Genomic DNA, 72,089 nt, shown 5'->3' with positions numbered 1-72,089 from the left:
CAGAACAAGACATTACTGTACTCGAACGTTACGGATCTTTCTCCTCCTTATCTGCTTTAACGTACATTTCCATAAATTTAGAACAAATTGCCATGCACCACATAAAATAGAAATGCAGTCTACATTAATGTAGCTAGATAGTCGTTCGCAGCGTGAAAGTTAAAGCAATTGTTGGGTGGTTGCAGTGAAGCTAAAGGGCATATTATTACCGCTGCTGCTTTTCGTTTGCTCGTTAACTTCTCGGGTAAAATGAAGTATGGTGCATTATATTTCTAATAACGAGTGGATAAACATGCCGAACATGGTCATTTTATGTACAGAAAATTGTACTTGCCCAACTGGAATTAATGTGCTTTATTAATTATTGTCAACGTATTATCGAAGTCTAAATAAACTATTCTGAGAATTATAATTATCTTACGTAGGGGTTTGCATATTAGGGTTTGTAGACGATAATATACACCCAATATTAATCTCATATGCGAGTATGTTTCAAGTACCTTTGCTGGAAGTAGTATGGTGATGGTGTTGTTTCACAGCGTAGCGTACAGAGCATGCAACTCTGGAACATTTGAAGTTCCCCTACACTCATTTAAATGAAATAAAAAACTTGACCCTGACGACTGACCAAACAACGTGTACAAGCATTGTGCTGCGTGTCATATTCTACCCCCCCCCCCCTCCCCCCAAGATGATAAAAGGAAGTCATAGTACTTACTTAAAGAGACGTGATAACTTCAAATAATTTACAAGAGAAGTAACTTCAGTCTTATTAAAAATTTTATCACACAAAAGTATATAAACAATGAAAGCTAGTTTACACTAAGTCATCTGCGAGCTCATACAGTCATCAATGTCACTCTTGACCGTATACTTGTCTCTGATGAACACTCATACTGCAGGAAAACGTACTGAGTTCCTCTACTCAAGAAGTTTTCGAGCCACTCACGTTGAAAGTTGACTATTCAACTTGTAATCCCATGTCTTTGCGTTGTATTTAGCTTTTGGCAGTCCCGACATGTATTTATGCCACACTCTGCTCGAGTCTACTATAATCAGTTTTGATTAATCGATGTAAGTACTGCAGCAACTTCTTTGCATGGTCTAATAGAACTCCTCAGCATTCCTTGTTTTTCCCGAACTATCGTAGATTACAATACTCCAGATAATACAATATTTATCTCCTTGATACATCATTAAGATAACACTTATTGTTTCCCATAATCGTTGCTTTCCGTAATTAAATGTTAAACATATTGCTGTATTTTTGGAAATAATTTCGATATTGTTACATGTCCTTGGATATAAGTATCGATGCATTCAGATATCTGTGAGCTATGATCTATGGTATTTTGTTGTTGATTTTGGTGTATCAGTAAAGAGTAGTAGTAGTTGTGTATTATTTAATTAAGGAGCATCAGAAACAGTAACGTTGCGAGGTAGCGTATGACGGCGACAGATCTCCGTCTGCCAAATGACCATACTGAAGAGGTGCGATGCTTATCAGTAGTGCAAGGAAATCTGACATTCGTATCTAGTGGCCCCTTGGTGGATCACCTAATGAGTTGACTAACTTGACGTAAAATTAATTTAATCCATTCAAACCCACAACAAGAAAAGTGACATTGTACAGAGTGAGAATGGGTGTCACTGAAAAATTAATAACAAGGACCGACGGTATCACAAATAGATTTATAACTAATATCAACATCAAGAAAGAACAAACATATAAACAGAAACTTCAACGGTATAACATTTCATTAACACGAACTCAGGTTGGCTGGCACCAGATTTAGGGAAACTAACTGGAATTTATGTGCAGATGAGACTGGCTGCTGTGAGAGGAAGAATGCCATTCTAGGCCCGTACACTCTGCTGTATCGTTCCACCGATCGGTCTTTTGCGTCAGAATATAATTAAGCATGCAATGGACACTGGAAGTGACTACTGCGAATACAGGGCTGCCATAAAAAATATGGACATGAGAACGATTGGTTAGCTTCTGAATTTGCCAAAACTGTGCTACATTAGTGGTATGGTCAGTGAAAGACGATATGCTGCCGTCTGCGTGCATGCGCAGCCGAAGCTACTAGGTTCGGTGGTGTGTTGCACTGTGGGAGGTGCCCCACATACACCGGTAATTGTCTCAGGTCTGCGAAAATATAAAGTTCTGCCCAGGTGGGTGGACATGTTTGCAACTAACTGCTCTCTGCACAGAAATGGAAGAGTTCTAGCGGCTGTACTCCACGATGCTCGAGAGACAAGTCCCTGCCTCTCCCGTTGCTCAAAACCCTCCAAAAAACAGCAGTTCCCCCAATGTTCTTGGATAAACGTGTCATGGCCCAGCAGTGGTTACCATGCCAGTCGTGTTTTGTAGCAAGGACACCCGATCTTTCTCAACCAATCACTGCAGTGCAGTACACATTCTGTTCTCCAAAACACAGAACACGATGCCTGGAGGTCCTGCAGCCAAACCCTCGGCGTATTTCACAAGATGAGGCAAACTTCCTAGTGGAAACAAGCTCCGCCTCGTCCATAAAACGATTTAGTGGGCGCCATTTTGGTGAGGCGCGGCGACATCAAAGAAATGAAACATCCGAACCAATTCGTCGTCTCATCTCACAAGGTACGTTGGTCTTGTAATAAATACATTAGCTGGGTGTCAGCCCGACGCCACCCGCACACGGCAGAAGGAGAGCGCAGTCCCACACCAAGTCCACCAGCTAATAAAGTGGTTGGGCAGGAGCCGGGATGACCGGCGCCATCAGTTTCTAAAGAAGTGTCATTCTGCATTCAGCCACCGCGTTCCCAGCCTCTTGCATCAGCCGCTAGTGGAACAAGCCCGACTGACACAATGACGGCCCATAAACCACTGCCCTGCAGGGCCCATGGCCAGTTTCAGTGACTACAGAGGGAGATTAGCAATGAGAAGGCTTCACGAACTCACTTGCTGCTCGAGGAAAGTTCTAAAGCTGCCCCTAATGCAGTCGTCACCTCCAGTGCCCAAAAATCGGCCTCTACTGCCGAATTTAATTCCACTGCTGCTACTCAAGTAATGCAAGTACTGTGAGATCAATCAGTGGTTTACCCTAAACAGTCCATCAGATTAATATCAATCAAGGAAAATTTAGATACACCAAAGCCGAAAGAAACAGTATGATAATCACCAAAACAAATGAAAGGGAACGCGCCCAACAGTGGCCTGCCCGAAACGCCTTTCAGCGTTTTATTGGGTTATGGAGGGATTTGTTGACTCTCTTGTCATCAAACTGTGACATTAAAGCATGGAAACAGGAGTTCTGAAATAACACTGAAATATCACATCAATAAAAAAATAGATAGAAAAAAATTCATTAACCAACAGGATACTTATTTCACAAGAAAGGAACCCATCATGCCTACTGGACATAAGCAGTTATTGAACGAGCCGTAATTTAGATGACGGTCTACAAGAACCAGATCGGTAACTTTTTATTTCTAAGCGTTATTACGAAATTCCCTCTCATTTAAAGTCAATGCCCAAAATTAATGATAGTATTTTTAAAATGTGCTCGACAACCACTGTTGTTTTTAATTGGAGACAGAGGGGTGTGTGCCGTGATAATGATCACCGAAGCAGTTTTGCATCTGTGGGGAATCACTTTGCTTCTGACTAATCGTTTGCAGTTTGCAGACAATGAAGTCTTTCATGTTTCAAAGAGGATTCGCCAACCTCACTCTGTTCTGTTCTACTTGCAGTTGGATGTTAGATTCTAGTGCAGCGTTTAGAGGAGGTCTGTGTGGTTGAAGCAAGACTGCCTGTGTCTGGTGGAGGTCTGTTCTATCGTGAAGGCTCCACGATGAATTAAGAATCGGGCGAGACCATTACAATTTACTTGTTGTGGTGAAGCTTTGCTGGATATGATGAGGTTAAGTTAATATCACTTGACTGAGATTACTCCTCAAGTATTTCTCTCAACTTGTCTGGGAAAATATTCTGTATGCTTGTACTTTTGTTAATAGCATGAAGTAGGGCTTCGTGGTAAACACTTTGCGCAAATTTAGGAACACGGAATCATACCATTCAACCTTGTTTCACAAGATATCGAACGACAGAAGTTCAGGCTGAATTTAGGACTCCCGATGCTTTATAAATCTGAATTGTTGACAGACACTTTCTTGTCTCAATTTACATGCGTCATATTCGAAACTAGAACGAATAAAAAATTGTGCAGCAAACTGATGTTCAGGATATTAGTCTAATTTTGCGGGTCCGCGCTACTAAGAGTTAGTTTTCTGAGAACGATTCTACAACTGCTTTAGCGCAATTGGATGGCTGTAAAACACCTGATGATTGAGTTCATCTAGAACGGTTAGTTGCGTCCAGATAACTTCACAGTCACACTCAATTTCGACATCGATAGAGACCACATATTTGTCGACTGCGATGAAAATTCATCTTCCTATAGCGTCTAACTTGTAGTTTCGATATAGGTTACATGCAACCCTAAATATTCCATAGCTATCTACTTTGGTTGCCATCCAGCTCTCGTGTACATCATTTCTGTATGACACTAAATTCAGCAACTCTGTTATGAATTTTTCATCAGTGTTACAGTTTGATCATTTGACGCTCATTGATTTGAAAGCGGTCTGATACCTCCCTCCGCATATCTACTGGAGGGAACCCTGCAATCCTCCTACTGCTAACTTAGGTCCATAAATCTGTAGCCAGGAATCGATGGAGCCTTTCATTGAGATCCTCCATTTGGCTCCAGAATAAAGGACCCTGATCAAACGACGCATCAAATTGCAAACTATGCTTGCATCAGGCGGGAGAGGCCAATAGTAAGGGAAGGCATCACTGGTGCCAAAATGAACCACAACCTGAAGATGACTGCACCCGGATGCGGCCTGCTCATCCTATGTCCACAAACACAGTTTGTACACACGCTATCCACTCTCCTACTAAAATTCAGTTGAGAGCAGTAGGTACGAAAAAGGCAAAACCGAGCCCTATCGTCTTATAGACTAGGATTTGCGCTGCTACACTTGTTGAACCATGCTACTTTAAAACACCAAGTCTGTCTTTGAGACTAGTTCACTGCGCGTTGACAGATGCAAACAAACGATCTGCCCTCCTCGTGGTTCAGGAGTGGAAGGTGGCGTCTGACTGATCTGTCAAAAATGGTCGCTGGCCATTGAAAACAAATGCCAGCTGCCCTAAAGATGGAGTAAATCTACACCACTAAACACTGCTAAGACTAAAGCTTCTCTTAGCCCATTAAGTCTCAACAGCATAAAAAACTAATTTTAAAATTTCTACAAAATTGACCTATATTGTCATAATAAGCAACGAATAAAATAAGAAATTGGCAGAGAGTAAACACTCCATTATTTTCAAGTGTGGTTTCACTTATAATTATATTAAAACATAATTTTAACATCCTTCGTGAAACTGACATTCATTATCATAGAATACGAGAAGAAATTGGGAAAACTTGAACTATAATTTGTTTTAAGGAGATGGTTGCACTTTGGAACCACTGGAACATACTGTTCTCAAGCTCTCATCATTTTATGAGACACATTTGTAAGAAGTTTCGCATGTTGCCCAGATACAGTTCCACATATCGAAAAATTCATGAACGCATAATGCCTACAACAAATTTTGGTCCAAATTACATGCAAAAATCTGCCAAAAGTTTAATAAATTTATACCAAAAGTACATACTGCACTAATGGTTTCTTTTCGAAACCACGCATAAAAGCAACTGTGAAAATTCAAATTTACGTTACAATAAATTTAGACATACCAATCAGCCAGAACATTATGACCACTTACCTAACAGCCAGTATGACCCCCTTTGGTATGGATAACAGTGGGGACATGTCGTGACATGGAAGCAGTAGGTCTCTGGAGGGAGTTGGCACCACATCTGCTCTTACAAGTCACCTAATTCCCATAAATTCCTGGGAGGGGCAATGAACTCTGACGCCACCTTCTATTACATCCCAGATGTGTTCGATCGGATTGAGATCTGGTGAGTAGAGGGGCCAGCACATCAACTGCCACTAGCCACTGTGTTCTTCGAACCACTCCATCACACTCCTAGCCTTGTGACATAGCGCCTTATCTTTTTGAAAAATGCCACTGCCATCGGGAAACATGATCGCCATGAAGAGGTGTACGTGGTCTGGAAGGGCTTACAATACTCCTCAGATTTCATGGTACGAGCTACTCTGGACCCATTGATGATCACGTGAATGTTCCCCGGAGCATAATGGAGCCGCCGCAGGTTTGTCTCAGTGCCGCAGTACAGGTGTCAAGTAACTGTTCCCCTGGAAGACGACAGATTCGTGCCCTGTCATCGACATAATGAAGAAGACCAAGCAACGGTCTGCCACTGCTCCAACGTCCAGTGCCGATGATCACGTGCCCATTTCAGTCGAGTTGCCGTCGTCGTTATATCAACTTTGGCACATTCAGGGGTCACCACTGCTGCAAGTCACTGCTGTAACGCATTACATTCATAGGAGTACCTCAGTACACAACTACACGTCTCTGCCTTGCATAGGTGGTTTCATGCAAAGGCACTGATGCTTGAAAAATATGATAAACTGGTGGTTTCAGGCAGAAACCAGTAGTACTCAAAGGTTTTATTTATGTACACTGAAGAGGCGAGTGAATATTTCTACCAAGGCCAGAAATCCGATCAGGTCTCCTGCTTATTAGGCAGGTGCGTTAGCCACTGAGCCAACTTACACAGCACGTCACAGACCTGCAGTCTACACACATGAAGTCTCTGAAATTGTGTCGTTTCGTTTGTACACGTATCTGCAGCTGGGTTTCATAATGGATTCCCCATTTACGTTCGATGCGGAAATGCTGTTCCAGAACATAGAGAGCCTCGGAAATTCTTTTCGTGAGAAAGGGGGAATTTAAAACAGACTGGGGCGGCGGTGTGATTGTTGTTAGAACAGCGAGGGGTGCTAGGGTAATCCGTAAAGTTGTCTGAATTGCTCTGGCAAGATGGCTCCACGGCTAACGCAGCCACCACGAAAGCAGGATATCCGGGTTCAATTCTCGGAGTAGGCACAAATTTTTCCCCGCCATTTCAGTCTATATTCATAAAATCATATGAGTATGGGACGAATAAAGTCTCTGAAATTGTGTTACGTCATTAGCACTCAAAATGGTAAATACACAAACATGTATGGAATTTAGGAATTAAACAGCTAAAGCACAAATTAAAAGCTAAATAGGCAACAAACTTCTACTTATAATATACACAAACTATCGTTCTAGTTTCCTGGAGGTTGATGAGTGGAGGTTGACGCCCAACCATACAGGACCGTAGATTACTTGCTATCTAGAAGAAACAGGTGCATTCCACCTGTCACCTGTCCGGAAATTTTCGATTGGTGGTAAACCTGGTTGGATATTACATATGAATGTTGCGTCTTGATCAGGCAGTGAAGGGCAGTTGTTGCATCACGGGTTCTTAGACTACACAAGACGAGGGGAATTGTGTGCTCGACAGGCTGGTTCGCGTGTTACGTGAGCAAGTTGTGTCATCACTTCTGTCTCTAAGCTGGTCGTAGGTCGTGTTCCAAAAATGAGCAGCATAGAGAGAGAAGTGATGACACTTTCTACAGGACCTGACCATCATTTTGCAGGACAATGCTCATGTACGTACAGTGCAAGCTGTTACTGATTTGTTTGACTGATGGGCCTGCTAAGTGCTATACCACCTACTGCATTCCCCTGACTTAAGTCCTTGTGAGTTCAACTCGATTTCTAAACAGAAGGAAACACGTCACGGCATTCGCTTCTGAACTGCTACAAATTCGTCGGTCAATAGACCGCGCCGCGCCCGCATCTCGTGGTCGTGCGGTAGCGTTCTCGCTTCCCACGCCCGGGTTCTCGGGTTCGATTCCCGGCGGTGTCAGGGATTTTCTCTGCCTCGTGATGGCTGGGTGTTGTGTGCTGTCCTTAGGCTAGTTAGGTTTAAGTAGTTCTAAGTTCTAGGGGACTTATGACCATAGATGTTAAGTCCCATAGTGCTCAGAGCCAATAGACCGCGCCGCCTAAACTGTCAACACAACTAGCACTGCTAAGAGTATCCTACGACTTCCACATCGCTGGCAACGGGTTATATACAACGCTGGTGGCTACTTTGAAGCCCAGTAAAACTTTGGAACAAGTATCTATATTGTACGAGCTGTAAACAAATAGTTCCAACTCTCGTAGTTAGGTCGAAGCTTTATGACAGATTATTTTGTGGTATTGTGTTATATCGGCTAAAAAAATGTATAACTAAAATAGTTAGAGACTAAACCTTAGTGGAAAGAGTTGGCTTCGACACACACGATATTTCAGAACGTATGACGTGCTTTTGGAACTCCGAATATACAGGGTAGTCCATTGATAGTGACCGGGCCAAATATCTCACGAAATAAGCATCAAACGAAAAATCTGCAAAGAACGAAACTCGTCTAGCTTGAAGGCGGAAACCAGATGTATAAGTACGTGGTATCACGTAACATTCCACCAGTGCGGACGGTATTTGCTTCATGATACATTACCCGTGTTAAAGTGGACCGTTTATCAATTGCTGAAAACGTCGATATCGTGTTGATGTATGGCTATTGTGATCAAAATGCCCAACGGACGTGTGCTATGTATGCTGCTCGGTATCCTGGACGACATCATCCAAGTGTCCGGACCGTTCGCCGGATAGTTACGTTATTTAAGGGAACAGGAAGGGTTAAGCCACATGTGAAACGTCAACCACGACCTGCAACAAATGATGATGCCCAAGTAGGTGTTTTAGCTGCTGTCACGGCTAATCCGCACATCATTAGCAGACAAATTTTATCGATGGCAATCTAAATGATGCAATGTATGCTGATTTCCTACTTAATGTTCTACCGATGTTACTATAAGATGTTTCACTGCATGACAGAGTGGCGATGTACTTCCAACATGATGGATGTCTGGCTCATAGCTCGCGTGCGGTTGAAACGTTATTGAACAGCATATTTCACGACAGGTAGGTTGCTCGTCGAAGCACCATACCATGGCCCGCACGTTCACTGGATCTGACATCCCCGGATTTCTTCCTGTGGGGAAAGTTGTAGGATGTTTGCTATCGTGATCCACCGACAACGCCTGACAACATGCGTCAGCGCATTGTCAATGCATTTGCGAACATTGCGGAAGGCGAACTACTCGCTGTTGAGAGGAATGTCGTTGTACGTATTGCCAAATGCATTGACGTTGACGAAACATCATTTTGAGCGTTTATTGCATTAATGTGGTATTTACAGGTGATCACGCTATAACAGCATGCGTTCTCAGAAATGATAAGTTCACAAAGGTACATTTATCACATTGGAACAACCGAAGTAAACTGTTCAACGTACCAACGTTCTGTATTTTAATTTACAAAACCTACATATTACCAACTGTTCGTCTAAAATTTTGAGCCATATGTTTGTGACTACTACAGCGTCATCTATCACAATGCGAAAAAAGTGGTCAACTAAAACATTCATATTTCTTTACGTACTACACGAATATGTAATATAAAACCGGGGTTTCTATTTTTAAAGAAACGCAGTTGATATCCGTTTGGCCTATGGCAAGCCATCTAGCGGGCCAACCATAGCGCCAGCTGGTTTCCCCCTTCAAGCTAGAAAAGGTACATTCTTTGTAGCTTTTTTCGTTTGGCGTTTATTCCGTGAGATATTTGGCCCGGTCACGATCAATGGACCACCCTGTATATGTCCTCGGTCGTGAGTTTTATATTTACGGTGCTCTATAGAAGCTGTTGTTTTTCTTTCCTAGTCATCGTAATCTTACTCTCTCTTCTAATGGTAGAGAAACTGGTGGACGCACCCATGAAAATCTTTTCTATAGAAGTTTGCGTCTATGACTGAGCAGCTTAGAGCACTGCCTTTTCACTCAACGCATTCCCGTTTCTCGGCCGTCCTGTGTTCTCGCTAGGTCAGGAGGCGCCACAAAAGCCTGCGGCCGGCAGCTCCGTGTTCACAGTAGGGGGTTACACTTTGCTGCTTTGTGTGACGTTGCCGTTACGTAATGACCCTGCTGCTGCTGCCGCTGCTGCCGGCGGCGTTTGCTTTGCAGCAGTTCTGTGTGTTGGCGCTCGCGAATGAATTAAAGAGTCGCCACGCGCCGCAGCCACCTTGTTGCAGGCACTTACCAGCAAATAAGACACAATCTACTTGCCTCTCTACGTCCGACAGTAGTACAACATTCTAACGATTGTGACGGTAGAATCACTTCGTTTGTTCTATATTCCGCCGATCATTTGCTCGATTTTTAAGAAAATGACGCGAAATGACTGACTTCACAGGATAGCTATACATGCTGTATTTCTGTGAGAATGAGTATATAATTTACACTAAATAACACAGTGGTTAAAATTTGACGTTACTGAACGTATAAAAATTAAAATGACGCGTTATGCTATGTAATTACTAGCATACGTCACTGGCTTTCAACTTACTCATTCTGTCAGTTTTAAATAAAAATTTATCTGTATAGTAGAAGGAATTTTCAAAGAAACTATTTGAGACACAATTTTAAATTTGTTCTTTCTGATACGCACAAACAACGTGTATAGCAACTTTGCAGTGTTGCCATTTTCCGCAGCAAACGTATAGGTATTTGTTTTATAAATTAGATTGCACCACAAAAACATCGTTTCAGTTTATAAAACGAACACCGTGGTTAGTTAAATGTTGTTAACTGCTTTGGTGCGGCAGTTTTACACAAAAAGCATATAAATGTTTGCTGTACAAGTTATACTGCAGCAAGGAAAAGATGTTTCAATTTATGAAACCAACAGCGTGCGGGATTAAATGTAACATTTATTTATGTTGTACTGTTTTGACCTCATTCAGTCTGCAAACTTCGGATGAATACTTCTGCTTCCTTAAACTGCCATTGCGTTATCGTCATGTTTCTATATAGTACAAAAGTCGCAATAATAATACAGGGTGTCTGTAATCTTATGGCTATTATTGAAATAGATGATAGTGGGTCAATAACTGATTATATTGAGATAGAGAACCACTGGTCGCAAATACAGGGTGTTTCAAAAAGAATATAAGTATTTCGCATGCATATACCTATTAAACTCAAAACGAAACTTTTCACACATTTTTACGAACCTCTCAAGTTCCGATTTCAGATGTTCAGTATGTCCTCCATCTTCAGCACGAATAATATGACAATGATACTCAAATTCCTCCCATACTCGGGCAAGCATGTCTGTCGTTACTGATGTTATGGCTGTACGGATCCTGTTCTTCAACTCTTCCATGTTCTGTGGGAGTGGTGGTACATACACGTTGTCTTTAAAGAAACCCCACAGAAAGAAGTCAGAGGGTATCAAAACCGTTTACCGTGGAGTCCAGCGGAGGCATGGTAAGTCGCCAGCTCCTTAACGGCCAATCCAACGGTTCGGTAGAGTTTCATTCAGATATTGACACACTTGGCGACTCCAGTGAGGGTGTTAAAAATGGTTCAAATGGCCCAAGCACTATGGGACTTAACATCTGAGGTCATCAGTCCCATAGACTTACAACTACTTAAATCTAACTAACCTAAGAATATCACACACATCCATGCCCGAGGCAGGATTCGAACCTGCTACCGTAGCAGCAGCGCGGTTCCTGACTGAAGTGAATTGAACCGCTCGGTAACAGCGGCCGGCTAGGGAGGGTGTGCCTCGTCTTGCTGAAAAACAAATTGTCTTCGTGCAGCCTCGGAAACAAACAGTTCTGTAACATAGCGAGATACTGCTGACCGTTAACCGAGTTCGCATCAAAGAAGATTGGGCCGTAAACAAATAATCGGGATATCGCACACAACACATTGACTTTGGGCGAATCTCGTACAAGTTCAGTGGCTGCATGTAGGTTCTCCCGGCTTCAAATTCGAACAGTGTGTTTGTTTATCTGACCACTAACATGGAAAGTCGCTTCACCACTGAACACGGTGCGTTGTGCGAAAGTGAAATCATTTTCAATAACATCAAGAATCGCGTTACAAAATGCCACACGTTTGCGTTTTTCATCAGGACGCATAGCTTGTAGCAGCTGTAACTTGTACGATTTCATTAGCAACCGAAGTCTCACAACACGCCAAATTGTTGTTGTAGGCAGTTTTAACTCCCGGCTGGCACGACGAGTTGATTTTGAAGGACTACGTTGCAAAGCAGTTTGAATGCGTGCAACATTTTCTTTAGGAAAACGAGTGTAGCCAGGGCTCTTTCCTTTACATACATATCCCGTTTCTAGAAACTGTTGATACCATCTGCGAATGTTTCACCCATTCGGAGGATCAATTTGGTTCCTCAACCTGAAACGTCTTTGCACCGTAATCACGGAATTGCACTTCGCGAACTCGAGAATACAAATAAATTTCTGCTGCGGAGCTGCCATTTTAAACATATGGCGGTTACCAAGGTTAAGTCCCTTAGTGCTCAGAGCCATTTATTAATATAAAATAGACTATGTATTCGTTTCTCCAATAGCCGAGTTGAGGAGCAGCAATCGATTCTTTGGATAAAATAATATTTTGGAATAGTATATTCTTTTTGAAACACCCTGTACTTATTTATTGTTTTACGACGTATACAGTATACACTGCATAACAACAACGTAGCTCATAGTAATTGTTCAAAGTGATGACTGCCAGTCTCAATGCAAGTTCTACAACGACGCGTACAGTTCAGCTGCACTTTCTGAAAGACGCCAGGCGTATGCTGATCTCTGCAACAGGCAGTGGGTGATAAACAGTGTAGACACCGGACCACCAAACCAGCTTAGCTCATTGCACGTTGTGTCATGTGACGACCGCATGCATCACACCGGCGCCTTAACCTGTGCCACGTGCACACCACTATCTTTGGTTTCAGTTGTCCATAGCATCAGACAGCTTGTGGGGTGTACTTGATGAGGTGTGCTGCTAGGTGCAGTGTATTACTGGTAGTCAAAGATGGCTACATCACAAGAGTTGGCTGACGTATTTAATATACGGTGCAGCAGGATGTAGTGTCTGTAATGTAGTACGAATGTATAGAGAATGCCTTCCCAACGGGCATCATTCACATTGGAAGATGTTTATCTGTAGATACCAACTTACGCCATAGTGAACTGTCCAAAGTTCCCGCCAGAGAACTGTCCAAGCACCAGGTTTTGAGGAACTGGTGTAGGATAGTGTGGCCCGCTACTTATCAAAAAGCATCCGTCAGTTGCCTGTGAACCGCAAAAAAAATTTTCAAATGACTCTGAGCACTATGGGACTTAACATCTGAGTTCATCGGTCCCCTAGAACCTGGAACTACTTAATCCTAACTAACCAGGTTTTGAGGAACTGGTGTAGGATCGTGTGGCCCGCTACTTATCAAAAAGCATCCGTCAGTTGCCTGTGAACCGCAAAAAAAATTTTCAAATGACTCTGAGCACTATGGGACTTAACATCTGAAGTCATCGGTCCCCTAGAACCTGGAACTACTTAATCCTAACTAACCTAAGGACATCACGAACATCCATGTCTGAGGCAGGATTCGAACCTGCGACCTTAGCGGCTGCGCGGTTCCCGACTGAAGCGCCTAGAACCAATCGGCCACATCGGCCGGCTGTGAACCACAGACTTCGGAGAATACAGGGTAGAGAGTACTCATGGGGCAGCTACTGTACGCCAAGTTGTGTAAGCACTGGGGTCATAGAATTTTGACCCGGCATTCACTTCTGTCAGAAGATTATCAACGTCGGTGCTGTGGTGCCCAACATCAAACAGTTTCTATTGTTTACGGATGAGTTTTCATTCCCTGGTGATGTTATTTCCAACAGCCATGTCTGGAGTGACGAGAATCCCCATGCGATCCACATCAGTGGCCACCAGCAACGATATTCTGTCAATGTATGGAACAGTATTGTCCAAGATCACCTAATAGGCCTTAATTTGTTGCTTTGACGATGTGGCGTCAACTAAAAAGTTCTGCACCAAGCGACCAGTCCACTCGACGGGAGGCCCTAGCCACGCGGCATTATTATACTCCTGTCCTCAGTGAAAGTGAAGAAGACTTCCATTATCTGTTTATAGGAATCAACAGTCTAATTAGTACAGAATATCGGTTGAGAGTAAATCGAAGAAAGGCCACAGTAACGACAAGTAGCTGATATGATAATAACGAGAAATTTAACATCACGTCACGAAGTTACCTAGGTTGCAAAATAACCAATTACAGACGGAGCAAGGAGGACATAAACGGCATACTAGCTCTAGCACAAAGGCCAGGCCTGCCGAAAGGTAAAAGTATCAAACCCAGGTCTTAATTGGAAGAAGAAATATTTGAGAATCTAAAAAATGGTTGAAATGGCTCTGAGCACTATGGGACTTAACAGCTATGGTCATCAGTCCCCTAGAACTTAGAACTACTTAAACATAACTAACCTAAGGACAGCACACAACACCCAGCCATCACGAGGCAGAGAAAATCCCTGACCCCGCCGGGAATCGAACCCGGGAACCCGGACGTGGGAAGCGAGAACGCTACCGCACGACCACGAGATGCGGGCTGAAAATCTACGTTTGGAGCACAGTATGGTATTGTAGTGAAACTTGGACCGTGGGAAAAATGAAAAAGAAGAGAATCGAAGCGTTTGAGATGTGGTACTACAAAACACTGTTGAAAATTAGATGGATTGATAAGGCAAGGAATTAAGACGTCCTCCAAAGAATCGGGGAAGAATACCTAGAAAACACTGACAAGAAGAAGGGACAGGGTGATAGGTCATCAATTAAGATATCACGGAATGACTTCTGTGGTGCTAGAGGAAGCTGTAGAGGGCAAAAACTATAGAGGAAGATAGAGATTGGAATACATCCAGCAGATAACTGAAGACGTATGCGGCAGAAGCTGAGATGAAAACGATAGCCCAAGAGAGGAATTCCTGGCTGGCCGCATCAAACGAGTCAGAAGAATGATTACTCAAATAAGATGTTTCTTTTTTTAGCCATTGTGTATATGGAGATGGCAGTAGAACGACTGAGCTTTCCTAGAATATCCTTCCACTATGAACAGCCAACAGATTTTGCAAGAGCAACGCCTCCTTTCTATTCGCAGTGATATTTTACGTTCCCCTAGCATTCCTGTTGATGTTCCGTATGGGCGATGCGGTGCTGTAACGTAGGCACTGCGGTCTGACCTTCTTACGTGCTGCTACTTTCACATACATTGGTGAGTATCGCTCTCCAACTCTATCTAGTCGCCTCTGCCTAAGCGGAAAATACTGTTCCTACACATACTTTTCCTATTACCAAGCCAAAAATTGTGGACATAAGATTTCCGGAGTATAATTTTTTTCCATTCTATTATCCAGAATAAATGTTTCCCATCAAAATTCTCATTAGCCGAACTGGCACAGGAACTACTCTTCAGGAATCTGACTTTTACAGTGACTCTTCTGGCTTCCGCTGTCGACGGGACATTCTTGGGTTTCCCCCCCACCCACCCCCCTACATTTCTTCCTTTTTATGACTACCGGGCTGTCTGGTGACAATTCGCAGCTATTTCTCCCGGTGACCCGTCTATGCATCTCTGCGATTTTCCCTCTAATTCCTTTATTCCTGTCACTACCCCGTCGGTATTTACGTGATTACTTCCTTGCTATCGGACTTGAGTCGGACACTTCATAGAAATTTCCCGGCAAATAACTATTTCCTGTTGCTGCATAATTTCTGGAGTTCCACATTCCATTTTCGCGCATCTTTCATTCTTTATATGCGGTATCACAGCAAGTGCGCCCTACGATAGGATGTAACGTAAGGGGGAGGTTGGGGGGAGAGCTTTTCATATTTTAGAAGACGCATGACGACTAGTAGGATACAGTTCCGATTCTGCCTAATTCCGACTTCTAAATCATCATCTTGGTAGAAATGCAGCTAACTACGCTATACTGTTTTCCTTTCCCTGGGGCCGACCGCTGGTGGCGGAGCGGTTCTGGCGCTACAGTCTGGAACCCCGCGACCGCTACTGTCGCAGGTTCGAATCCTGCCTCGGGCATGGATGTGTGTGTTGTCCTTAGGTTAGTTCGGTTTAAGTAGTTCTAAGTTCTAGGGGACTTATGACCTCAGCAGTTGAGTCCCATAGTGCTCAGAGCCATTTTGAACCTTTCCCTGGGAGCACGGGCGGGGGGGGGGGGGGGGGGGGGGGGGAAGGGGGAGGAGGGCCGAATTGGCGAGCAGTCTCCCTTTGCCCCTGGGTATATCGACGCTGTTGGGAGACAGGGATAATTGACTCATCTACAATTGTAATGCTTCTCTGCATCCCAAGGTGAAACGGTATGTCATTAACGACGCAAAAATACTCAGCAGGTTGAAAGCAGCAGAAAACAATCCAACGGAAATATCACTTCCTTTTAGTGTTACAGAGTTTTTTTTTATTTTTATTTTTTTATTTGGCCTTTGAGTGTGTACTCAATTTAGTCATCGGCAACACATAGTGACAATGTACACATAATTGGATAAACAAATACAGAAATGCATATTTACAAGAATAAAAAGCTTAACTGTTGCAGGTTTGTACATAATGTTTTAAAAATTGAATTGAATTGAATCGGAAAATAATTAAAAGTGCCTTGGCTTACAATTCACACAACGCAGAAGCACAGAATGCGTAATTACATTGTCAACTAAACGTCGAAAATGGTGAAAGGTAGGCGGTAGATGAGACTAGAAAATGATGTGTCATTCGGTGTGTACACAAACAAAGCCGTAACAGAAAGTCAGAAACAAATAAAGTTCACGGAGAAGAGATAAAAACGTTAACGTCAGCTGATGATATTGTAATTCGTTTTAAAGGTGGCAGCGGACTAGAACCATCAGCTGAACAGAATGCGAACAGTCTTATCTAAGATATTATAAGATAAGCACGAAAAGGGAATTTATCACCACTAATGAATGGAAGGGAATTAAGGGACGGTGTGTTCTGAGAGGTGGGAGTATTCGTCTACAAGAAGTAGAACAGTTTGGAAGTTTGGGTAGCGAAATAACTGTCGATGCCAAAAAGAGAGCATATGTAATGTTTACTATCAATAACAAGAAAGTAAAACAGAAATATGTTAACGTAGAATATAAAAATGACTTACGAAGACTTTCCGAAAGTACTTGCCGGAACTATGGCCTTTTACGACACTGCAAGTTTCAAACTAGAGAATGCAGACGAGAAGAAAAATAAAATGAAACTTTTGGAATATGGTAGCCATCACCAAAGAATGTTAAGTATTACATGGCTGTTTCTGATAAACAATGATGACATACGGAACAGAATCGGTTACAAAAGATGTTTATGATTTGATTACAAAAGGGGTGGATTGATTGCTCATATCATCGGGTATCCCAAAATAGTCAATTTCGTAATGGAGGTACAGTAGAGCGTCGATTATCCGAACGTCGGTCAACTGAACGGCCGCTTAACCGAACCGTGTACGCGCTCGCACCTGTTACTCTGCCACCCTACCGGCCATCATCCCCCTCACTCCCCTCTGTAAAAGCTCATCAGGTAAAGAATGGGAAGTGAGAGAAAGCACGACTTCTCCTTGACAATGCACCAACTCATCCGTCATGTGACATTTTAAACGAAAAAGACGAGTTCATAAAGGTAATATTTCTTCCACGTAACGTAACCTCCTTATTACTGCCCATGGATCAAGGCGTTATTGAGACTTTCAAACGATATTACAGGAAAGAATTGTTGCGTAAGTTATTGTAGAAACAGAAGAGGATGGAGAAGAAAGTCTCTTAAGAAATCATAAGAATATTGACCTGAAAGACGCGTCCTACATGATCAGCGCAGCATGGAATAGAGTAAAGGAAGAGAATTTGAAGAAAGCCTGGAATAAAATTTTGGACACAGAAGAAAATTCACAAGGTATGATTGAAAATGACGAACAGAATGATATGTCCGAAATTCTCGGTATGCTAAAAGAAATAGATCGCCACGAATGTGATGAAGAAGACGTTCATGAATGGATGAATATCGATGATGCAGATCCAGGACACCAAATCATGCAGGATAGCGAGATTGTAAACGTCGTCACTGATAAAGATGACGCCGGCAGCATCTCATCAATCAGTGCTCCAGAAAGTGAAGATGAAAGTATACCAACAGCTTCTGAAGCGTTCACTTGTTTAGATACTGCTTTGCGATGGTTTGAAGCCCAAGATGAAAGGGACCGGTTTCAGATATCTGTAATGAAAAATGTACGTGACTTAGCTGCTCGTAAGCGTGTAGGCTTGCTTAGACAGACCAAAAAAAGGATTTTTTGAAACGTTAATTTTGTATACTGTGTGTATTGTTTATGCAAAATGCGTATGTAATATGTATATATTTTTGTTTAATAAACTGTGCCACATACTATATATTCCCACTGAAGTTGCCTTTGAATGTTACTTTGTAATACTAAAAGAGAGCCGGCCGCGGTGGTCTCGCGGTTCTAGGCGCGCAGTCAGGAACCGTGCGACTGCTACGGTCGCACGTTCGAATCCTGCCTCGGGCATGGATGTGTGTGATGTATTTAGTTAGGTTTAAGTAGTTCTAAGTTCTAGGGGACTGATGACCACAGCAGTTGAGTCCCATAGTGCTCAGAGCCATTTGAACCATTTTTTACTAAAAGAGATGTCTGTTTTTACGAACAAATTTACTGTACAGTACTTCTTTTTGGCAAATAAACATGTACAGTTCGATTATCCGAACAAACTAGTTTTCCGAACACCCATGTCCCCCAATTACTTCGGATAATCGACGTTCTACTGTACCACACAAATTTTCGAAGAGACAACGATGTTATACTAGCGACGTTCGCATTTATGCTAGCGAGACTCGGGACTTGATGATAATATGGAGCAAGGACTGGGTGTTAGAAAGGCAAGCTGACAGTTTGGTACTTTTATTAAAACTAAATGTTCATACAGTTATCAAATCATTAATCACAATCCTCCATTTTGGGTATACCTTGTATCGATTATATATCCCAGTGGATACATAGAAAAAAACTTTCAGTCAAATAATTCAGGGAAACTATTAACTAGATGGAATTCCGTCCTTTTAAAATTTTGAATACTTGAAATTAAACCAAAAACTGTCAAATCGGAATGATCATTTACACAATTAAAACTGACTTGAAACTGCTTGAGAAGAAAAAGTCGTAAAACCATAACTATGTATACAACTCACTATAACTGGCACAATTTTATATTAAACATGAAAAATAGTTAAGGAATTTTTATTACAGATTTATGTCTCACACCAGTCAATGAAAGCATATCACGTACTGTCACAATCAGGTGGGCTTTAACAAGCCTTAAGGTTGCAATAAATTTCCAACACTTGACAAGAATTATTAAATTTCTTCCGCTGCTTGGTTGACACCCAGGTGGCCCAGTAGCTTCGGAATCCCTACGTAGATTACAGCCACGCAGCATATAGAGGTATCTGGCGCCGGACTGGTACTACTAACTGGAGTTCCAGGAACGTTATCTTACATCAGGTAGCCGGCCGGAGTGGCCGTTCGGTTCTAGGCGCTGCAGTCTGGAACAGCGAGACCGCTACGGTCGCAGGTTCGAATCCTGCCTCGGGCATGGATGTGTGTGATGTCCTTAGGTTAGTTAGGTTTAACTAGTTCTAAGTTCTAGGGGACCAATGACCTCAGAAGTTGAGTCCCATAGTGCTCAGAGCCATTTGAATCATTTTACATCAGATATTTGATCAGGTAATACGAAAACACCTGTAATTAGGTCCTGGAAGCTAATATCACTGAGGGCAGATATCCATAGGATTGTACCAAGTTGTGAGACAATTACAGTGACACCATTGAGAACCTAGTCTACTGTTGATAATTCCTTTTTTACAACAACACCGTGGTCAATCATACTTTACACGTTTCTTAGGTATTCCTGTCACATAATTAGCTCAATCATAGTACACTAACAGCATGAGTAACACGACCAACTCTGTTTTTAATATAAGGATACCTCTTCAGTATCCTCAAATACCAGACTTTTTACAGAGATCTATATTTGAATGTTTGTCAACGTAGTGGTTTAAAAATGGTTCAAATGGCTCTGAGCACTATGGGACTTAACATACGAGGTCATCAGTCCCCTAGAACTTAGAATTACTTAAACCTAACTAGCCTAAGGACGTCACACACATCCATACCCGAGGCAGGATTCGAACCTGCGACCGTAGCAGCACTTAGAATTACTTAAACCTAACTAGCCTAAGGACGTCACACACATCCATACCCGAGGCAGGATTCGAACCTGCGACCGTAGCAGCAGTGCGGTTCCGGATGAAGCGCCTAGAACCGCTCGGCTACAACTGCCGGCTGCCAACATAATGCGAAACTCTAAAATCACTGCGTGTCCACCGACCTACTGTAGATACAAACCGTCCAGGCGATAGCGGCGCCACCTGGCGATGAATGACTGATAGTCAGACACACGCACGGTGCATATACAGGGATATTACAAATGATTGAAGCGATTTCATAAATTCACTGTAGCTCCATTCATTGACATATGGTCACGACAGACTACAGATACGTAGAAAAACTCATAAAGTTTTGTTCGGCTGAAGCCGCACTTCAGGTTTCTGCCGCCAGCGCGCTCGAAAGCGCAGTGAGACAAAATGGCGACAGGAGCCGAGAAAGCGTATGTCGTGCTTGAAATGCACTCACATTAGTCAGTCATAACAGTGCAACGACACTTCAGGACGAAGTTCAACAAAGATTCACCGACTGCTAACTCCATTCGGCGATGGTATGTGCAGTTTAAAGCTTCTGGATGCCTCTGTAAGGGGAAATCAACGGGTCGGCCTGCAGTGAGCGAAGAAACGGTTGAACGCGTGCGGGCAAGTTTCACGCGTAGCCCACGGAAGTCGACGAATAAAGCAAGCAGGGAGCTAAACGTACCACAGCCGACGGTTTGGAAAATCTTACGGAAAAGGCTAAAGCAGAAGCCTTACCGTTTACAATTGCTGCAAGCCCTGACACCCGATGACAAAGTCAAACGCTTTGAATTTTCGGCGCGGTTGCAACATCTCATGGTAGAGGATGCGTTCAGTGCGAAGCTTGTTTTCAGTGATGAAGCAACATTTTTTCTTAATGGTGAAGTGAACAGACACAATGTACGAATCTGGGCAGTAGAGAATCGTCACGCATTCGTGCAGAAAATTCGCAATTCAGCAAAAGTTAACGTGTTTTGTGCAATCTCACGGTTTAAAGTTTACGGCCCCTTTTTCTTCTGCGAAAAAAACGTTACAGGACACGTGTATCTGGACATGCTGGAAAACTGGCTCATGCCACAACTGGAGACCGACAGCGCCGACTTCATCTTTCAACAGGATGGTGCTCCACCGCACTTCCATCATGATGTTCGGCATTTCTTAAACAGGAGATTGGAAAACCGATGGATCGGTCGTGGTGGAGATCATGATCAGCAATTCATGTCATGGCCTCCACGCTCTCCCGACTTAACCCCATGCGCCGGCCGAAGTGGCCGTGCGGTTAAAGGCGCTGCAGTCTGGAACCGCAAGGCCGCTACGGTCGCAGGTTCGAATCCTGCCTCGGGCATGGATGTTTGTGATGTCCTTAGGTTAGTTAGGTTTAACTAGTACTAAGTTCTAGGGGACTAATGACCTCAGCAGTTGAGTCCCATAGTGCTCAGAGCCAACTTAACCCCATGCGATTTCTTTCTGTGGGGTTATGTGAAAGATTCAGTGTTTAAACCTCCTCTACCAAGAAACGTGCCAGAACTGCGAGCTTGCAACAACGATGCTTTCGAACTCATTGATGGGGACATGCTGCGCCGAGTGTGGGAGGAACTTGATTATCTGCTTGATGTCTGCCGAATCACTAAAGGGGCACATATCGAACATTTGTGAATGCCTAAAAAAGTTTTTTGAGTTTTTGTATGTGTGTGCAAAGCATTGTGAAAATTTCTCAATTAATAAAGTTATTGTAGAGCTGTGAAATCGCTTCAATCATTTTTAATAACCCTGTAGTATCAGTGAGCGTACTGTCCGTGCGTAGAATGAGGAAGACGGCCGATCTATTTGGTTTTGGCAGAAGGAATATTGTGATGGCCCGGAGGCTGGGCACGATTATTACGGAAACTGCACCACTTGTCAGATGTTCGGTGGTGCCGTGATGAGTGTCTTCAACAGGTAGCGAAAGCAGGGTGAAACCACGTCCAGACGTCATGGGGTTGGGCGACCACCCTTATTGCTCATGTCGGACGTCGTTTGATGGGCAGGCTGGTAAGACGCGACAGGCGGTGAACTATGGAAGAACTAACGTCATGCTTTAATGCTGGGCAGAGTACAAGTGTGTGTGAACACACAGTGCATCGAAAATACCTAAAGACCCGCCTCCGCAGCCGACGACCCACACATGTGCCGATGTTATCACCACGACTTCGGCAACTACGACTGAAATGGCCACGTGAGCATCGGCGCTGGACGTTGGTGCAGTGGCAGAGCTTTGGAAAGTCTCATGAATCCCGATATCTTCTTCATCATACCGATGTGAGGGCGCTAATCCTTAATCTTTCAGGGAAACACCCTGTGGCACCAGTACTGGGGGACGGAAACAGTCTGGCGGCGGCTCCTTTACCCACCCGGCAACATTCATGTGGGCATCCATGGGTATACTGGAGCTCGTGTAAGTCACCATGATGGTCCAAGTGTATCGTACAATGGTTGCCGACCATGTACACCACTTCACGACTACCACATTTCCCGATGCTAGTGGCATATTTCAGCAAGATAGTGCGCGATCTTAAAAAGAATATGAGAAGTGGTTCGAGCAGCACAATGGCGACTTAGTTGATGTGCTGCCACCCCCACCCCCCCTCCCTCCACCTTGCTAGATGTGAACCCGATGGAACACGTCTGGGAAGTATTTGAACTTGGCGTCAGAACTCATCGCTCTCTCCCCGGAATTTAAGGGAATATGGTGACGTGAGTGCAGGTGTGGTGACCTACCCAGGCCCAGTGTGCGATTTGTGCTTTTACCAGTGTGGGGGGGGGGGGGGGGGGATGTCTTATTGGGTTAGTATGATTATATATGTTACTAGCTTGGACAGTGGCGTTACCCATGGTTAAACAGTTATTTGTAAATAGCTGTTAATGCCGAAACTCACTATTCACGCGTATGCACTATCATGAAAGCCATCCCTTGTTATATCTTTAAAAGTACATTATAGGTAAAGCTTACTTACAAAATCATCTACACCGGTATACGAGGGGAATAAAAAAAGTAAAGGCATATTTGTGAAAAGCTGTACTTATTCTGAACATAGAAAACTGAAACATGCGTTATTTTTCTAAGTAACCTCCCTTCAATGCCGTTTTTCCGACGTTTTACGAGTTTTTTTTATTTCATAAAAAAATACGTTTTTCGGTTACATCTGTAACCAATTTTGCACCGCAGCAGTAACGTCTTCTTCACTTTCAAATCTTCTTCCCTGTAGTGCTTCCGTTAAGGGTCCAAACATGTGAAAATCGCTTGGAGCCAGGTCTGGACTGTATGGTGGATGTTCCAGCACCTCGAATCTCAACTCCTTTATTGCGTCGGCTGTCCGTTTAGCAGAATGTGGGCGAGCGTTATCTTGCTGCAGGATGACACCTCTTCACTGTTTACCACGAAGTTTGGATCTGATTGCGGGTTTTAGTTTCGTACGCAACACATCACATCCACCGTACAATACAGACCTGGCTCTAAAGCCTCGTTTGCGCTGTAGTTTTTTGGTGAACTTATCAATAGCCTTACTAGTCGCTCTCAGAATCTGCACCATAATCTTATCCTCAACGTGATAGGGGTTAGGCCGCCAGCCTCTATTGTATTTTCGTGCTTCACGCCTATGAACATTTCTGATATTCCTGCGTGCTTTCCTCCACTGCACAACCAATTGATGTGGCGAAACCCTATCACTAACAGTTCCTCCATAGACCACAGGTTACTTAGTGGAGTAGTAGCTTTAAACGCGGAAAGCAAATCGGCAGGTGTGGCCCGTAGGCATTCGTGTCTAGTCGTATTACAGGCGAGCAATAACCATGATAGAGACTAGTCCCCGGTGATAACTAATTAAGGCTGGCAAACAAACTGTTCAATTTACGAATTCTCGCCTTGGGGGTAGCTACCTTGATAAGAGGGAACCACGTATATCGCGAGAATGCAGTTATCCGAACTGAAACATTACTTTTACCCTCTTTGAACTGCCGTAGAATCAATATAAATACTATCGGATACCTTCTCCAAAGGTTTAGAAGCGAGCAATCCTGTCTTAGAATTTTGAGCAGGCTCGCTTTCCGCACACGGCATTGAAATTCTGTTCCTTGTACCTCTGTCCATAATATCTTATTTCTTGTCTTAATCACCCAAAAATGACTGCTAACCGGTGATCCATAGCACAACTGAAAAATATAAGTAATTGGTTCTTGGGAAAGCAAAATTTTTGTTTTTTTGTCATAACATGCAATAAAACAAAGCACGTCCTTCTGTAGTAAATAACGTTTATAGGCTTCACTTTTAGAGGCAGGTCAAAAAAATGGCTCTGAGCACTATGGGACTCAACTGCTGAGGTCATTAGTCACCTAGAACTTAGAACTAGTCAAACCTAACTAACCTAAGGACATCACAAACATCCATGCCCGAGGCAGGATTCGAACCTGCGACCGTAGCGGTCTTGCGGTTCCAGACTGCAGCGCCTTTAACAGCACGGCCACTTCGGCCGGCTAGAGGCAGGTCAGTTAATATCAAATTAATACAATACCTGTTGTCTTTTGCCCTCCGTACTACCGACTGTTTCAGACATCGTACTAAGAGTGTTGACTCTCACCCTATCAGTTCCGCGAAAGTATTTGTACAGCCCGTATTATAATACGCAATGTTTCTCTGGGTTTAGCCAAGACCCAGCTAAGTGCGCCGTCGCCTATTTCTAGACAAAAATGTAAATGTTCTAAGTAACATCTCAATATTTCTAGTACAAAGAGCACTGCTAACGGTTCTACTTCATAGATGGAATATTTGTTTTCAAGATCATTAAGGGCCCTAGATGCATGAGCTGTTGGTCGATGTGCTTCACTGTTTCCTAGAAGTACTGCTCCAATTCCTTCCACTGAGGCATCTATTTGCAAAATAAATTGTTTATTGAAATCAGGAAGCACCAAAAGTGGAACTGTTCTCAGTGCTGTTTTGATATCATCGAATGCTGCAGTTTGCGCTTCCACCCACTCAAACTTGCGTCCCTTCTAACGTAGGTCATTCAAATGAGCTGTTCTATTAGCAAATCCTGCGATAAATTTTCGGAAAAAATTCTCCTTTCCGACGAAACGACCCATTCCTTTAATGATCTTGGGAGGATGAAAGTCTAGGATAGTTCCTTGTCTAGGATAGTTCCTATTATTCTATTATTTTTGGGTCTACAGTTATACCCTCGGTTGAGACTACATGTCCCAGATACTCCATGGTACAACATGCTAGCTTCATTTCATCGGAATTTACGGTGAGCACCACTTTTCCTATACGTAAAAATACTTCATTCAAATTTAGCAAATCGCCTCAGTATCTCCGCTGAAAATAACCACATCATCCAAATAATTATACACATAGGTAAATTTAATGGCATGAAATATGGTGACCATCAACTGCGGAAGCACTAAAACCCATGTAGATAAACCAAATAGTACGCTTTGAATTCGTATTAATTCCAGTCAGTAGCAAATGCCGTAATGTGTTTGGATTTATCGTCTAACAGAATTTGATTGTACACCTCATTAAGGTGCAATGTACTGAATACTTTAGCTTCCTTTAACCATCTAAACTGAGAAAGGTACAGATTTTTTATTTAAAACTCTGTAATCTACCACTGGTCTGATTTCACTATTAGGCTTTCGTGCCGAAAGTATAGGTGCCGTGTGGGGTGATTTTGATGGTCTGATCACATCTTTTGTCAACATTTCGTGAAACAGTTGTCACAGTATTTTCACACGGGATGGCACCAATCTGTAACAACGTTTTCATGCTGGGCTGTTATCTGTGAGTTAAATCGTATATTCAACCAAGGATGTAGCGCCTAGGTTAGTGGTATTACATCCTAAGACTGATTCAATATCTCTATGAATTTACGTTTAACGTCTCCTGTAACTGTCCCATAGGATCCGGTCTCTGGTGTACCATACTATGTGTTTGTAACGGTTCTCCTCTTTACTAGGAAACTTCTGTTTTCGTAATTATGTTGACAGAGTGTAATTTTCTAATGAGTTTAAACCAAAACCGATGTCTTTTGCTCATACATATTTGAAATTAGCCCAATCTTCCCAATAAAGTCAGATCGTAAAATGCATGAGAGTCCCTTAATGATTCTCACCTTACTTTTCCATCATTATGGTCCTACCCTCATCTTTGCTTTTATACATCCCATTAAACCAATACTAGTGCTATTGGCTGTTGTATATATTTCCAATTCCTTACTCACAGCGGACCACTTACAATGTGTGCTATATGTCATAAACCACACCTGCTGTTATCGCATTTCCAGAATCAAGTGAAGCACAAACAGCTAACAGTACAAAGGTACATTCCTATGTTACCCGTTAGCTATTCCCTGTATGATCTTGACTTAAAGGACATGTTTAATAATACCGCTAATGGCCCTAGTCCGCCACCGTCATTCTCTTCTACCCCTTCGTTTGTCATGTCCACAGTTACATCGCACATATCCCGTTTCCCCACAACCCCAGCGCTTCACGAGCTGCGTAACCGTTCCGTATAACTGTAATTTCTGTCCCACTGCTTGCTATAAATTGGTGTGATGTGTCCGGTAAAATCCTGTACCTCAGTACTAGTAGTAGTGTTACATTATTCGCCTACATATGATATAGCTTGCATATGGAGAACTGGGTTCCTGAGTTGTTGAAATGTGTGACTTGTTGTACAGAACACAGGTCTCTTCCTATCTTGTGATTTAATACCATCTCAAATGTATCTTTCTATTTCTGTTTCCGTGTAATGGAGGCCTACTGCTTTTACTGTCTTGTGAATTCCATTTACGTATGCGTCTATGGATTTACTCCATCCCTGTTCCTCTCTATATGGCTCACATACTAACTCTTGAAAGGCTCTCAGGGTATTACATTATTACAAATGTTCCTTCGCAACTCATTAATTCCACGATTGTTTTCTAATGCTTATAATATCAACACTCTTAAGGCTCCTTCCAAATTCTCGGCTAATATCCGGAACAGTTCTCCTCCGACCTTCCCCTGTTCTTGGACATCTACTTCTGATTCTAGAAATTCTACTATTCCCATAACCTAGTTACCCAAGAAATCTTTACTTCTCAGAATATACTCCCGTAACAGATTCCGGAACTTACTAAAATTATTCATAGCCTCGTCATGTTTGAGTAACTTTCCACCTCAGTTTTTTACTCCATTTATGGCTGTACTCTAGATATGACATCGACTGCCACGCGCACCACATCCGCTAATTTGTCTTTACATTGTTCAAACCGTGTTTGTAATTGCCTAAGTTGGGAACAGTGGGTCTCGATTCATGAAAGAACTCTTTATGTACCTCAGATATCTGAAGAGCAGGGCACATTGTGTCGACGGCCTGGCTTACCTCCTCTCGGCGAAACTCGACAGCTGTAGGTTTCCCAATAAAATATAGTAACTTTTGCACTAATTCATCCACTGTTCCTTGAGGATCCGTACCTCTCTTTCTAATTTTATACAAATCTCTCCGCAAGCATGTTGGGTCCTACGCCATCGCCATAGTCCAAATAAAACTGAACAAGATCAGCAATCTGAATAATAACATGTCAGGCCGCCCTACCCAACCACATCTCTTTGCTCTTTTACCATTTATGTAATAGAAGGCAATATGGAGCAAGGACTGGGCACTGGAAAGGCACAATGACATTTTCATATTTTTATCAAATTTAAACATTAATACGATTATTAAACCAGTAATCACACTCTTCCTTTTGCATACACGTTCTGTGGATTATATGTCCCAGTAGATATTTAGAAAACAACTTTCAGTCAAAAAATTAATGGAAACTGTTAACTAAATAGAACTACTACCCTTTAATTTTTTAATGTAATTGAAATTAAATAACAAAATAACTATAAAAGCGTATTGACCATTTACAAAAATAAAATTGACTTGAAAATGCTTGAGCAGAAAAATCCGTATTATCATAGCGTTATTTACACAGCTCAGTATAACAGGCACGATTGTCTGTTAAAAATGGAAAAGTAATTAAGATTTTTTGTCCACATCTCGCACACCAGGCATTGTAAACTTCTCTCGTACTGTTGCAATCAGGCGAGCTTCGACGACCTTGAAGCTTACATTATATTACCAACACGTGACCTCAGCTTGGTTGACACCCAGTCGCTCCAGAAGATTCAGACCCACAACGTAGACGTTTGCCAAGCAGCATGCAGTGGCAACTAGCGCGGGACTAGTACTACCGACACTAATCACTGGAGTTACACAAACGTTACCTTATATCAGACATTTCACCAGGTACTCTTTCACACCAATAATTACTTCATGGAAACCAGTATCACTAACATGAGCTACCCCCAGGACTTTACCAAGTTGCGAGAAAGTTATAGTGACACTATTTAGAGACTACTCTCCTACACGCACACTCACACATATACAGGGTGAGTCACCTAACATTACCGCTGGATATATTTCGTAAACCAAATCAAATACTGACGAATCGATTCCACAGACAGAACGTGACGACAGAGGCTAGTGTAATTGGTTAATACAAACCATAAAAAAATGCACGGAAGTATGATTTTTACACGAACCTACGTTTTTTTAAATGGAACCCCGTTAGTTTTGTAAGCACACCTGAACATATAAACAAATACGTAATCAGTGCCGTTTGTTGCATTGTAAAATGTTTATTACATCCGGAGATATTGTAACCTAAAGTTGACGCTTGAGTACCACTCCTTCGCTGTTCGATCGTGTGTATCGGAGAGCACTGAATTACGTAGGGATCCAAAGGGAACGGTGATGGACCTTAGGTACAGAAGAGACTGGAACAGCACATTACGTCCACATGATAACACCTTTTTATTGGTCTTTTTCACTGACGCACATGTACATTACCATGAGGGGTGAGATACACGTACACACGTGGTTTCCGTTTTCAATTACGGAGTGGAATAGAGTGTGTCCCGATATGTCAGGCCAATAGATGTTCAATGTGGTGGCCATCATTTGCTGCACACAACTGCAATCTCTGGCGTAATGAATGTCGTACACGCCGCAGTACATCTGGTGTACAATACGTTGTTTCATATCCTCTGGGGTTGTAGGCACATCACGGTACACATTCTCCTTTAACGTACCCCACAGAAAGAAGTCCAGAGGTGTAAGATCAGGAGAACGGGCTGGCCAATTTATGCGTCCTCCACGTCCTGTGAAACGCCCGTCGAACATCCTGTCAAGGGTCAGCCTAGTGTTAATTGCGGAATGTGCAGGTGCACCATCATGCTGATACCACATACGTCGACGCGTTTCCAGTGGGACATTTTCGAGCAACGTTGGCAGATCATTCTGTAGAAACGCGATGTATGTTGCAGCTGTTTGGGCCCCTGCAATGAAGGGAGGACCAATGAGGTGGTCGCCAATGATTCCGCACCACACATTTACAGTCCACGGTCGCTGTCGCTCTACCTGTCTGAGCCAGCGAGGATTGTCCACGGACTAGTAATGCATGTTCCGTAGATTCACTGCCCCGTGGTTTGTGAAACCCGCTTCATCGGTAAACAAGTTGAACTGCAACGCATTCTCTATTAATGCCCATTGACAGAATTGCACTCGATGATGAAAGTCATCACCATGTAATTGCTGATGTAGCAACACATGAAACGGGTGAAAGCGGTGACGATGCAGTATGCGTATGATACTATTTTGACTCGGTCCACCGGCTCTCGCAATGACCCGTGTACTCATGTATGAGTTCATGGCAACAGCAGCTAACACACCAACTGCACCCGCTTCTCCTGTGACGGGCCTGTTACGGACCCGTTTGCGTGCTACGACCATACCTGTTGCATACAGTTGGCGGTAGATGTTTTGCAATGTGTGGCACGTTGGATGCTCTCTGTCAAGGTACCGTTCTGCATACACCCTACAGGCTTCAGCTGCATTTCGTCGACACTCGCCATAGATGAGTATCATCTCCGCCTTTTCAGAGTTCGAATACAGCATGGTCACAGTTCCTACAACACTACACTATCACAGACGTCTGGTAACACGGTGTACTACAGTTGGTCTGCGTGTGCAGACGAATGCAGAATAACAATAGCAGCAAGCGCTACATGCGGACACTGCGACAGCTAGACCAAACCACAACAGTGCACTACAGTCACACTCGTAAACACGGTCGTCATCGTAAACATGTCCCGGCAGATGCTGCTCGCCGACCGTGGCCCGTGTTTGTTACAACACGCAACTGAACGTCGGAGGTTTCAAGCGTCAACTTTAGGTTACAATATCTCCGGAAGTAATTAACATTTTACAACGCAACAAACGGCACTGATTACCTATTTGTTTATATGTTCAGATGTGCTAACAAAACTAACGTGGTTCCATTTTAAAAAAACGTAGGTTCGTGTTAAAAAACATGCTTCCGTGCATTTTTGTATGGTTTGTATTAAACAATTACACTAGCCCCTCTCCTCACGTTCGGTCTGTGGAATCGGTTCGTCAGTATTTGATGTGGTTTACGAAATATATCCAGCGGTAACGTTAGGTGTCTCACCCTGTATATGTATTACAATGACACCGTGGTTGATCATACGACACTAGAAATTTACGAATGTCTCACATACCCCTACATATAATTAGCTCAAAACACAGCATATTGACAACGTGAGTATTTTAATGATTTCGGGATAACTTCAGCTGCACTTCTCTTTATTTCAAGTACGATTGTACAATTTCGTCCTTAGCTAAAAATATCGAATAGGTGTTTAAATTTTTTGTGGGGAATTTTTAAATCCAATACAAGTAAATGAGGAAATATTACCAATTTAAGAACAAAATACAGTAGTAGTATTATACATCAGATGAATAATAAGCTTCAAGAACAGAATTCAATTAGTATAAAATCAGATAAGGGAAATACATTGACCTCAGAAGAAGATTACAGCAGAAAAATACTTGAATTTTTCAGCCAAAATAATGAAAAATGCCAACAAATTAAATGCAGAACTAAAGAAAATATTAAAAGATGTAACTTCGTATTCACAGGAAAAGGTATAAAAGATTTCATATTAATGAATCTAAAAACACCATCACTGCATGCCTAGCCCAAAATACATAAAGAACAAATCCCAATTCGTCCAGTTGTTTACATCGTCCATAGCTCAAGAGATGCTATCAGTAACATAGTCAACTTACTCCTTATGTAATATCACACATACGAGAAAGAATACACTACAAAAAGCTATTACAACACTGTCAATAAAATTAGAAATATAAAAATACCTGAAAATGTAACATGCACACAGACACTCCAGTAACAGACGCTGTAGGTTCATTGAAAACAACTTTCTCAAATATAAGAAAAGCAGTCAAGTAGAAGTTTGTGAAGTAACAGAACTTCCACATTTAGTTACTTCCTATGATTATTTCTCCTTTTAGAATAAAATTTATCTCCAAAAGGATGGGATAGCAATGGGCTCAAGCCTAGCAGGTACATTATCTGTTATTTTCTTCAACACTTTAGAAGCAAAAGCTTTTAACAAGTTCACCTTAACTTAAAAATCATTCTTTATTACAATAGTCAGGTCCACGACGTTTTAATCCTATTCGAGGGCACAGTATATGAGAGTAACGTCATGCTTTCACAATTCGGTAGTTTGCAACCAAAAGTTAAATTCACTATGGAAAGTTAAAAAATAAAACTCTAAACTTTTGGATTTTAAAATTTCAAACGAAAAATCTGAACACACAATCGATATTTTTCGTAAACCAACGACAACAGTCATAATTATCCACAACCAGTCATTCCACCCGAGACCACAGGAGCTCGCATATCCTCATTCTATGTCAACAGACTAAACAGCTTACCAGTGGAACAAGAAAAAATTGAGAAAAAGCTAGATATTCTCCGAAATGTAGCTGTTAGTAATGGATATCCTAAAAACGTTGTGGACACATTATTCAAAAACAAAACCGATCGAACATCTGCTAAACCTATAGATGAAATAACTTTCACCAGATACACAAACGAACAGAGAAAAATAAAATTCTTATATGCCCACATCTGGGTAGTATTTCCGACAAAATTACTCGATGTTTCAAGAATATAAAATAATACACCAACTACAGAGGTACTAACAATCTACAATGGTTACTGAGATGCATACCGCAGAAATCAGAACCGTTTTGGAAATCAGGAATCTAATAAATTAACTGTGAAGGTTTCCCAGAATTTTATACTGTAAAAGCCAGAAGAAAAGTTAGTAAACGGTTTAAAGAACACACGACAATAAGCGACAATAACTCATCCACATTTGCTACATGCTTAAAAGACACCAACCACAAAGTACTTAATATAGATGGACCACTTAAAATATTACATAAATTACTGAAAGCAAATAATGGATGTAATGGAAGAAATTAAAATTTACATCCTTCTAAAAGATCCAAAAATGACGTAAGAGAAATATTTACAAGTTATGTTAAAGAAAGTACATACAGTCATATTTACACCAATGATGAACGATAATTAAAACTAACTGCAACAAAAGCATATGCAGGTTAATTAACAAATTTCTACAAAATATTTACAATTGTCCAAGTATTATGTACGTTAAAACGTGGACCTTATATACAAGAGCTTTGCAACAAGATCCCCGAAAGTAACGTGCTCCTACAATAGCGTAAAATCTCCCCCTTTTTTTTAATGAGCATAACACGGAGTCATAGCAACAGCGACATACATGGCACAATTTACTACTAAAAATCACCCATGTAGTAATTTATAATGCGCTTAGTACATCTATAGACCAGTATATTTGTGATATTAGTTGTTCCTACATCAAAATCACAAATGTCATTAACGTATCATATATTCTTCCGATTTAGATACTTGAAAATGAACTAAGTCCGAAATTGTACAATAGTACATGAAATAAAGAGAACGTCAGGTCAAGGCATTACGAAATCATTCAAAAAAATACATCGCAACGGCAGACCCTATCGCATTGAAAATTAAAGAATCAACACTATTTGTAATGGAAGGATCCCCATTGGGCATACAAGATTCTACATATGTTTATATCTAAATGTCTCTGTAACGGGAACCTTGAAATCACTCTGGATATATCATACAGAAACTGCTCATTCTACATGACGTATGACATACACATAATCAGAAAGGTTATGGCGAAGTGAGAAACAGCTCGATCTGACGTATGAATCACAACTGCTCCTAAAAGTGTCAACTTTTTATGTAAAATTTTAGAGACCATTTTTTATGTAAAATAACGTCACGGTATATTACCACTAGCATCCACACAGTCTTCCTAACTCGAAATTTAGGCACACACTATACAGCAGTAATATAGGTGTACAACAAACGATTAAACGTAACGGCATAATACTCTGCTGTCGTTAGATCACCCAGCATACTATGTCGGACAAAATCCAACAATCTCCGCCACACAGTTGCAATCCATATCGATATGGATACCCTACCTTCATATTAGTATAAACACCGATTACTATCAAAGACCATTGAGTGCCTTTAGGTAAAATCCGTTCTAAGCGTCCTCTGAAAGAATTTGCCGTCTCCTTCTGCCAACGTACACTTTAACCGTGCACCTCTAGCTCCGCTTTCCGACACAGGATGGCGCCACTACCAAGTGTCAAACGCTTGCCATCACGACTGGGTAATCCCACGGCACAGTAGGTGCGCGTATTTATTAGTGTAACTGCCAGCCAGTGATTGTCTTCAAGCAATTATTGCCTGTGCTTTGAAATATTACCGTATTCTTTACGCTATATGGGCTCATGAGTCAGTCACGAACCTAAACTGTTGTTGATCTTGATTTTGGCCTCTGTAGATGTTACCTCATTGAATAGGGATGACCTAACTAAAACAATTAGAAACGTTATTCGACTAGGCACATTAGCAGTACGATTAGCAGCAAATATAATTGCTGGATATTTGCTACCAATTTTTCATAACCTTTTTCTTAACCTCATGTGATGCGCAGCTTGTCACTAAGTATTTTAAATGTGACTAAAAGTCGTTAAAGAAAGGTGTGACAAGTTTCAGTAAAGTTATTAAGAGTCCCACTCAGCATCTCTGCTCACTCGAGCTCTGCCCAATGAAAGTTTCTATTTTCTGTAGGTTGGTGTCACCAGCATGCTACGCAACGTAACTGGAAATTTAATCCTACTGCCTGGTAACTTTTTTCCAGTGTTTCGAGGCGACACATCACCTGTAACGTCAGTGAGTACTTCAGTTAATGTCATCCGTCGCCTCGTCAGAGCCAGTTAAAGAGTCCTAAGACGTTATCGTGGTGTAGCCCTCGAAGGAACCGTCTGTACTCTCCCCTCACACAGAGAACCTCAGTGTATCTCGTTAGCAGTCGTTCTGCATTCAATGAAAACAGCCATCTGCTTGTGACCTCTCGATATGGTGCTCCCATGACACTGATGGCAACGACTAGTAAGTCCGAAAGACGGTGACAGCCGACATGTGAGCATTTCGTGGGCATGCAATGTTGCGATCTCCGCTTAAAAAGTTAGAGTAACGTTAGATACACCCAGTAGCCTTCATATACTCACACCATTCTTCATTATAACTACAGTAGAGAGCCAGGTGAGAGGACTTTACTTTACTCGAGAGGGACAAGAAAATACCATTACCAATAACGCATTTATCCAGCAGCAGTACAAGACTGTCATCCAAAACGCAGTGCCACAGCTGGACTGGCAGAGCTGTGACATTGTCAGCCGAAGAGGGCCGGTAAACTCTCAACTTACTGTTCTGCTAGAGCAATGAAGCGTTGGGTCTCGGTGGTTACGTTACGGGATGGCCATAGATCCTTGGATGCTGGAGGCCTCCAGCTCAATGTACGGATCTCCAAAGTGTTCTTGTTGCCATTGAAGATTTGCTCTAGAGAGTCATGCTCCCGGGTCCACCCAAAGTACTAGCTGACTCGTAGGGGTCGGTTCTCAGTCCTGTTTAGGAGACAGGTGCTGGTAACATTGCTGTCGGCATCAGGAACAGGGTCAGGTATAGCACTGGTCCTCCCTATTGAAGGCCGTTGATAGTCAGCATCTTGGTCAAGCAGGTCAGTCCTCCAGCAGGCCTCTAGGTTGTTGGGGACCTTGGTGCCCCATCAGCATTGTCTCGGAAGCTGGCAGCGCAGCTGGGAACGGCTGCGTCCTTCCAGACTGAGTCGTGGCTCCATAGTCGATCGAACAGAGCAAAACTTGTCGGCAGTCGACCTCCATAACCACCCCTTTCACTTAATAAATGCTAGTGACACAAGGGCTAGGGCTGCGCACAGTGCAGTTAGCAATTCACACTGAAGAATCAGACATTTGAAACTTCCTGGCAGACGTTTGTTAAGCAGCGTGGGGCGTTGATGAATCCAATGCGCTCTATAGAGATGGTGATGACAAAGACATCATGTGTCCTGCGTTTCGCATGCTGTCACTTCTAGCAACTTCAGACTTCACCTGAATAACTATAACTGATTGCAACTGTTCTACATTTAGAAGCAGTTTTAGAATACATGGACAGAGTGAGGTCGTGATCACATATAACGAAAATTGGCGGAAAATACGTATAATTGAGGGAAAATACGCCAAAATGTGGGGTAATTTAGGGTGAATGATAGAGTACTCAAATGTCTGAAAAATACGAGAAAACGTTGACCTGGAAGCACTGGTAACCAAGGGAACAGTACTTTTTCGTCAACAGCGATAAGACGGCTGGAACAGATTGTTTAACGTAGTTGACCAACAAACGTAGAGCAATAAATTTGTATGTTTCAAATCACAAGCCCAGATGTGTCCCAGAGTTATCGACAACCACCATACAGATTTTTGTAAAGTGTCCATACATGTAACGACGATAGACCTTACGTCCTCCTTAGCTAAATAACGTTGTATTACTAGCTTCGGGACTGCAGTATACAACTACAGAATGGACTGTTTAAGTGATTTAAACTGTAACATACTGTATTTACAGTGTCCAGACATGTTAGTACTGTAACATTTATGTCCTACTTAGCTAATGAGCATTGTATTACCAGCCTGGGAACTGCAATATACAAATACTGAATGGATCGTGTGTTTGACTCCGTGCAAGAATGTTTAAGTGTTTCAGTAAACAGTATTTACAGTGTGCTTCTCTATACTCCATACCAGTCACAACCATCCGCTGTCGGCTTGAAAACACCTTACGCAAAAGTTGCTGTGTGGTTTTTAACAACATTTTGCTCTATGTCTACGGAGGTAATAGTAACACATACACGTTTCCTGCTATCTTCATTAGAAAAGAGAACAATATGCTTTTAAATTGGCAAGGATCTCCGTTAAAGGATGACAGAAAGTTGACTGAGTGAGACATTTTCTTGGCTGTCTGAATGAATGTAAGCACTTCAGTCTTTCTAACAGCTATGCAAATTCTTCCCAGCACACAGTACGCTAACAAATATCTCCACCCGTGGAATAACGCAGCTAGGTACCCGAGGGCTATTGCACTCCATAGTCTATAATGTACTTTGTGTTACCCAGCCCCAGAAGTTTAGTCTGTTTTCGATCCGTCAGTAAAGTATACAGAAATATACCACTGGAGCGGCATTTGGCGTCAGTCAGCCACAGCTCCTACTTCGAACTGTTAAACTAAAGAGTGTGTTGAAGCGTCTGGAAGCTACTGAATAATCAACTGACATTTCTCGGATCATTCCTATGTTTACCACATTCATTATAATAGTGTGGGATTGTCGACATCATTAAGATTTCTGTTTTCCCGATTTTTCACGCGTGTGCCCCCACATCTTTCTCCCTTGTAATGTAAACCTGAAGTGGATGTATGTGTAGTACAGTCTCTATCACAGCAGTGGATGTGTTGCTAATTCCATCTGTTATGTCTAGGCAGGGAAGAGTCTCTGTATCTTTCCCACCTCCTTAGCATCCAACCACTGTTCTACTTTACTTCATCACACTGTACTGTTATATTACAAAAATTTGTGTCCAAGACATGCTCCTGCGACTTAGGCCAGTTTTTTTGCACAAGCTCCCCTTGTGCACATGAGGGTTCCTTTTGCCTTGGAGCTCATATTCTTTATGTGAGGAGTCCATATTATTTTAGCATCCAGGTTTATGAGTAGTTTCTTCATTGTCCCTCTACTGGCAGAATATCGTGGAAGAGTTTAAGCTTCCAGTCCGGGTCCTGCATATGACTACATGTGAAGAGTACTACTAAAATTTTCCTGGAACTGACCCTTAGAGTCTTTTTTCTTGCAACAGTTTCGCATAATGTGCTCATGGTTCCTGCAAATCAACAAGTATTACTATAACTAAATACCGTGCGTATCCTTGGCAGTAGTAACATCCAGCACTTAAGTTTTTAATGAGTTCATTTACCACTACGTTCCAACAGTAAGGGGACAAAACCTCAACTTACGGACAACCTCTGCTGTTGTTGATCGCCATTTTCACTTCTAACTCGACGGCTTAAACCTTCTACCAGTGAAGCATGGTCTTAATACAACAACGTGTAGTGATCTTCCCCACAGTCAAGCATGCTCGTACAGCCTTGGATATGTTCTGTAGCCATTACTGTTTAGCTATTTTGCACATTATATCAGTCTGACTTCTTTCACATTCAGATTCCATTTCGCCTGCTTCATTACAATCGTTTCTACATACATTCTACTTTCGTCAACTCAATTCAGTACCTTCTGAGCTATTTCTAGTGGGGTTTGTATTATTTTCTATTTTTTCTTCTGCTACTTTCAAAAATTCATCGCCCATTCTACTGTATTGGATTCATCTCGCCTGTGTTACTCTCACATTGTATTTTTGGGACTTTGAGCAGTTTCTGAGTCTTTCAGTTTATTGGAGTCACACCTCAGTAATTTCTGCGGCGTTAATAAGCTATTCCACAGCATGCTTAAATTTCTGTGTGGTCCAGCAGTATGTGCAGTGTGGCTCGGTGTTGTCGTCGCACCATAGAGGGTGGGTATCGGTGACTTGTTGGAGGCGGTGCCATGCTGAAGTTAGTTGCGGCGGTGTGACAGAGCGGAAGGCAGTCTGTGGTACGGCAAGGAAGCAGCAAAAACTTGTAGCCGGAACCAGTGTTATGGGCAGCAGCTTTCGACAAGTGTTTTGGTGCAGTGTTAGTCCATGTGACCCGTGCCTCCTGGGCTTGTTTACCTACCGGAGTCGCTGTGTCACTGCTGAACAATGACGTCCAGGCACACGGCTGATGGTTAGCTGCAGGCAGTCAGCATTAGCTTCTCCTCGTGTATGGAGCTGCGGGTAGCCGTGGTTATCATGAAGCAGCGTGGATCAGTAGCAGAGATGGAATGAGTACAGACGGCAGCAAGAGATGGAAGTACTGGAACAGAGCATGAACTAGAACTGGGATCCAGCACCAGGTCGTTGGCTAACATGGGTTTGGTGCGTGGTGCGCCAGAAACGAATACTTGTTATGCATAAACGTGGCTAGCTAATGGAGTTGCTGTGATGAAAGCAGTTCACTGTTAACGAAAGAGTCAAACCCAATTTGAATCGCTACTGAAAGCAAACGCTTCCTTGACGATTTGGAGATAGTGTGGAGGCAGCAAGGCAGTGGGTTTGTAGACACTGGGTGTGGTCTGTTGTCATCGAGAGGTATTGTTTGGCTGGAGCAACAGACAGTGTTAGCCCCTGTACTTCCAGTGGATATTGTTGATGAGAGCCAGAAAGCGTTTGCAAAAGTAAGATTTCAATAATGATTTGTACCACTTTTGTTCTGGCCTTCAGGTATGTGGTGGAATTTGTGTACTGAAAGGTGAGGACCTCATGAAACACGGCGGGGCTGTTATGGTGCGTTGTAAAAGTACATTGTATTTTGATGAAACATAATGAGACAGTGTCTGACCTGAATATTCTAAAGCTGTGATTTTTCTGAGGAACTGAAATTAAGTGTTAATATTTTGGTGTTTCAAGTTGCCTTCGGCGTGTCTTGATTAACGATGTCCGTTTAGTTATTGAGTCGCTATGGATCGTGTAGGTTTCACTATGGATTGTGTAGGTTGCCCTTGTTGGTTTTAATAGGGTGTTCATGAGATACTTTGTAGAGTAGTGTTCAGTGTTATATATATTTTCGAATGTTCCATTTGTAAAGATGATCTTAGTAAGGCGATGATTTTGTATTGGATGATATATGTATATCAGATTTAGAGTACCTTACTGTATATTTATTTGCGCCACCTTCGGGGCTTTATTATTACTGTGCGCCGGAAGAATAATTTCGCGAAATTATATTAGGTGTTAAGTCTTTCGGAAAACTGAGCACTAGCTCTTGGTTTGTTTTATGTTATGCATACGCTGTTGCATTTCTATCCTTCATACGGCCAATTTATTTTTTTTCATCAGTCTTCTCACTGGTTTGATTCCTATCCTGTGCTAACCTCTTCATCTCAGAGTAGCACTTGCAACCTACGCCTTCAACGATTTGGTGGATGTATTCCAATATCTGTATTCCTCTGCAGCTGTTGCCTTCTACAGTTCCCACTAGTGGCATGGAAGTTATTCCCTTATGCCTTAACCGATGTCCTATCATCCAGTCCTTTCTCCTTATCAATGTTTTCCACATATGCCTTTTCTCTCCGATTCTGCGTAGAACTTCCTCATTCCTTACCTTATCAGTCCTCATAATTTTCAACATTCGTCTGTAGCATCACATCTCAAATGCTTCGATTCTCTTCTGTTCCGGTTCCCCAATAGTCCATGTTTCACTACCATACAATGTTGTACTCCAGACGTACATTATCAGAAATTTCTTCCTCAAATTAAGGCTGATATTTGAAATTAGTAGACTTCTCTTGGCCTCGAATGCATTTTTTGCCGTAGCTAGTCTGCTTTTGCTGTCCTCCTTGCTCCGTCCGTCATTGGTTATTTTACTGCCTAGATAGCAGAAATACATAACTACACCGACTTCGTGACCACCAATCCTGTTTCTCGCTGTTCTCACTTCTGCTACTTCTTATTACGTTCGTCTTTCTTCGATTTACTCTCAGTCTACACTGTGTACTCATTACACTGTTCTTTCCGTTGAGCAGATCATGTAATTCGTTTCACTTAGGATAGCAATGTCATCAGCGAATCGTATCATTGATATCCTTTAACCTTGAATTTTATTTCCACTCCTGAACCTTCCTTTTATTTCCATCACTGCTGCCTCGATGTACAGATTGAACAGTAGGGGAGGATGTCTACATCCTTGTCTTACACCGTTCTTAATACGAGCACTTCGTTCTTGGTCGTCCACTCTTATTGTTCCCTCTTGGCTCTTGAACATATTGTACATTACCCGCCTCTCTCTATAGCTTACCCCTACTTTTTTCAGCATTTCGGACATTTTACACCATTTTACATTGTCGAACGCTTTTTCCAGGTCGAGAAATCCTATGAACGTGTCTTGATTTTTCTTTAGACTTACTTCCGTTATTAATCGCAACGTCAGGATTGACTGTCTCAAGCCTTTACTTTTACCAAAGCCAAACTGATCCTCATCTAGCCCATCCTCAATTTTCTCTTCCAGTCTTCTGTATATTATTCTTGTCAGCAACTTGGATGCATGAACTGTTAAGCTGATTGTGCGATAATTCTCGCATGTGTCAACTCTTGTCATCTTCGAAATTGTGTGGATGATATTTTTCCGAAACTCAGATCGCCTGACTCATACATTCTGCACACCAATTTGAATAGTCGTTTTGTTGACCCTTACCCCAATGATTTTAGAAATTCTAATGAATTGTTATCAATCTCTTCTGCCTTATTTGACTCAAGCCCTCCAAAGCCTCTTAAATTCTGTTTCTAAAACTGGATCCCCTATCTTTTCTAAATCGACTCCTGTTTCTTCTTCTACCATATCAGTCAGATCGTCCCCCTCATAGAGGCTTTCAATGTATTCTTTCTACCTATCCGCTCTCTCCTCTACATTTAACAGTAGAATTACAGTTGGACTCTTTATGTTACCACACTTGCTTTTAATGTCACCGAAGGTTGTATTGACTTTCGTTTATGATGAGTCTGTCCTTACGATAACAATTTCTTTCTCTATGTCTTCACGTTTTTCCTGCAGCCATTTCCTCTTAGCTTCCCTGCACTTCCTACTTATTTCATTCCTCAGCGACTTGTATTTCTTTTTTCCTGAGTTTTCCTGAACACTTTTGTACTTCCTTCTTTCATCAATCAACTGAAGTATTTCTTTCGTTACCCATGGTTTCTTCGCAGTTACATTGTTTGTACCTATATCTTCCTTCCCGAATTCTATGATGGCCATTTTTAGAGATATCTATTCCTCTTCAAATGTACTGCCTGCTGAGCTATTCCTTATTGCTGTATATATAGCCTAAGAGAACTTAAAGTGTCTCTTCCTGACTCATGCTGACTGATGTCATAAATTTCAGCCTACTCCTCCTGGGTTAGCCTTACAATCCAATGTCTGATTTCAGAATCTCTGTCTGACCATGATGTAATCTAACAGATCTTCCCGTATCACCCGGCCTTTTCCATGTATACCTCCTCCTCTTGTGATTCTTGAACAGGGTATCCGCTATTATTAGTTGAAACTTGTTACAGAACTCAATTAGCCTCTTCTCTCTCTCATTCCTTGTCCCAAGTCGACATTCTCCTATTACCTTTTCTTCTACTCCTTCCCCTACAACTGCATTCCAGTCCCCCATGACTACTAGATTTTCCTCCCTCTTCACATACCGTATTACCCTTTCAATATCCTGATACACTTTCTCTGTCTCTTCATCTTCAGCTTGCGACATCATGTATATCTGAACTCCGATGTAGGTGTTGCTTTGCTGTCGATTCTGATAAGAGCGACCCTATCACTGAGCTGTTCACAGAAACACACTCTCTGTCATACCTTCCTATTCACAACGAATCCTACTCCTGTTTAACCATTTTCTGCTGCTGTTGATATTACCCTGTACTCATCTGACCAGATATCCTTGTCATCTTTCCACATCACTTTACTGACCCATACTGTATCTAGATTGAGCCTTTACATTTGCCTTTTCAGATGTTCTAGTTTTTCCTACCACGTTCACGCTTCTGCCATTCCGCGCCCCAACTCGTAGAACGTTATTCTTCCGTTGATTATTCATCTTTTTCTCATGGTAGCCTCCCCCTTGGCAGCTCCTCCCGGAGATCCGAATGGGGGACTACTATGGAATCTCTTGCCAATGGAGTCATCATCATGACAATTTTTCAATTACAGGTCACATGCCTTGTGGATACACCCCTTCCATTGCCTTCTTCATCCTCATGCCGTTGATCATGCTGATTATTCCGCCTTTAGGGGCAGTTTACCACCCCTACTACAAGAGGGTGCGCTGAATCTCTGTCCCTTACTCCGCCATCTTTGACGTGGCCATTATCAGAATGAGGGTGACTTCTTATGCCGGAAGTCGTCGGCCGCCAATGCCGATTATTAATCAAAATTTAAGCACCGTGACAGTCGAATCTGGGACCGAAGACGTTTTGATAATGAATCAAAGACTCTACCCCTTTTTTCAACTTTTTTTGTTAATCTCATTTTGTTCTATATTGTCCGTTAAATTTGTTCGTGGCGGCCGTCCGATGACACTCGTTCAGGTTGCTCGTTGATCCGTTCACTCAGTTTTTTTATTACAGAGGGTGGCTGAACCCTCTGACCCAACACGCTAAGCTACCGTGCCAGCAGTCTAGACCACGGATAATTACCGTCAAACTGCAGTTATATAAAATTTACGTTTGCACAAGAGAAAGCGAAGCTGTTGGAACCATAACTTCCTTTCTTCTATTTCATGGAGAGTTTCGTTCCATTCAGTCCCAGTGAATAACTTCTGTGATCTTGTAGACTCTGTCTTTGCTTCCAGACTGAGAATTTTTAAACATTTATTTTCGTCTGGGAACGAAAGGCTTATATTTGCATTAGTAAAATTTCCAAAACGCTGAAAAGAGTTTTATGTTTTCCTATCATCTTCATTTTTCCTTCCACGAATTCACTTGCGTATGACATTGGACAAAATGTTGGCATCACTTTCATATTATTAATGCATATTCCTCAGTATCTATAGACTTGCATGTTATGGCAGATTAAGTGGATTAGTCGCCGGATGTCAAACGAGTAACAAATCCATCAGCGGAAGTTCAATCCTTGTAAAGCTTTCCAAGTCGAGTGTTCTGATGGGATAGTGAAGCAGAAACGCGAAAGAACAACTACAGGTCAGCCAAGACCAGGCAGACCTCATATAGGAAAGGACACGGAACGTCGACCACCGTGGAGTGTGATTGTAAAAGATGGCATGACATCAGCGGAAGTTATCGGTAGTGAGTTACAAGGTGCTAGGAGCGGTCCAGCTGGAAGGCTGACTGCACATAGGGATTTAAAAAGAATGGGGTAGAATGCACGAGCATCTTGTCATAACCCACATAATTCTGGATTCGGTTCTAAATAACACTTGATTTCTTGTAAAGAGCGACGCCAATAGCCAGTGGATGACTGTAAACAAGCGATTTGAGGTGTTGTCTCGCGCTACACGCTTTAGGTTTGGAGGACGCCAGCTAAAAGTTACCTACAATCACGTTTAGCGCCAACAATGTATGATAGCAATGGTAATGGTATTGTACGCGTAGCGCCAGCAATGAAGCATAGCAAGGGTGATGGTATTCTACGTGTAGCGCCAACAATGTTTGTGGCAAATGGTGATGGTATTGGACAGGAGTCTTAATTGTGGTTAGGCTGTGGTCCCCATATTGTGCTAAGGAAAACGATTATGATGGATATAAACACATTTCGCAGCATTGTGCACTGAATACTGCAGACGAACTGTTCCGAGACGATGACGGTATCAGCATGACCGAGCACCATGCCACAGGGCAGTGTCTGTGAGGCGATGTCTGTGAACAACAGCATTTCCAAAATGGACTGGCCTCTTCAGAGTGCCGACCAGAATGCAATGTAAAAATTACTTTGTGACAGACCCCAGTGTCCGACATTACCACCTTTGGTTGAAACTCTTGAGAAAGACTGAATTGCTACTCACCCGGAGACAATCGTACAACTCACGTAACTGTCCCCAGCAGAGTCAACCCAATATAAAAAGAGAGGGTTGACACTCCCTTATTAATATACGCTAATAGTTGTTTCGTGTACTTCTGACCAGACAGTGCAAATCAAATTACAACTAACGGTGGAGAGGAATGGAAATGTGTCTTATCTATTTCAAGAGCGTACTAGAACTAAACTCTGTGTTGATGACTGCCATCTTCAGATTGAGGGAAACAAAGGAAGACATAGCTAAATTACAATTAACATCTGTGGTCTAGGTAGTCTTATGCTGATTCATATTCCATTTAATATTTGATGAAATATCTACCTATTTCTTAACTGCTATGGAGGTTTAAAGTGAAGGAATGTTACGGGGCGGGTAGGGGATGTGCCTGGGTAGTTCAATCTGTTTCCGTGAGAGGTAAGATTCCGCGTTCGGTATTGTTACCAATTTCGTACTAGCTGAACCAACGTGTTGTCATTCTTTTCTTGGCTGCCGAATGATTGACACCAGTAAACAATCATCGGAGAATCAAGGTTGTCTATGGGGCAGCATGTCTACCGAAAACCACCGTTAAGCAACTGGGCACCACTTTCCGTCTTGATCGCGATTCGACACCATAGGCCGGTCAATCTGGAAGGTGAGTCGGAAGCTATGCCAAAGCAAGTGGGAGGCACTCGAGCACACACTCCCTACGCAATTATCACGTCCCGTAAAAAAGGCCTTGAAGGGAGGACGATTCCACTAGGAGGACTATATGCAGCAGACATTTTTCGATTTTTTCATATATCAGGACAATGTGTTTAAGCAAACAGGTGTCTTCAATCTCGTGTGTCGCTAGGATGATTGTCTCAATGCCCACGGCAATTTTTCCTGGTTGGCATACCGTTTTTGGGCTGTACGTTAGAATTTGCCATTAACATAGTGATTTGCGTTGTATTCTGCACCCACATACTGTTGACCATCGCAGATTCTTTCTCTTTAGGAGGCAGTTTTCCAGTTCAGTGGCAAGAAGGTGCCCAGATATCCTGTCCGCTACTCCACTTCCTGAAAAGTCAGTTGACGTATCGATTGTGATACTTTTTTCCGGAAGTGTTCGACCGCCATTGCTAATGATCTTTAGTCTTAACTTAAGCATTGATTTCCATCCAACCCGGAGCACAGAAAGTATTGCTCATTATTCAAATGCGTTACCCCTACACAATGATGAATTCACTGAAGTGCCAAAGAAACTTGTACACCTACCAAAAATCGTGTAGGGCCCCCTCGAGAACGCGGAAGTGCCGCAACACGACGTGGCATGGGATCGACTAATGTCAGAAGTAGTCCTGGAGGAAACTGACGCTGTGAATCCTGCAGGGCTGTCCATAAATCCGTAAGATTTTGAGGAGGCGGAGATCTCTTCTGAACAGCAAGACATCCCAGATTTTCTCAACAATGTTCATGTCTGGAGAGTATGGTGGTCCGCGGAAGTGTTTAAGCTCAGATGAGTGTTCCTGGAGCCACTCCGCACCAATTGTGGACGAGTGGGGTGTCACATTGTCTTACGGGAATTGTCCAAGTCCGTCGGAATGCACAGTGGACATGAATGGATACAGGTGATAAGACAGGTTGCCTACGTACGTGTCATCTGTCAGAATCGTATCTAGACATATCAGGGGTCCCACATCACTCCAGATGCACACACCCCACACGATTATAAAGCCTCCACCAGCCTGCACATTCTCGTGCTGACATGCAGAGTCTATGGATTCATGAGGTTGTCTCTATACCCGTACATGTCCATCCACTCGATACAATTTGAAACGAAACTCGTCAGACCCGGCAACGCGTTTCCGGTCATCAATGGTCCAATGTCAGATTTCATCGGCCCAGGCGAGGCGTAAGCTTTGTGTCGTGCAGTCGTCAAGGGTACACGAGGGGGCCTTCAGCTCGAAAGCCATATCGACGATATTTCACTGAATGGTTCGCACGCAGTCACTTGTTGATGGTCCAGCATTGACATCTGCAGCAGTCTGCAGAAGGGCTGCACTTCTATCACGTTGAACGATTCTCTTCTGTCGTCATTGGTCCCGTTGTTGCCTGTTCTTTTTCCGGCAGCAGCAATGTTGGAAATTTGATGTTTAACCGGATTCCTGATATTCACAGTATACTCCCGAAATGGTCGTATGGGAAAATACCTATTTCAATGCTACCTTGGAGATGCTGTGCCCTATCGCTCGTGCGCCGACAATAACACCATGCTCAAACTCACTTAAATCTTGATGACCTGCAATTGTAGCTGCAGTAATCGATCTAACAACTGCGCCGACCGCAGAGTGTTTTACTGCTGTTTCCATCTCTCTGTATTTGAATAAGCATGCTTATATCAGTTTCTTTGGCGCTTCAGTGTAGGTTAAGCTCAAAACTATGTGCTATATGGAACGTTACTGGCGCCTCTGCTTTAACTGGAGTTGTTTCACAAGAGGGGAATTTGCAGGTAATAGCTAGAGCAGCTTAGCCTCGCTGTCCCGCGGTTCGGGAGAGTCTCACTGTCGGCTCCATTGCTGCAGAGCCTGCCCTGGGCAGCGCTCGCTTCCGCGCCACTGACCCCACCCACGCGGCAGCTGACGTCTCCTTTGTAGTTCTGCCGCCAAAACCTCTCAGCTGCCTTCCAGAGCTTCTCTCTCTCTCTCTCCGTCTCTCTCTCTGTCTCTCTCTCTCTCTCTCCCTCCGTACATCTCTTCCTCTCTCACCTTATCTGCATCTTTCCTCGGCTTGGAGTGTGCGCGCTGCATAACTACCGAGCCAGAGCGTTCTTCAAATAGTTGAATTACAAAGGCAACACGCTTCCTGACACGAAATTGCATTTTAATTGTGACATAGGGAGTATACGTTGTTTCATATGGACCTAGAAGGTACTGGAAGACGGTACATCGGTACTTCCTAGAGACTACGCTCGTGAGCGAGTGCGCGGAGCACGCGCGTCCGCACACACACACACACACACACACACACACACACACACACACACACACACACACACGAACATAGCCTCATACATCTTCTATATGTCTCTGAACAATCTGTGGGAACAAAGAAGCACTGAAATTAAGGACTGAAGATGCATGGAATGACTGATGTTGTGAACTAAGCTTTTATTTGCTAAGAGGCTAGAACTTCTTTAATGAGAAGATAATTTCCAAGAGAAATTTACCAGACGAAACAGAAATGTACTTAAAAGTAATCCTACAGATACTTACGACTTTATTCCCTATTCATACTATGATAAAATGTGGAGAAGGAGATTTTATTAATTTGATAACTTTCTTTCTCCAGTATCACAGTATTCCACAACAACAGTCAAAGATGACTCTTTGAACAGTTGCTCTAACAGTCCACGGGTGTACCTCCGGTCCATAATGTCCAACGGGCACAATATTTCGGCGGTCAGATATGTCGCCATTGTCAGGTGCGCTGACGAACTGAGTTCCTTAGGGTGGACGGTTGTCTTAAATCCTCTCCCCCTTCGAGGGGTCCTTTCCGCGGTCAACGGACATGGGTCGGCGGTTGCTGAGACGCTGGCGTCGGCGTCTGTAGTGGCGTCAGTGTAATAGCCTCGTCTGTCCTGGTCGCCCGTTCGTTTTTTTTCTTAGCGTCTCTTTAATTAGACTCAATGCTGGTTCTCATACCTTGATGAAGTTATAGCCGCAATCTCGGTTCATGAGTCCATCCCTGGTACGAATATTGATAGCCTCTCTAACGAAGGTGTCCCAGTATTTAGATGTCTGTGCCAAGACTCTGGTATGTTGGTAGTCTATATCGTGATTTTCGGACAAACAGTGCTCCGCGACTGCCGACTTGTTGGGGTACCTAAGTCGAATGTGCCTCTGATGTTCTCGGCAGCGATCTTCGATTGTGCGCACTGAGCGTCCAATATAAGCCTTCCCACACTGACACGGAATCTGGTATATGCCGGCCTTCCGCAAACCGAGATCGTCTTTGACACTTCCCAGTAATGCTCGTGTTTTATTGGGTGGGCAAAAGACAGTTCCTACTCGGTGTTTCCTCAATATTCGTCCTATTTTCCCCGATAGTGCGCCAGTATACGGTATATAGGCAGTGAATATCTCTTCATTCGTAACTTCTTCCGTCTTCACAGGCTGTACTGCAATGGGGTGGGGAATACAGTTTTGAGGTGTTCTAGCTCGTGGAGGCAGACTCTCTGCGTCAGACATGGTGTGCGCTCTGTGCACCAGTGTTTTTAGCACTACAGTCCTCTGCTAAGGGTGGTGGCAGCTACCTGCATGAAAATACAGATCAGTGTGCGTTTTCTTCCTGTATACCTCGTGCCCCAGGGTGCCATCCTCTCTTCTTTTGACCATGACGTCCAGGAAAGGTAATCTTCCTTCTGCGTCGGTTTCCATAGTAAATTTGATGTTGGTATGCATGGAGTTCAGGTGTGTAAGGAAGTCTAGGAGCTTGTCCCTTCCATGGGGCCAGACCACGAACGTGTCATCCACATAACGGAGAAACCATGTAGGTTTCCATTTGAATGACGCCAAAGCTTCCTCCTCGAAGTACTCCATTAAGAAATTTGCGACCACAGGCGAGAGTGGGCTTCCCATTGCGACTCCTTCTGTTTGTTCATAGTATTCTCCATTAAAGAGAAAATATGTAGAGGTCAGAACGTACCTGAAAAGGTCGGTCGTCTTCTCGTCAAATTATTCACCCTGGTGAATAATGAAACAACGTGAAAACTCACCAGGATATCTGAGTATTTCAGCTTGAAATTGTCAAGACGTTTTACGGAACCCACAGAATTACGATCGTGATGAGGGCATTAACCCACATAAGGGCTTGGTAAGTCTGCCAAGTATTTGACCAGTATATATATATATAGGTGCCCTAATGTTGCTAACACTTGGGCGCAACGGCACCACTTCTTTGTCGACTCTAGGGAGTCCTAAAGTCTTGGCGGTACAGGTCATCGAGGTATCAATTTCTTGGCGACACCTTCTGGGAAATCCGCGTCCTTGAGAAGAGCCCTAGTCTTGTTCTCCACCTTCTTTTTGGGGTCAGCGTTGATCATCCTATAAGATTCGTCATGTAGCAGGCTCCACATCTTCTCAATGTAGTCCTTATGGGAAAGAACAACCGTAGCATTGCGTTTGTCAGCTGGTAAGACAACAATCTCAGGGCTCTGTCTCAGGTCTCGAATGACTGCCCTCTCCCTGCTGGTAATATTCGACTTGATCGGTTTAGTTCTCGTCAGAGCACGGCAGGTTTCCTGGCGTACTTCTTCAGCTGCTTCAGGTGGTAGTTGCGCAACAACCTGTTCAACTGCACTGACAATGTCCACTAGCAGCGTGAACGTAGGTGTGGGAGCAAAATTAAGTCCCTTCTCCAGAAGAGAAACTACATCCCCAGTCAGCTCAATGTCCGTGAAATTGATGACCGTCTTGCGAGGAGCCTCCAGCGATGGTTTGTCGGAGAGGCAAGAGAATTTAGATAACGTCGCTAGGCGTTCTTATGTGCGGCCCCGTGTCGGCGGTCGCTGAGACGCTGGCGTCGGCGTCTGTGCTGACGGAGAGGACGCCTCGCAAGGGGAGGGGATTTAAGACGGCTGCCCTCCCTCAGGAGCTCAGTTCGTCAGCGCACCTGGCGATGGCGACATGTCTTATCACAGAAATATTGTGCTTGTTGGACACTATGGACCGGCAGTACACCCGTGGACTGTACGAACAAGAAATACGCCGGGAGAAACTGAAGAATCGCATCTCAACTGTTGTTTAGCTACTTGGAGTCTCTTATAGACTCCTGAGATAGAAGGATGCAAACTGAATTAAATGGCAGTGCGTAACTTGAGTCCTAGGATACTCCGTGAAGAGGACAAGGCCAACCTGCTCCCAGAATTAGAGCAACCCATTTCTTTTTGTTGTGGTGCGTGCGTCTTTGTAAAGAAGTACTGCCTGGGATACACTGGGGTCTCCCTAGCAAGAAATATCTTTGACCTCTAAATGGGACTAAATCATGATTAGAATAACAATCACTCATAAAAAACCGGTAGTCTGTGATATTTCCATGCAAAACCTTGTATTCCACCATAAGTGACATTTTAATAGATAGAAACAAAGTAACAAGATGTCAGTACCATAGGAGGAACATTATACGTCATGCCATGGCGTCAGACTATCATTATATTTTCAATGAACAATGCAAAAACTAAAATCATCTGCTTAAGCTAATTATAATAGTGCAAAACACATATAACCAACACATCTGATAGTCCCTATAGTAGCCCTCATAGTACCAGTTCAGGATTTCGATGAAGTTTTTTAAACAAACTTGCAGAGAACAGTGTGCACACTTTACTAATGTCACGTTTTTACATTCTAAATAGCTTTCACGTTCAAGCAGTCCAGCATCAAAAGCCACTCTATTGTATTTGTTATCGATGATGTGGATCTGTCAGTGTCATAACCCGCCATTCACCAAGCATACTGCAACACCGGCGTATACTTTGGCGGAGATAATTCATTGCAAATCACAGAGTGAAGTTTGGCGATGAAATAACGGTCATGTATCTTCATTTTCAGTTTGGCACACTGTAGCAGTCTTTCTGTTACAGAGTTTATATTGCCGAAAGAAGTAAAATTCCAGGGGTTGGGAATATTTTGTTGTTTTCGGTGGCAGTACCTTCAGCATAACATCTCACTTAGGAAAACATATATTTAGAACTGTACTATCTTTATGACCTGACCAGGAATCACACAGCAATAGGCTGCTTTCATATCTTACATGTTCGACAAGGACTGAAGTCAGAAAACTTTTCAAGTGTTCTATAGTCATTTTTCCACTTTTGCCTGCCTTCACGTGTATGTTTCGTGGGCAGATTGTTTCAAATTTCTTTGTAATATTTGGGCCGAAAGCGCCTCTACAAAACACATGTACAGCTTGTTTTCTAGTCTCCCTTTCATAGTTAAACACCTAAGGGCCCTAAAATGGAACCTTGTGGGACAACACATGTAATTAGTTCCCAGTTGGATGATGCCTGATAGCTTGATACATGTCTCTTTCCTAATAACACCCTTTGTTTCCTGCCAGAGATATAAGATTTGAAAATTTTGCAGCATTTCCTGTTACACAATAATATTCTAATTTACTTAAAAGAATATTGTGATTTACACAGTCAAATGCCTTTGACAGATCACAAAATATAGCACTTGCCCGCAATTTTTTATCTAATGAATTAAGCACGTTTTCACTGTAAGTGTAGATAGCATTCTCAATATCAGAACCCATTAGTAATCTGAACTGTGACTTTGACAGTATATTATTTGAGATAAGATGGTTATAAAGCCAATTGTATATTACTTTTTCTAAAATATTTGAGAATGCTGGCAAAAGTGAAATGGGATGGAAATTTGATGCTATTTCTTTATCTCCCTTCTTAAACAGTGGTTTAACTTCAGCATTTTTTAACCATTCAGGAAACATTCCACTGATAAACAACTGGTCACACAGATAGCTTAATATGTTACTTAACTCAGAATCACATTCTTTAATTAGCTTTGTTGATATTTCATCATACCCACTAGATGTTATTGATTTAATTAGCTTTGTTGATATTTCATCATACTCACTAGATGTTTTTGATTTAAAGATTTTATGATGGACATTATTTATGCTGGGGTAGTGAGGGTCAATTTCATATTATGGAAGTTACTGGAAATGTCTGGTCTGAGGTATTCCATAGCAGCATCTACAGAACCTGACAACTCCATCTTTTCAGTAACAGTTATGAAAAGTTTGTTAAACAGTTCTGCAACACAGTACACATCTGTCACCAATGTATCATTTACTGTTAATGCTATTTGTCCCTCTTCATGTCTGGTTCTACCGGTCACCTCCTTCGCTATATCCCATATTGTCTTTATTTTGTTATCTGATATGACTATCTTTTCCTTGTAATATATTTGCTTTGATGTCCATATTACAGTCTTCATTATTTTGCAGTATTTCTTGTAATGTGCTATAGCAACAACATTGGAACTGTTTGAGATTGACAGATACAGTTTTGTTTTAGTTTTACAAGATACCCCTATTCCTTGAGTAATCTATGGCTTCTTTGTAGACTTTGCTCTAACCTTGGTAAGTTTTTGGGGAAAACACTGTTCGATTAAGGTAAGCACTTTATTAGCAAAAGTGTTATATTTTTCATTCATGCCATGAGCACTGTCAACAACAGCCCAGTGAATGTCTCTGAGGAGTGTCCTAAAATAAACAATTTTTGGCTTATTGACTACCCTCTTCAGCTCATATTTAACAGATTTTATATCCTGTTCAGTGTTAACATTTAACAGAAGGAACTGCATGTCATGATCTGAGAGGCCATTGACTATTGTTTTTGTAATATAGCTTTGTTCATTGGCGTTTTCTATAAAGATATTATCAATTGCTGTTTGTGAGCAATTGCCTACACTAGTGGGGAACTTTACAGTGGGAATTAAGTTGAATGATAGTGTCACTAAATCAAAAAAGTTCTTATTGGGAGAGTCTGTAAGGAAATCGACATTCAAATCACCAGCAACCACTATTTCTTTGTTTTTGGTTGTTAAATGGCCCAGTACAGCTTCAAGGTGGTTTACGAACAGATTAAAGTTACCTGCAGGTGCTCAGTATACACTTAATATTATGAAGAATTTTTTATGAAATTCTACTTCTGTTGCACATTCTTCCATATGCTGTTCTAGGCAAAATTAATGAATGTCTATGTTCTTAAATTTATGACAGTTCCTGATGAATGTGGCAACTCCTCCTTTCTCCATTTCTGATCTACAAAAGTGAGATGCGAATCGAAACACTGTAACACTTGAAAGTTCTATACCAGTGGTCACATGATGTTCAGAGAAGCAGACTATATCAGCTGGGTTTGAAGACTCTAATTCATGTATGCAAATAATTAATTCATTAATTATATTTCTCAGTCCTTGAATATTTTGATGCAGTAAGGATAGCTGACATTTCACATTGACTGAGTTAAAATATCTGCTGACTGTTGAAAATTCTTAACCGATGGCTGTTTATGCTGTTGCAATAAGCTAGAATTATGTTTTTTGGTTTATTTTTCAAACTGAAGGTTTGTCTCCGTCCTAACCTCTCTTAAAATTTGGTTTCTTTCTGTCCTCACTACCCTAAAAAAGGGTCTTTTCTGAACCCTATAACCACTGGTGTTTTATCACTCATGACAGTACTTCCCTCCTTTAATTTTCCTGCTACTTTCCCAGCCAGTTTACCCTTCCCCTTCCTGTTGTGGTGAAGGCCATGCCTAGTATAATCCCACCTATTGAGAGAATCAATAGGAACCACACAAATGTGTGACCCTGCACCAGGCATAGGCAACTGTCCCAACTCCAAGATAACTCTCTTGACAGAAGAGTTCAAATGAGGTCGAGCACCCAAGAACAGATACAAACTCAACACTAGTATGCTTCGATGATGATGCAATCTTTTACTGTACCTGGGTTCTCTCTCAATACTATTACCTGCCCCACCCACTATAACCACAGCGTCTTCCTTAGTGAAATGTTTGAAAAGTGGCCCTAAATCCTCTGTCACCTGGTCCAGACCAGCACTAGGTTTATAAAAGTTGTTGAACTTATATTCTCATCCTAGTTCATCCTGCAAAAGTTCTCCAACACCTCTTCCTTGGGAACTACCTAACTACAACACTTTCATTCTCTTTACTGATTTCTCTACTTTCTTACTTTTCAATTTGCTGCTGAAAGTTTGTTGTGCCCTGCCTACACCTGCAACTGCTGGAAGCTCACCAGTTTCTAACTGAAGCAACAGGTCAAATCTATTTTATACATTCACTACGAAACTGTCAGATAAAGTTCTAGGCCTGTTCCTCCTGTTGCCTGTTGCCACTTCCCACTTCTCTTTACCCTTCTCCCTCCTTAACCTGTCAAGAACTCCCCTTGCCTTGTCTAAGTGAAGGGCGGCAGTTTTCCCCTCCTGTTCCAGTATCTTCCTATCTCTACTACAAATCCTACAAAACCACTGATGAGTCTCATTTACTTCCCCTATTCCCACGCCTCTACAGTCACCCACATGGAAAAAACTACAGCACCCATCACACCAAAGCCCCGACGTAACAGTTCTACCAGAATTCAAGCACTTTTTATTCGTGGTAAACGTAATAGTTTACTAAGAATAAGTCAGTTAAATAACAGATAAACACGAAAATGGTTTCACAAATTTGGCCTATACGCAACTGTGTGTAAACAAAACCAACAGTGCAAAGTTTCTGAAACAGCAATTTAAACTTTACGCTACTTTGCTAGTTAAATAATGAAGAGGTATTCTACAGTTAAATTGCTGGAGAGAGCAAAGAACAACTAAACGAAATTATATAGGTTTGCTATGGCAAAACGTAAACAGAAAATCCGACTGTACGATCTTTTCGCGTTTTCTGCTGTATTACGTAAAGAAAAATGAAACCTCTAATGGTACACTTAAAAGACACACTAATACACCTATTTACCATGTAATCAGTAGTAAACTATATGCTTTATAATCTATAATGACTTATCTTTACGAGAACACCAAAACTCGCGCCGTCGCCTGGCAGCAGCACTGCCAACTGGTTTAATAAATAATAATTTCACGCTCGTAACCGCCACGCCTGAACTACAAAAGCCGGCTCTAGTAAGACGGTGGGTGGGAATAGGAGAAGAGCGCACGGAGATCCACAACTGGAACTTGGAGGGGTGCAGATCGTAACATTCTGTTGATCATGCACAATTTCCTCGCCCGCTGGGTCATCGATTGTGTATCTTTTTATATCATAATGATGCAAAATCGCCACTTCGGAGAGATGTGATCAGTGAGAAAGTCTTACTGGTAGAAGCTGTTGAAACACCGTTCTACAAGCATTTTCCCCGTCAGTATATTCCTCGAAAATCTATTTGCCGCTAGAGTCAGCTAAGCAAAAACAGAGAAAAACGAGAAATGAGCCATAGATAACATTTACCAGGGACACCATCTGTTGCTTGCCATAGGCCAAGGAACACATTTTAATGAGTGGAGTGATGACAATTCATCGTATTAACACATACCAGACATTCTTCGTTGACGACGGTTTTTATCAATAGAAGAAGGCTGACAACTTTGCCTTGCCCCAGCTTCAGGGGTCTATTGGACTTTTCGTCGAGTTTTATATTTCACTGGTTTTAACACCTGCACGTATGTATTTTCTGCACTATATAAATGGGTCACTTATGTATAATTACTTTAGCTGTAGCTGACCGACTTTTAAAATTATCTGTAATATGATTACAGGTTGGCTTAAAGACGACTCAAATCAAACTGTGGTCTTCAAATTCGCCACTGGCGGCGCCTAAATTGCCGCAATACTTTTCCTACACAGATTATGTGTCATAAAGTGAGAGGGACCCTTATTATCCCGCTACACCAGTATTTGCGAGGCAGCACGGCTCCAAAAGAGCAGTTTCGATTATTGAGCCTGTTCGTGTTACATCTAGCATCTGGAAGTAATACTGATATCATACTGCAAGAAAGCCTTTGTCATTGTGAAGCCATTAATCGTCTGTCCATCACTTTATTATAAAGTCCCCTTAGGTTTACTGTTAAAGGTTTGTTGTTATTTGCTTATACTAATTTTTCAGTATGTATTGTGTTGTTCTAAGGAAGAAGGTTATTTGCTACTCCTTATCTTAAAAATGCTGCATCAGCGTCCGAATGAGGGCTCCATCGTAAAACCTTGAAATAGATACAAATAATATGCATTGTTCCCTTGGTAGAACTGAAGATTAATGGAGTATTCATGGTATTAACACATTTCATGTTAGTTAAGTTTCCCAAAGTTTGACTGACAGTATTTTAACATAAATTAGAAACATTTTCCTGTTTACTTTGTAATAAAGTTCGAACAAAAACTACTTGCACAGTGTATGTCTAGTGTAAGAACTTAAATAGAAAGACTGGACTGAAGTGACGAACTGAACTGACAGAAGTGATAAATTAAAATTTATGGCTTTGGCTCGAATTTCATCATATGTACATAACACAGTTTCTTCTAGAAACAACTCGAAGGGTCTGTTAGTTAATATAAGTAACTTCATGATTTACAATTTCAATAATAGTAACAGATTTCACTAAATTATATTTTTATGGATAAAAGTTCTTAGATATCTCACAGAAACAAAAGATGTTTATTTAGTTGTGAAAATAGATTATACGATTTTCAATGTATGCCACAACTCAAGCTTCAAGTAAATGAAGTTTGTAAATGGTTTATATACCAGTGGCATTCTTATAACTGATAATACATCTATTTCGAGGGGAAAACCTTAAACAAGATTGTATGTTGTAATTTGTCTTGGAATTTGTACCATTACTAATTTTTGTACCACAGCATTAGAGCACAGAAACATGTAAAGGTATTTATTAGGAAATTTACTGACTAAGAACAACACAGACCTTCTACAGTATATTAATGCATTGTGTCATTATGGACAAACATGAATTTCTTATTGGATATTAGAAAATTGGTATCAACATTCCTGAAAATAAAATAGTATCACAATTTTCAGTAATTTTAGAGAGACACATATAAAATTTCATTCAAATATCTTTTATTTCGCATCTATGGCCACAAATTTGTAGGTCCCCAGACTTTGGACACTAAAGTACATCTTCATATCTGTTTTATAAGACAATGTCCTAATATACTGGAGCTGTCATGGCACCATCAAATGCTAAATAGAAAATCAGCACCAGCAATCATGCATTACAAGCAGAAGTACGAAAGTTGTACATGAAGTTTCGAAGCACAAATGCAATTTAAAATTTTTCATTTAGACATGAAAGCATATCGATATTGAGATTTGCTAACAAAACTTCATAATTTTCAAAGTTTCTCCACCCCAATTACCAGTATACAAGTTATATACAAACTTTGTTAGACAAACAGAAAAACAAGAATATACAAAAAAAATTTCTTGTAGAATCTTTTCACAGTATCTTCCTAATCTAGTTGTGTTAAAGAAGGCACTCAAATAATTTATCTAGAAAGGATATTCATGAAAATTGTTTTTTCATAGGCTCAAAATCAGTTTTAGAGTTGTATGTTTTGCAGAAAATTAGCTCATTTGCACTGAAATATGTGACAGAAAAATTGATTACTAATTGGAATTTGTAAAAGCCATCATTGGAGTCATTGTAGGTCTAATGACACTTTGTCACAGAATATACGGAATTTATGACACTGATTTTACTAAGACCTTGAGCAGCAACGTATCAAAAAACCTGCAAAGGACATTTCAAACAAAGATAAAAAATGCAATTAGAATTTATTGATGCAATACCAAAGGTTTGAAGACAACAGCACATCTCATAATATTTTCAATTAAAGCTAAATTTAGAGAGTAATTGTACAAGATAATCATGTCAACTTCTTATAATTAGCAGAAAACACTTTCAAGGAGTCAAGTCATTTGAGGAAGCGAAAATGAAATGACCCAGATGCTGCAGGCAATATTCGTAAAATAATGTAATAACAATAGATTAGTGATCGATTTTTAACCCATAGTGGGCAATTTTACAAGCACATTTAAATTCCTTGTTTTCTGACATGAAACAAAGCATTTTTATATAAGTACAATAACCAACTTGGGTACACAAAAAGGATTTGATTATTGTGAATAATATTTGCTTTCCTTCAGTTACAAACATATATCGAAAAGAAATTTTTGAATTCAAGAAATTAACTTCATTCCCTACGCTATTGAAATTGAACCTATTGTACGCAGAAAAAACACATGGAATATTCCAACTTTGCTATTAAGGTAGACTGAATATCTTATAGTATTGTTAGAAGTGTAACAAGTAAGAGCCAGGAACACTCTGTTTACCTCAATTATACTGTAACTATGGTACATTCTTAACATTTTCTGAACAGAAACAATCCCACATTTCCCATTTTGTTTAGTATTGAATAATCCTTCCATTTTATATATATTAAGTTACACATTTTATATGTCAGACAGTTTTGAAGTTTATCATCAGGCATTACATTATAAATTTAGTATCAACATTATATTCAGCACTTCACATAGACCAATATAGTAATGTTTTCATACCTACACCACATCATGTAAATTAAGCTAACAGTTAAAAATCACATACCACAATTATGTCAGTCCTATTGCAAGCATCTTATAACAATAGTCAACATAACCATAGACAAACATTTTAAATCAGCACATACAGTTAAGTTACCATAGTCATTGTCCAATACCACAAACATTGTAACATCACAAGTGAGAACAAAACCAATCATAAAGTTGAATACAAGTAAGTCATTAACGAATTATTATCCTAACAACATTATAAACACCATAAATGTGACACAATGCATCACGAAAACATCATCAAAACTTCTTCTCCATAGCTCCCACAAAACTGCAGAAACTCATCATAAGACCATGTACGAGTATCTCACAAAATATTTCTCTGTAGCCTTCATGTAACCCCAAACCATCACCATAGTAATGAATCTCAAATAGAAATTTGTTCAGAAAATAATTCACATACTTCATCTCTGACACCACAATGTGTACTTCAAAGCAAGTAGAGAAAAAATACGTGGGAATTCATCCTTTAAATGTTTCACTGTAATCATACTAACTTTAATTTTTCATGATTTGTTTACTTTTAAGGTGTGACAAACCTGTTTCTCTTTCAAGACTTCTATTTCCAACAAATTTCCTCACTAAGACTGTATATGTTTTTACATGATGAGTAACAGCCGACTGTAACTACAATAAAATAGTAAAAATCTCAAATTTGATTTTCAGTCTTGTAAAAACCTAATGCCTTTTGAAAATGGCACAGAAATTCTGTAGAAAAAGTAGTAATTAATGTCAATTTAAATTTACAAGTTTCAACAAAGCAAAAAATACAGCACACCACCTCTTCATTTAAATGACCCAGATCAAATGTAAGTTTTGTTTGAAAAGAGAATGTAAGTTTTCCAGAATACGATTTTGTTCATATGCATTTCATGAAATTCAGAGAGAAAAAATCTTCAAATGTAATAAATGTTATTTCATAGTCAAAACTTCTTTCACATAAACAATAACAAGTAATTTTATCTCAGATATTGTAGAATATTTTTCAATTTCATCACATAGTATTACGAAGCTATTTCATTCTGCCACTGTGAGATTATTTTTAGTAATGTACATCTATGTATCTACTAAATTATTCTATGCAGAAAGAAGACAGGTCGACAGTAGAAGATAATGTAAAAAGTAAAAGAGATGAGTTATCAGTAGCATACAGCGTATAAAAGGATATTTCTGAACTGCTGCTGCTTGAACATTAAAGTCCTGTGCTTGCCAAGTTCTCATCAAATCGAACTTGCGATTCTCTGGAAATATATTCATTAATGTTCTTCAACAATAAATTCATGTAGCTCATCGCTTTTAAATAAGGACACTGTTTTGATAGCAGACTTAAGGATTATCATTTCTCTGTGCCTCACATTCGCTGCATATTGCCAAGAAAATTACCTACGCTTGCTTCTAGTTGAGTTTCCTGTAAGTCTGTACCTAAGCTCATTCCTAAGAAAACTAACATCACACCCATGTTTTCTAATTCCAGTTTGTACCTTTGTCAAGTCACTATTAAAGCCAAAATTTTCACAAAAGCCTACCACAGGCAATGTCTTATTCTTATTTGCCTGGTATAACTTAGACATAGAACATCACTTGCCATACAAACTCCCACAACATACAGTACTGCATTTACTTCACACTTACTTAAATTTTTCTGTCACAGATTTTTAAGTGTTACCTGAACATTTACTGTCACATACAATAGGTATGGTGGTGTTGTTTTGGTCTTGATACAACCTTCATGCTACTCAAAAATGTGCAAGTTTCTTCATCTCCGGGTAATTACTGCAACCAACATCCTTGTGTTTTTCCTCTTGAGATTTTTACCTCCACGTTTCTCTACAATACTAAATTGGTGACCCCTTGATGTCTAGGAACGTGTCCTACTAACCAATCCCTTCTTTTAATCAGATTGTACCACAGATTCCACTTCTCTCCAATTCTGTTCAGTACCTCCTCATTATTTATGTGGTCTACCTATCTGATCACCAACATTTTTCTGTGGCACCACATTTCGAAAGCATCTACTCCGTTCTTCTCTAGGCTAATTATCGTCCGTGTTTCACTTCCATACATAATTACTCTCCATACAAATACTTTCGAAAGAGAGTCCCTGACACTTAAATCTATACTCGATGTCAGAAGCGTTTTCCTTGCCATTGCCGGTCTACATTTTGTATCCGATCCACTTCGACCATCATCAGTTATTTTGCTCCCCAAATAGCAAAACTCATCTACTCCTTTCCTAGTGTGATTACCTTAGCATCACCTGATTTAATTGGACTACATTCTATTTCATCGGTTTGCTTTCGTTGATATTAATCTTATGTCCTCCTTTGAAGACACAGCCATTCTTCTCAACTCCTCTTCCAGGTCCTTTGCTGTCACTGACAGAATAACAGTTACTTCGGCAAACTTCGAAGTTCTTATTTCCTATCACGGATTTTAATTCCTAATCCCAATTTTTCAGATGTTTTCTTTACCACATGTCAAGATACAGATTGAATAACATCAGGGATAAGCTACAACCATATCTTACTCTTTTCTCAACTACTGCTTCCCTTCCATGCACCTCGACTCTTACAACCGCCATCTGGTTCCTGTACAAATTGAAAATACCGTTCCGCTCCCTGTATTTTACCCCTGCAACCTTTAGATTTTGAAAGAAAGTATTCCTGTCAACATTGTTCAAAAATTTCTCTAAGTCTACAAATTCTAGAAACGTAGGTTTCCCTGGGCTGTAGTTCCCACTTGCTTTCAGCTGTTCGCAGTGCCAGAACAGAAAGGCCGTTTTGGTTAGTGTTACAAGGCCGGACTGTTGCCCCTGCAATTACTGAAAAGGCTGCTGCCCCTCTTCAACGATTATACATTTCTCTGGCGTCTCAACATCTACCTTTCCGTTGGGACTGCACCTACGGTATGGCTATCTGTATCGCTGAGGCACACAATCCTCCCCACTAAGGTCCATGGTCCACTGGATGCAGGTAAGTTCATAGTTGATGAATTTTAGGCAACACAAAGGCTGTGCTAGTGGCCTGAAATGCATTTTCATATTCAACAATACTGACTACACGCTAGTTTACATTTACAGTGCTACCCAAACAGATTTTATTTCTTTAATCTGGTTGTTGATATATTTGCTTAAATGATTGCAAGTTTGTTCAGTATTGGATTTCATTTCTTATTTCGGTTCATATCTTAAGAGATCATTACTAACCTTCAGTTATTCTGATATTTGCAATGGAAAAGATCTGAATATTTATTCTATGTCAAAAGTTTCTCTTTGTCCTGCATTATCGACAGATTGGTTCAGATCTGAAACACGCACACTCACCTGCCTTCGCAACTGTTTCACTTACAGCTTTATCTGTTTTAACCATGTACAGGTATGCTTTTCTAAAAACCAGTTACATCAAACAGAAAATTTTTAAAATTTCTTTTGCACATACCTTGTCTTGACTTCCGAAGTCAAGCTTGATGATTTGCTGTCATTATTTTGACGTTCACTTGTTAAAAGTTATTGTCATATTGTAATGTGTCTCTGAGAAATGGAACTAACGTTAACATTTCAGATAAAAATCGTTACATCACAGCTACGGTGCCTCATATAGTTCATATTAGATGGGTTATCAGTATCTTACTGCAATCTAATTATAATCACTAATTTTGCAATGTATGATGTATATGCTATATATCTATAGAGAAAATTAAAGAGGCCTTTGGAGAATAGAGAACCACTTGTATCAATATCAAGAGCTCAGATGGAAACCTAGTTCTAAGCAAAGAAGGGAAAGTAGAAAGCTGGAAGGAGTATACAGGGTGGTCCATTGATCGTGAGCGGGCAAAATATCTCACGAAATAAGCGTCAAACGAAAAATCTACAAAGAACGAAACTTGTCTAGCTTGAAGGAGGAAACCAGATGGCGCTATGGTTGGCCCGCTAGATGGCTCTGCCATAGGCCAAACGTATATCAACTGCGTTTTTTTCTTAATATGAACCCCCATTTTGTATTACATATTCGTGTAGTACGTAAAGAAATTGAATGTTTTACTTGGACCACTTTTTTCTATTTGTGATAGATGTTGTTGTAATAGTCACAAACCTATGGCTCACAATTTTAGGCGAACAGTTGGTAACAGGTAGGATTTTTAAAGTAAAATACAGACCGTAGGTACCTTTGAGCATATTATTTCGGTTATTCCATTACGATACATGTACCTTTGTCAACTTATCATTTCTGAGAAAACATGCTGTTTCAGCTTGATTACCTGTAAATACCACATTAATGCAATAAATGCTCAAAATGAAGTCCGTCAACCTCAATCCATTTGGCAACACGTGTAACGTCATTCCTATCAACAGCGAGCCGTTCGCCTTCCTTAATGTTCGCACATGCATTGACAATGCGCTGACGCATGTTGTCAGGCGTTGTAGGTGGATCACGATAGCAAATATCCTTCAACTTTCCCCACAGAAAGAAATCCGGCGACGTAAGTCCGGTGAACGTGGGGGCCATGGTATGGCGCTTCGACGACCAATCCACCTGTCATGAGATATGCTGTTCAATACCGCTTCAACCGCACGCGAGCTATGTGCCGGACATCCATCATGTTGGAAGTACATCGCCATTCTGTCATGCAGTGAAACATCTTATAGTAACATCGGTAGAACATTACGTAGGCAATCAGCATACATTGCACCACTTAGATTGGCATCGATAAAATGGGGGCAGATTCTCGCGCAATTTGTCTATTACTGATGTGCGGATTAGCCGCGACAGCAGCTAAACCATCTGCTTGGGCATCATCATTTGTTACAGGTCGTGGATGACGTTTCACAGGGGGCTGAACACTTCCTGTTTCCTTAAATAACGTAACTATCCAGAGAACGGTCTGGACACTTGGATGATGTCGTCCAGGATACCGAGGAGCATGTATACCACACGCCCGTTGGGCATTTTGATCACAGTAGCCTTACATCAACATGATATCGACCTTTCCCGCAATTGGTAAACGGTCAATTTTAACATGGGTAACGTATCACGAAGCAAATACCGTCCGCACTGGCGGAATGTTACGTGATAACACGTACTTACACGTTTGTGACTATTGCAGCGCCATCTATCACAAAGCGAAAAAAGTGGTCTAGCTAAAACATTCATGTTTCTTTACGTACTACACGAATATGTAATAAAAAATTGGGGTTCCTATTTAAAAAAATGCAGTTGATATCCGTTCGACCTATGGCAGCTCCATCTAGCTGGCCAACCATAGCGCCATCTGGTTACCACCACCAAGCTAGACGAGTTTCGTTGTTTGTAGTTTTTTCGTTTGATGCTTATTTCGTGAGATATTAGGCCCAGTCACTATCAATAGTCCATCCTGTATACAATGGCGATGTACTTGAGGGCAGTATTATGGAAATGGAAGAGGACGTAGATGTTGATGAAATGGGGGATATACTGCTTGAAGGTTTTGACATCGCACTGAAAGACCTAAGCTGAAACAAGTCCCTGGGAGAAGACAACATTCCATTAGAAATACTGATGGCCTTGAGGAAGCCAGCCCTGACCAAAATCTACCATCTGGTGAGCATGACAAATGAGACAGGCGAAATACCCTCAGACTTCAATAAGAATATAATGATTCCAATCTCAAAGAAAGAAGGTGTTGACAGACCGATAATTACCGAACTATCACTTTAATGAGTCACGGCTGCAAAATACTAACAGGAATTATTTACAGATGAATGGAAAACTCGTAGAAGCAGACCTCGGGGAAGATCAGTTTGCATTCTGTAGAAATGTTGGAACACTTGAGGCAGTACTGACCTTACGACTTATCTTAAAAGATGGGTTGTGACTTCACCTCACGACTGGTAGTGATCGTGTGTGACTTCACATCACGACTGGTAGTGAGTGAGTAAATTCTGATGGCACAACGGTACGCCACGGACATCCAGCCTCCTCATATGGTACTCCTAATGTGACGGTATCGTGCATCAATCTTCCACAGGAGTACGCTCATCCACATAGTAAGACTGAAGAAAAATGAGGATATGCTGCAGGACTGTTCACCCATAAAACTCGAATGACAATGTACAATAAGTGGAAGATATCCGAAATACTCACGAAAGCAGGTGTAACCTACAGGGAGAGACGGGTAACATACGAAGTGTACAAGAACCAAGTGAGGAAAATAAGAACAGAAGAGCAAGACCGAAGTTCTCGGACGAGAAAGGGTAACATATAAGGACGTAGCTTTCTGCTCCTACTTATCAGTGTACAACACAGCAAAGAAGTAACGACAGAGAAAAAAGGAAGTTCCGGAGTGAGATTAACATTAATTTTGAAAGATTATCATATGTAGGATTCGCTGGTTATATAATTCTCAGTGAAAGTGAGGAAGAACTGCAGGAGCTTTTGAATGGAATAAACAGCCTAATGAGTAGACTCCTTGGCCCAAGAGTGTAACGAAGAATAACAGAAATGCTGCTGATCTTAAAGAACACTAAGTGAAGGAATTCTGCACCTTTCAAAGCACATCGAAACATGCCGGAGCTAGAAAGGACGACGTAAAAAGCATATTAGCGTGTCCTAAGACTGCTTTCTACTAGTATCAAACATGGGCCTTAATTTGAGAAATAAATGTCTGACACCCAAACGACCAATTGTCACACACTTTGATCGGTAATACACGTTATATATATTGATAGAGTATCAACGAAAACTCCGATTTAGTTAGTATTATGTGATGTCATCTAGCAGAACGGGCGCAAACGTCAATAAAAAGTAACACCAGAACGACGGAGCATAGTAAAAGTAGAACTGTGAGTAAGTAATATGTGCTGCTTGTGTGGGGAAGATGTTAGAACGTTGGATTGTCGAATCAAGGGTGCTGGTTTCATACCCCAATGGTGACAACATTTTTGCGGTGCTATGCGTGAATATCTTACACCGGACAACATGTTTAGGACATGTAAAAGGGCGGTTTGGAGTTTACAGCAATGTTCTCTTTGCAGTCTGATTTCGCTGCGTTTGTTTGAAACTAGTAAACCTATGGAGTAAATTTGTAGTTCCACAGAATACACGATCAGCGTAGAAAAAGAAAGAAACACTTGCTTCACAAATGCGGGATTAATAATAATAATAATAATAATAATAATGATAATAATAATAACAATGATGATAGTAATAATAATAGCGGTTGATAAATGGAGCTTGTGTTTGCTGGAACTATGTGAATTGTGAGTTTTTCATCTGATAGTTTTGTACGTATTATTATTATTATTATTGATACTGCTGCACGCGTGACACAATTGTTTATTCTACTGTTCCGATTGTTTATGTTTATTGTGTGAAACTACAGGTGCACCACCAGTTTCGCCACACGTGTTGTCTGTTCTGTAGCACATGTCCGACAGACACCACACCTATCTACACAAATGTACTCTGTACGTTTGCTACTTTCAATGAACGAAGCGAAAGCAGATTATAAAAAGAACGTTGCTACCAACTCCAAAAAGTCTTTTTAAATGTCAGAAAAATGTTCTCTCATGTAACAATTTCACGCGTAAACAAACAAAAACTGACATCGCTGAATTCGAACGCGGGATCTTTAATACAACGACCTCACCCTCTGCCAACTCATCCACGCAAGATATACGCAATGGTTATTAACAGATTCGCTTTTCCTTTGATCCATAATTCTGGTGTCCTTTTAATTACCATTTATGCATGTTCTACTGGATGGCAGCACATAGCACGAACTAAATCGATGTTTCGGTTGATACTCCATCGACATACAACGTTCGGTGTCGATCTGAGGGTCTAACATCTGGAGGTTTGGGTGTGAGAATTTATGTCTAAATCACTGCACTGTAGGTGAGCGAATCATGGACTGCGGTAAAACCAGAACAAAAAGAGAATGGAAACACTTGAAATATGGTGTTCTAGAAAGATGTTGATGAATAAGTGGGTTGATAACATAACCAATAAGTCTCCCCTCAGAACTTACGAGGAGAAGATCACATGGGAATTATTGACAAAGAGGATTGTAGAAAATGTGTTAGGACGTGAATATCCGTCATGATACTTCTTGTGGCTGTATATTATCGAAACCGTATGAGAAGGTACAGATTATAATATAACCAACAATTAATTCAGAAAGCTAAGCGCAAATGGTACTATGCTATGAAAAGTTTGGAACAAGAGAGGTATTCGTGCTGGGCCGCGTCAAACCAGCCGGAAGACTTATGGGAAAAACTGAAACTGAAGAAAATGTGGGCCACGTGCGGGCAGAACTCGAGCACTGAGGTTTCTGTACAAACTGAATCACGTATTTAGTTAGTTCATCCATCCAGGGAATCAAGAATCTTGACGTTTTTTGCCTGTCATCGATATCAATACTAAGAAGATTCCAAGACCGTGTCAAAGCCTATACTGTTGTTCCTGAGACTAGCCTGGACATACCAAAAGAAGAGAGCAGGAGGCTTTAGTTTATATGTCTAGATAGAAAGTATTTGATAAATTATTTTTATTTACTTATAAAAATAGCTACAGCTTACATTTTATGTTTGTGCGCAGTAATATTTTTCTATTATACTTCTTGACGGATGATGACTGCCTTGTAACTTCTAATGACAAAAAAATATTTTTTAAGCGATATAACTACAATTTTCGAGTTTTCGCGTTACTTTTACAGTAAAACCCTGCTTCTTGCCAAATTTCATGATTCTATACGTTTTGATAAGTGAGTTCGCTAAAACGTTACATAAATTGACGTACTTTTGATTGGATTGACCTAGAAGCTTAAATGTTTTACATCACCAATGACCCGTGGGTCATAGTATGTGACACAAATTTCAACTTGATACGCCGACCCGTTCGTGGAAAACATTTGTCTTAACAATCAGACAGACAGGCAGACAGACGGACAGCAATAAAGCGATGTTATTAGGGTTGCGTTTTTACCGAATGAAGTATGGAATCCTAACAAGTGTCATTCCGCTAGTGCTGACTGCTCCCTCCCCCTTCGGATAAAGATAACTTGTTACCTTTCTATCCCTGAAACTGCGAACGCTCTACTGCAATTATCTTTTTTTATAATAATCCACCACTTATTTCGAACGTTAGACTCTCATCTTGGGACATTTATTTCATCATTGTTTGTATGTAGCGGTGCCCAATGGCCGTTTTACACAAAAAATTCATTTTTATGTCGAAATAGGTGAGACTAAAATGAACTTCCGCACAAATAATACTCAGTGTTTTAGACTTCCGTTGAAAAAACTTGAAGTATGGATGATTTTCACTTTACACACAATAAAAGGTCTTCCTTTTCCATATTTCCATTTAGAATACCACTATACACATGTCAAAGAAATAATATACACATAGAAATTAATTTTTTTTCTACTAGAAAACATGAGTTTGTGTAAGATGTTTGCTTCCTGTATATTTCAAATATTACTTGTATTACGGTTAAAGTGTTATAGTTAAAACGTTACGGTTAAAATGTTTATCATTTTTCGTATATTCCGCCGGTACCTGAAGAAAGCTAGAGTTATTAAAACTGAAATATACGATATCATTCAACGATGAAAGGTACAAGATAATATATCTATGAATAAACAATCTTCGTACAGCTACAAAATGTCACTGATGTGATGTGAACTACCTCTTTACTCTTAATTTCTCTGAAGATGGTTTAGAAAGCCGAAAGACGGTTCACAATCAGCTATGAAATCAATGTATTACATTAACCATCATAGATTTAGGTGTTTCTTGCAAACAAAGAGTTACTGAGTTTGCCGATTTAGAGCGTTTTCGTTAAATCTTTGTCTGGGGAAAAGTATTCAAAGCTGTTCCAAGGGTTTGCTTTTAACTTGTGTGAATCCCAGCGAGGCTGTCCGATAAATCGTTGACGAGGGGTAGTCATAAAGATTTTATCATCAGCTCGAAAAAATAAACTGAAGTTATTAAATTTTTGTTAGTTTGAAGTTGCACTTCTGTAATCCGTGGACAGAGTGGAGATGGGCTGTGCCCTTTTGTTTTCGCAGCTCTAATGGCTTGCTACGGTACTTTGACGTCGCGGTTTACTGCGCACCGTCAAGAGCCGTTTTAAGGCACAAGCCGTGCCTATGGCGCAAATGTGACAGGGGCGTCAGGAGCGCCTGAACTACAAGATTTCCGACGAATGTCATGGTTACCGCCAAGAGCTATTGATAAAATCTCTAAACAACTAGTATCGGTCCATTGACCGTCATCAGGCTCATAAAAGCATTTGCAGTATCATATTAGATGATGTAAAAGCATTGGTGTCAGATAATAAAATCCATGAATCCGTATACAAATTTCATTGTAGAATCATAAAGTTTGCTAAACAGTGTTCTTGCTGCATCAACAGTCAGCTTTACTTCTAGGAAACGAGATATTCCACATAGTGGTAACTACACAGTTGATGAGCTGAACTTAGACTATGGGCAATGTCTCTGGGCCGTCGTTGATAGGAAGTTGTCTGTGGTCTCTGTCTGCTGCAGAATGGTGCAAGCTAGCTGATTTGGAGAAATGTAACATTCGCAGATCGTGGTAGAGCGATTTAAACTCTGTTTGTAATTTCTAGTATCTTGTTATACGTTAACTTCGAGTTAGTGCGCTGCCCAAACGGGCAGATCTTGATTTACTTTCTCCATACAGTCCTCGACTTGTTTTGGTACCTCAGCACGGTGTTACAGCCATTTTCTAATTTGATTTGCATTTCAGAGAAGATTGCTCTCCGTTAAATTTACGGTACTTTGTGTCAATCATTACAGCAAATAAATAATTGTTATTTTCGGTCTTCATGTAGATTCTACGATCTCTTCCCTTCCAACCACCTTTCTGTGGTTAGATGACCCACAGATAGCAAATATGACTTGTTCTACAACAGATTTGTTGTTTTCATTGTGGCGATGTTTTCGTTATGTACAGTGTCCGAACTCAACGATCAGTTATATCAATATTTCAATGAAATAAACGAGCATTGCATTCACTCTTCTTGAATGATCGAACATTTATCTTATTCCATTTACGCTCCTTGAGCCACATCTGGGATACCTCAGATAAAACTTTCAAACTACTAAGAGTTATAAATTAATACAGTAACTTGTTCTCGAAAGAACAGTTACTGTTGATGACCGTGCAGCTTTTCCCTGGAATAAATGATGGCTAACTGATAACCTCAGCTGCCGACAGGTGTTGTTGTTATACCTCTATGTGGACAGCTGAAAATGTGTGCCCCGACCGGGACTCGAACCCGGGATCACTTGTTTACACGGCAGACGCTCCATCCATCTAAGCCACCGAGGACACAGACGAATAGCGCGGCTGCAGGGACTTATCCCGTGCACTCTTACCCTGAGACTCACATTCCCCGGTCGGGGCACACATTTTCAGCTGTCCACATCGAGGTATAACAACAACACCTGTCGGCAGCAGAAGTTGTCAGTTAGTCATCATTTATTCCAGGGAAAAGCTGCACGGTCATCAACTGTAACTGTTCTTTCGAGAACAAGTTACTGTATTCATATATACAGTTAAAAGGCTACCCAGCCATTGACCTTCATCTGTGCGAATGCGCACAGGTTGCCCAAACTCTTACGGGAATCGCCAAAGCGTGCGCGAGTAATGAGTGGGTGGGCAAAAGTCTATAAGGTACAATACATATGTAGAATTGTGGACAGTTGGGGATGTGAGTCTCACGGGAAGAGTGCAAGGGATAAGTCCCTGCAGTCGCGCTATTCGTCTGTGTCCTCGGTGGCTCAGATGGATAGAGCGTTTGCCATGTAAGCAGGAGATCCCGGGTTCGAGTCCCGGTCGGGGCACACATTTTCAGCTGTCCACATCGAGGTATAACAACAACACCTGTCGGCAGCTGAGGTTTTCAGTTAGTCATCATTTACTAAAAGTTAATCCACTGGGATTGGTATTACCCGCTAATACATCACGCAATCTTAGCAGCTTTTGGAAGTGTCAGACTTGCAATAAAACACGAAAAGGGGGACAGAGAACTTATTTGGTGGGTTTACTTTTGTAATGATAATAATAGTAATGATTGGAATTGTAGAGATCAAACGAATAATTAGGATTTCAATTAATTTTAGTAACAATGAGATGAAATATCAAAGACAAAAAATCGTTTAGCTCTCTTAATTTACCAGGACGACACTTTAGTAAGACAATTTTCACCCTAACACCTTTTTCGCTCTAGTATACAGTCAGAATATTGACGGCTCAAGCGATAAACAACGAGACACCACTGCAGTATTAGTACCCTAAAAGGCAATGGGATAAAGAAACTAATCAACTAAGGGGCTCCATGGCGACCAACAAATTTAAATGCAATTTTCAAACAGTTACAAATAGTAGCCCTCCTTTATAGCTCGTATAAAAATGAAGACAGGTATCGAGAATCTCAGTACTGACCTATGTGCATTGTCAAAATGGACGCAGGAAATGAGGTTGAAGTCCACCCTATCCAAAACCAGAACGGTACTGGTTGGTCATTCGAGACTCGTTAGCCCGAAATACTGTTAATCCCTACGATCTTTAACCCTAAATGGAATAAATATCAATTGCTCTCCATCGTCAAAAAGTCTAGCAGTATTAATAGATGAAAATCTGAATTGGACTGAAGATGTAACTGTAATGTGCAAGAGGGCTTCGACACCTCTTCATTCCCTACAAAAATATAAAAAGCTCTTCACTCTTGCCCCGAGAAAGAAACTTGTACAAACACTAATTCTTCAGTTATTGATATCAGCAATGTTATCACTGAAGGCCTTTCTCAGGAAAGCTCATGGTGCCTGGAACTAGTTATGAATACCTGTGTACGTTACATCTGTGATGATTGACCTTTTCATCAAATTTCATCATCATATGCACATCTTTCCCGTCTGCGCGCAGACAAACGGGGAGATTTCCATACTATCTGTGTTCTTTATTCTCTTATCAATAAATACTGTCTCTCATAAATGTTCTCGATCTTAACGCACTTGTCTGAAAAATACGGAGGAACTGCTGTTGCCAGCAATATCCTATATGCCTCCCCGCCCTCCCCAAATGCTTCAGACACTTTCTCTTAGTCCTTAGCAATAGGAACCAGACTCTGGAACACCCTCCCAAATCGTACTAGAGAACTAAGTAACATTTCTATCTTCAGAGGGCAGCTTATAACATATCAACTAAAACAATGATAGGATTATCATTGTCCCAATACGCCCTCGTTACCCTTGTACATCTCTCTTTCCAACCTGATCTTGCTCACTTCCCTGTATTCTCAGCTTTAAAATTTCCATTTCCTAAAACTCGCTATATCAGAAGACGTCTGTTTTACAGACCTGTAAATTCTTCTTTTACTTGCACCGTCATTACTGTTATTAACATCTCATTTATTGTCATTACTATCATTATTACTATTAGTTATTATTGTTATTATTTCTCTTTCC

General features: G+C 41.2%; 1 non-coding gene across 1 annotated transcript; it reads left to right on the top strand.

The window, feature by feature from the left end:
* Positions 1–70,392: 70,392 nt before the first annotated feature.
* Trnat-ugu (transfer RNA threonine (anticodon UGU)) lies at positions 70,393–70,466 on the top strand. Its single transcript has one exon. It is a non-coding gene; the product is annotated as a tRNA-Thr (tRNA).
* Positions 70,467–72,089: the final 1,623 nt, after the last annotated feature.

This window comes from Schistocerca serialis, chromosome 5 (assembly GCF_023864345.2).
Source record: "Schistocerca serialis cubense isolate TAMUIC-IGC-003099 chromosome 5, iqSchSeri2.2, whole genome shotgun sequence".
Lineage (NCBI taxonomy): Eukaryota > Metazoa > Arthropoda > Insecta > Orthoptera > Acrididae > Schistocerca > Schistocerca serialis.
Note: the sequence above shows the minus strand (reverse complement) of the source record. Positions and strands in the feature narration are given on the sequence as shown.